We start from the raw sequence: 70,582 nt of genomic DNA, 5'->3' as shown, positions 1-70,582 counted from the left end.
AAGGCAGCATACAGTGTGAAGTACAAATGGGTGGTAATAGTATTAGAGACTAAAAGGACCTGGGAGTTAGTAAAACTGAGGAAGATAAAGTTCTTTTTTTTCTGTGTGTTAATACCAATTTACATGTGACTGCAGTTCTGTCATTGCTCTTCAGGACTTGATGAAAATGCCAAACTTTGGGCATTACTGCTCAAGGAAGATGGAATAGTGCAGCAGCAAAAACAGAAGTGAGATTTGAAAACATTACTCTGTCTGCAAACATGGAAAAATTGGGTTTTAGTTTGTCTCAGCTGAGGCTGTTGGAATTACCATGGAATTAACTTCAAATATGTAAAACAAATTCATAAAGAAAATGGTGATTTACTGCTCTGTCAAGACTAGCAAGGAAGATAAGAGTTATTTACTTGAATTTATATTAAAAATGTTTGTGTCCCATAGTAAAAAAAATTTTTTCTTACTGATAAAGCTCCATGAGCAGTACAGCAATTAGTTGTGGAATGGGGGTGTGCAAGGCTTGGGGGTTTTTATATGCAACTTCAGAAATCTAGTGCTACATTTTGGACTTGCATTGATTGTGGAATTACTATGGGTACAATTTTAAACCCTTGTCAGGTATTAGTAATAATACCACCTGGTGAATGAACTGTAGCAAAACGTTTTCTGTTTACCAACAGAAATTTGTGAACCTGGTAATATTGTTCTGGATATATTTTCAAATCAAGGTCAAGTTAGTATCCACCAAAGTGAATGAGAATTCATTCTGGTTAGTGACATGTGCTTTATTACAGTTTGAAATTTTAACAAGGTTTTCTCATAGTTGTGTGTTTTTCTTCTGATGCTCTTGTAAAAGTTCTTTGTGTTAGATGTGAAGTGGAAATGTGGTATTGAATGTAATTGCTGTATACAAAAATCAATCTTCATGTTAGAAGGAACAAAACTCACTGTAATTGCTCCAGATGTTTACAAAGCAGTTGTATGACCACAAGAGGATGCTAAAGGTCTTAGTAATATTTTTTTTTGTATGATACAAAAATGAGGGAAAATACAGTTAACATGAAAAGTTATTGCTAGAACATAGAAAACATTTTTTTTATTATTGTTATCCTAATTTTCAGCAGTGCTTGGTTTTATTAATGAGAGGTTGTATGTGTGCCCAACACAGTTCAAACTTTGCTGCTTTAACAATTTATTCTGAAGTAGTTGAGCATTAATAATTTCATAGCAAAGGTGTTTCAAAACTCACAGAATAATTTTCATCTGCATCTGTTAAGTGCTAACGTCTTCCCTTTTCCATCTTCTGCTCAGATGTCAGGTTCTTTATGTAGTAGAAGACTGATTTAGATAGCTGCTCTTTTTTTGGCATGTTTTTTTTGCTGCTTTAACAATTTATTCTGAAGTAGTTGAGCATTAATAATTTCATAGCAAAGGTGTTTCAAAACTCACAGAATAATTTTCATCTGCATCTGTTAAGTGCTAACGTCTTCCCTTTTCCATCTTCTGCTCAGATGTCAGGTTCTTTATGTAGTAGAAGACTGATTTAGATAGCTGCTCTTTTTTTGGCATGTTTTTTTGGTTAGAACTGTGGGTGTCAGCAGGCTAGCAGGAAATATGATCTTACAGGTAAAGAGATAGTTTGGAAGCAGACAGACCTGGATTTTGTGTGCAGTTCAGCCACATCCTTGGCTCAGTTATGGCTTTGTGCCTCTGCTTTTCCACCTATATTATGTTGTCAGCTTAGGTGGCCCTAGTGAACAGCTCAAATGCTGAGATCCATGAGGTGGAGCATATAAGGGCTTTAGAGGCCTTCATACTTACTATAAAAAAAATAACCACCTTGCTAGACAATTGCCATGTTTATTTGTATTTTTTAAATTTTGCCTTGTCTTTATTTTGCAATTTTAAAATATACCAGATCAAATATTTTCCCTAAATAGTTTTTATTTAGGTACCTAAATAACAGGTCACACTTCCTGGAAAAACTCCCCCTGTTGCTCTCAGTTTTACAACAGACACTTAGATGCAGTGGTGTCTTAATTTTTAAACTTGGGCCATTGCTGAAGTTTTTGAAAGCAGGAAAACAGTAGGAACTATATTATAAGCCTGTTACCTTGTAATTTTGGAAATCTTAAAGCAGTAAATAAAACATACTTCTCAGAAGCCCACATGAACATCTGTCTGTCCTGTTTGCACAAAGATATTCTTGTAAAGTAGTGTGTTGAATCTTGTAAACTTGAGACTGCCCTATCAGCTTCTTTTCACCTCAAAGCAGAAGAATTTGGGAAGTGCTTTGTGAAATTGTTGGAAAGGGATTACAACTAATGAGCTTTTATATCTGTATATGTGTCTGTATATCTATATAAATAAAAATATCCAATTTTAGGAAAACAAAAAGGAAAAGCAGTTTAAAAAACCCAAACAAAACAATCTCAATTTTGAAATTAAATGATTAGTTTTTGTAGCAGCATCCTCCTGACCCAAATTCCAGGATGGTTTCAGCTGAAGACATATGTCTGATTAGAAATATTTGCAGTGTTTAAATGGAGCAAAAACTGTTTGAAGTTATTGGGAATCTTGTTAATGGATCTGAGTTTTTTTGTGATGCATCAGCAGATATTTGTTTGGATGGCTGGCACAGGCATTTTTGTTGATGCTTAATTTACTGTTTCTCATTCTGCAGAAATACTGGAAAATGTAAGATTAATACATAAACCAGTGTCTTTGCAACCACGAGGGCTGATCAACAAAGGAAACTGGTGCTACATCAATGCTGTATCCTTACCTTGGAAAAAATTAATACACTTAAGTTAAAATTTGTATATTCTATCTGTCAAAGTTTTTCTGGATTATTCTGGTAAGTATTTTATAAAAGTATTTGTCTTCCCATATCCTACTGCTGTGGTTAAAATGTTTTAAGGATATCATTCAGAAATCTAAGGGTATTTTGGATCATTGAACCTTGTGTCCAGGGTTCCCCTGTGGTTACACAATCCTGTTTGCAATTTGTCTCCATTACCTCTGTCAAAATGTTTCAGAACTGTGACTTTTTTCATGACCAAAAACCTTCTTGTAGTTTGTCACTATGTTTACTTATGAGTCCTTGTGTATCAGCTTAAGTAGTTATTTTTCTTTTGTGCTTGAAGTAACTGTTTTACTGTTGGGCTTTGTTTTGGCCATTTGGTGAGTGGATGGTTGGGTTTTCTCTTGAGCAGGCTGTCACTGTCTTATCATCTGCAGTGTTTAAAATAATCCTTTTACAATGGGATGGAAGATTAGCTCACTCTTAATGTATTAGAATTGTATTCCCCTGCAAAAAAAATAACTTTTACCTTGGGTAACAGCAATCTTCAGTGCTATATTATGATAGTTTTATTAATAATACTATTAATATATTGATACCACCTATGTTAGCAATGGCTCACTGCAAATGACAATGAGGATGCTTTAACTGGTAATGAAAAGTATTAAGACCAATTTCAAGACTAATCATTGCAGAACCTAATACCCCATATCCAGACCAGCAATTGTGCTTTAAACTTCAGCTTTTCTCTTACAGAACCAGTTCTGCACTCATCTGATTGTATGTGTTAGCTCCCATTTTTTTTTAATGTTTTTAAAGTGTTTCCTCCCAGCATACACTGTGGTTTTACTGCTTGCTCCAGACTCTTCTTTACACTGCAGAAAGTATCACATCACAGCAGATTGGGTTGGGTATGGGCCTGAATCATCACCTTTAAATTGAAGTCTGTCAACTGGCTTCTTCCATTCTTTTCAGAAAACATGTTACAGGTCATCACTTGCCAATTTTTGAATTGTCACTTTTGTAAGGTCTTCCCTAGGAAAGATCTTTTCCTCCCCTGCTCCTGGGCTAAATGTTTCCTTGCCCTTTAATTAAATTTTTTGATACTATTAAAATGTGAGTGAAATGAGTTTGTTAGAAGATACCAGGGTTAGTTAGTGTGACTTCAGTACATTATTAGTTGATGTTGTGATAAAAGTCCATCCATCTGTTCCAGCCGAGTTCCCAGATTGGTCTACATAATAAAGAGTTAGCTTTGTATTGCATTTCATTTTAAATATAATTGACTATTTTGTTAAATGTTTGTTGAATATTTCCTTAATGCCACTGGATAGACCCTGCAAGCCTTGGTTGCTTGCCCTCCAATGTATCATTTAATGAAGTCCATTCCAATGTATTCAAAATCGCAGCGGCCGTGTACCTCAACACCAATGCTAGACAGTTTGTAAGTAGATGTTAAAAACAAATAATAATCTGTGATTAGACTAAGCTTGTTCAGAAATATCTAACACGATTGTTTACTGCAGTTGTTGAATGTTGATATGTATCCAGAAGTCTTCTTGGCCTGTTTTTTTTGGTGATACATGGCTGTTAGAATGAACTTGGTATTTTACAGTTGCTTCCTGTTGCCTGTGGAATATCAAATAGTGTTTAATAGGCAAAAATGAGCCACTAGAGCTGCAAGAACTAACCTAACACCTTGGTTTCCTTAGCAGTGATCAAGTTAATTTTTACATCTGAACTTTACTCAGACTTCATTATGATAGTCTTCAATACATTTTTTTTTTGGCAGTCAGTAATGACAATGATCTAATTTTTGTATTTGTCATTCAAAGTCTTAACTTGCTGCTCATGTCTAGTTGTTCCTTCCATTCTGTTTCAGTGTTCGTTTAATGAATGAATTCACTAATATGCCTGTACCTCCTAAAGCAAAACAAGGTGAGTGGGAATAGGGGGAGAAAAGTCTTAAAATCATGATATGAAGTCTTTGGGGTAAGGATCTGCGTTATGTGATATACTTAAGACCTTTAAATATTGGTTCTTGATCCTCTTCATGGCTTTTTGGACCTTTAGGGTTTCTTGATATCTTAAGTTTGCTGTTGCTTTTCTCTCAGTGTTACTCTTATTGGTGATCCATGTCAGGAATTCATAGGTTTGCATCTTAGATTTTTTTTTTTTCTTCTTTTTGGTAGCCCAAGTGTACAAGTGCAATAAGAATAGTTTTTCTTGAAGGTTAGCTTAATTGTTAATGTGTTTTCTAAGAACATGCCCTTTCTAACAGAATCATTCCTCTTCCTTACATATTTCCAGCTGTTTGGTTTATTAGCTTGCTCAATTCTGTCATTCTTCCTCAAATACTAAACTCTCACATTCATCCAGGACAAACTGGGCAGTTGCTTGCAGGCATCTTATCATGGCTTTTAATTCCTTCCCATCTTCTGCACTAGTTCAGTGTGAGAACGAGTGATTCTTGCTAATGTGTGGTTAGGATCAATGAGGATTATGAAGTGAGGAGCAGAACATTTTTGATTTAATGCTGATAAATTATCTTGTAGATTTGATTTTTTTTTTTTTTGTAACTCCAAATCTGTTTTATTACAAACTTAAATAAAAAAAAAAAAAGTTTCAGGAATGTGTTTATGTAACATTATAGGAAAATATCACGAGGAGCTGGTTGTTCCAGTGATTTCCAAACAGTTCAGACATTTCTGTGGTTTACTGCTGAAGTTTTGTTTCTGTAAAACAAATCTTCCTGTCTTATGCAACTTATTATACTTCTAGGTCATTTTATTGTATTGGGTAGTTTTCAGACATAGATTCAGGGGCCTTGAGCATTCTGTCAGACTGTTTCTTGGGGTTTTTTTGTGTTTTTTTTTTTTTTTTTTAATCTGCAGTGAGGAAAAGTGATCTATTACAATTGCAAATATAGAAAATATTTCAGGAAGTTCTTTGAACACAAGAGAAGTACAAAAATTTAAATAGAACTCGGGTTGTTCTTTTATGATGGCAGTAGATGTTCTGGTTAGTCTTCAGAGAGTTGACTATGAAAAGAGAGTAGTAACTTTTCCAGACCACCTGTAAGTCTGTGTAGAGTGATGTAAGTTGTGTGTTTTGTTTATTTTTTTTTTTAAATATAAATTCACACATAAAAGAGTTGTATCTTACAAATTTTGAGCCTGAGTTGCTAAAATTGTTATAAAACTACTAGTAAAAAATCATTCTGGATTCCAAGATCTTGTGATGTGTGAAGAGAGTGTTAGGGCATGGTATAGAAAAACTTCTCTGTATGCTTATTTACATGTGCTTCTCTTTCACCTTGCAGCTTTAGGTGATAAAATTGTGAGAGACATCCGACCAGGAGCTGCCTTTGAACCTACCTACATTTACAGACTCCTGACGGTTATAAAGTCAAGTCTGTCAGAAAAGGTGTGACTTAAAAATCTTTGACTTTTGCAGTTGCATTGCCAGGCTGTCATTGCCATCAAAACAATTCAAAGCCACACATCAGGTCCTGTGCCTAAATCAACTAGCTTGATAGCTCATTATGAAGCTAGACTGTCTTAGGACTTAAATTATAGGGAGGTGTTAATCACAAATTCAGCAGTTTAATATGTCAGAATAATGAGAAAATTACCATTGGAATAGAACATCTGGAGGTGTTCAAAAAATATGTAGATGTGGCACCTGGGGACATGGTGTGATGGTCGTGGTAGTGTTGGGTGATGGTTGGACTTGATGATCTTAGAGGTCTTTCCCAGCCTTAAAGATTCTATGATCTCTTTTTATAAAGAAGATACCTCTTGATTTATATTTAAGAAATGAGCAGTTTGTTTCTGCTTGGGATTCAGCTTGGAATAGTTGTAGGTCCACAGAGGCTTAAGATTTCAGGATTAGTTTCAGTTTAAAGGAAAGATAATAGTTCAAACCATCTTTTGATTTGACCTTGGTTTGACAGCAATTTTTAATACAACTTTGAAGAGAAATAGAAAAAAGTTACCAACTCACTTGTTAAATCAAATTTGTATTGAGAAGAGGGCAAAAATGCTTGTATCCAGGTCAAGCTCATGTGTGTACTCACTGCTTATGGCAGGTTACCAATTAATGGCTTGGTTCTTTCTGAAATGGTTAAAAATGAGTTTGTTACAGTAGTATTTAAACTATATTTCACTTTACAACTTAGCTGTTTTACTAACTACTCAGTCTAAACTACTAGGAGAAAGCTAGATGTTCAGTGTCATGAACGTTCTGTTAAAGTGAGAACATGAAAATGTCATATAATAATTGAAAAAAACCCCCAACATTTTATTCAGGGCAGGCAAGAGGATGCTGAAGAATACTTGGGATTTATCCTTAATGGACTTCATGAAGAAATGTTGACCCTAAAGAAACTTCTCTCTCCACATAATGAAAGTTAGTGGATTATTTTATGTTGTTGTTTGTAGCAAACAATTTATTTCAAATATTTTCCTTTTTGGAGGTGATTCTGTAATACGCAGAGTAGTGTTTGGAACAGATGTTGAGATAGGGGTAGAATGCCATGGTTTAGGGCACTTACATTAACAAATGTCTGTTTGGAAGAGCATTATTGTCATTCTGAGTATTGACAGAATGATTGTGGTAACTCATATACTCGATACAACTAAACAACAAATTTGTGTTATTAATTTTTACTGAGCCCAGCTGAGCATTATTTGGGGCTCACTCCTGTTGACTGGTCTTGTCTGAAGCAGAGGTATGTTTGTGTGCCAGTCAGAATACCTGCCACACCACTCTTTACTGGGGTTTGGGCTCTCTCCATGGCAATCTGAAAATATATCAGTGTGTTTTTTCACTAATCACTGTTAGCCTGGTATTACCCAAGTGTAGATTTAAGATCACTAGTTATCCAATTTCTCTTTAGTAAGGTAAATTTTTTTTTTTAATGATAAAAAATGATCATTCCATATTTTGTTCTTCAGCTGTGTGCAGTTTATAGCCTCCTGACTTTGGCACTTGCAAAGAAAATATTTGCTAAGCCTTGGGTTCCCTGTAAAATATCTGTGCAGAAAAAGAGTTGTCTTTAATAATGGCATAATTATGTTTCCAGAATAACACTTGACTTTCTAATTTTCTATCCCATAAATTTACTACTAAAAATATATCAAACTTTGCTAGAAAACTATATGTGTTTACATACAGTCATCAGTGAGCTGCATTCTGTTAATAATACATGGATGTGTCCAGCTAGGAGTGAGCCTGGAAAATATTTGTTCTCATTTACTTTCTCAAATCTATGAAAATATTTTATCCTCTGAAAATTGGTTGTATTGGGGGTTTTGCCTTTCTAATTCTTTATCTGTATACATGTTTTATTTGTGGGGGGAAAAAAAAAAAAATCAATGCATTGTTTTTCTTCTTCACTTGAAGAACTCTCAGTGTCCAATGGCCCTGAGGCTCAGACTGTTCATGAGGAAGAGGAGCAAGATGAGCAAGGGGAAGGCAGCGAAGATGAGTGGGAGCAAGTGGGACCCCGCAACAAATCATCGGTCACTCGACAGGCTGACTTTGTTCAGACTCCCATTACTGATATTTTTGGTGGTCACATAAGGTACAGCACTTCTTCAGGAGAGCTGCTGAGACCGTCGGTGGCTTTGCCTTTACATGAACTTTTTCCTCTGCTTTGCTTTCTCTGGTTTTCACCAGTTTTTGGGTAGTTGGATGGAAGAGATTGTTACACAGTTTGTTTAGGCCAGGAGAGGTGAACACACTGCCTTGAAGCAAGAGAGTTCAGAAGATGGACCAGAATGATCCAAGGATAAATTAAAGATTCTATGACTTATTCTAGAGTCTGAATCTTTTAAAATGTCTTTAAAGAAAAGATTGTTAGAGAGAAACCCCCCAATTACATCGAGAAGCAGAGTTTGAAATATGTAGGCTTTGCAAATTAATGTCTAAGAATTCCAAAGAACTTCAGAGCTACCTAATTTTTGTGACCTCTGAGGAGTCTTGACTCATTTTGTAAATAAGGACACTAAGGGATGGTGAGATTTGCTAAGAGTTAAATCTAGTCAGTAAAAGAGGAGAAGAAAATAAAAAAAATTATAAACCTCTGTTTATTTAGACACGTATGCTTCCTGGAGGCAGGAAAGTTATGTGTAATAGTTAATAAATGTTCAAGGTGAAAGAAGTTTGGACAAGTGTAAACTACTACAAGATGTTACAGGAATGGAAAGAATGTGGGAAATTACATTCAGGTCTGATACCAGACGAAGGCAGAAGGTAGATATTGAAAGAATATTTTTTGGCAAGCTTTGGAGAAATGTATAATTTAAAATGAAAGCAAGGTAAACACTTGCTAAAAACATATTCCAAAACAAAAATGCTAGACTTGAAGAATTATTTTTAAATTGGAGACAGACACTTAATTGCTAGTGTTTGACTCCCTGTGTTGCCAGGCATTCAGTCTAGAGGTGTGAATACTGTGGGCTAGTGCCTTCTGCCTGGGAAATGCACTGAAATTATTCTTCTGGGATTTGAGTCAGACAGCTGGCAAATAAAATTATACTTTCCATAGAAACTGGCAGACAGGTATGTGTAAGTATTGATGAAATTCCCTGTTGATGTATGGTCATGTACCCAAGGTATTGTTAATATCCTTAGTATATTTATCACAGTCAAAATTGTTTTGATCTCTACATGATTCCATTAGTTTTTAAATTAAGAACAGCAAGAGAATGCTGCCTTCTGGGGAAGGCCACAGAAAACGACAGAAATGCTTGAAAAAAGGCAAAAATCTTGCACTGAGCAACAAAACCACAGGGTCTAATCCGACATCTGTTGTCTGCTGTTCCCACACCTGCTTTATTTAGCCTCCAAACCAGGTCACACAATTCACTGTGGAGCAGTATCCCATGCTGAGATCCTGGAGAGCTTCCCCCTCTGAGGCTGAGGGTGGAGACAGGAAGGGTTGGATACTGAAGTGCCAGTAGAATTCCATTCAATGAAAGCATCAGAAACTGGAAAAACCAAGTGGAAGAAGCAGCTAGGAAAACATGGTTTGAACTGGCATCATTTGGCCTGGGAAATTTTAGGCTGTCCTCTCAAGGCTTTAATTGTCGATTAAATGCCTATTTAGGCATAATTGCTTAAAAGAACAAAAAACCCCCAAAAACAGGCAACCCAAAAAGTCTTCCTTCAGCAGTGCAAGACTTAAATGTGTAAGTAAAAAGATCCACAGTTCAATCACAGAATCCCAGCATGGTGGGGTTGGAAGGGACCTCTGGAGATCATCTCATCCAGCCCCCCTGCTCCAGCAGGTCACCCACAGCAGGGTGCCCAGGGTCACAGCCAGGTGGGTTTGGAATCTCTCCAGAGCAGGAGACTCCACAGCCTCTCTGGGCAGCTGCTCCAGGTTCAGGCACCCTCACAAGAAAGAATTTTCTCCTCCATTCAGATGGAACTTCCTGGGTTCCAATTTGTGTTTGTTGTGCCTTGTCCTGGGGCTGGGCACCACTGACAGGAGTCTGGCCCCAGCCTCTTGCCACCTGCCCTTTAGCTCTAGATAAGCATTGGGGAGATGGAAGATGAGGATCTGGTTTGTTCAGGCACAGGAGTCCCTTTTAACTTCCAGCTTGTGTGCATTTCAGATATTTGTTATGCAATCTTAACTCCCAAGGCAGTTAGAACTCTGCAAAATATTGATTTCTGTAGGTAGTACCAACTTCAAACACACTGGTACTGCACCACGAAATACATCACTTACATTGCTGTAGTTTAAGCAGGGTAGCAATGGGCAGTGCCTGTTCTACTCAAAAATATTTACTGTAGAGTTCTGACAGTACCTGAGAGGAGTATTCCAGCTGAAATTTGTAATTCTAATAAGTGATACTGTTAGAGAAAGCCATAGTCCAACTTCTGCATATCTTTTTGAAGAAAATGTTTTGAGGAAATGTTACAATTTCTAATAATAATGAAAAAAAAAACCCTTAACTTTATGTTTTCAGAATATTGCCTATATTATTGACTGAATCTTTAATACATGGACTGGAAAACAGTTGGACTTGTTACCATTTTTCTGTTGATTATTGCACTAAATAATGGTTAGCTTAAAAAGCTCATCCAGAAGCAGCCAGACTTACACAGTGAAGGGCTTGTTTGTCGACCCCACACTTGCCATGTGTTGAAGGTTTTGTCCTTAAATATAGCCAAGGAGGAAGGGTTGAACTGAAATAAAGATGCTCCTGTTTTTCAGACCCTCTAAAGGAGATTTCTTTGCCAATATAAAGATGCTTTGGCTTTCTGTTGGTGCTTCAGGGCTTTGCCTGAGTCCAAGGGGCTCTTCAAGAGGAGTTTGCAGTACAGGCATTAAAGCTGTATGTTAACAGTTCCTACACAGCCTGGAGAAATTTCAGCATGGCTACATCAATTAGAGCTGTGTTAATTATCTTGGCTACTGTCAGGCTTTGTACTGTAACAAGCATAGCAATATGATAAATTATTTGGCTGTAGAAAACCACATTTTTTTGTAGCAGCTGAGACTTTTTAATGTAACCACTGTTTTCAGAATAATAATAAAAAAAATCATTCTTGAGCCTTGTTTGATGATTTTAAGTTTTCAGCAAAGAAAAATGAAAATCTGGAAGAGTCCACTTCTCGTAGACATTGTGGCTGAATGTGCTGTCCCATTGCACAAACCAGTGATTGCCAAGCCAGGCTCCTTAAAGGCTGCATCTGAACACTCTTCACACAAAAATAAACCCCCCAAAAAAGCCAGGAAACATATTCTCATGCCCTAGGTTATTGCTCCTGCCAGTTTTCCAAAAGGCTCCAATTTAAGGACAGAGGGATACAAGGAAAAAGTCTGGATGTGGAAAATGATGGGAAGAAAAGGAAATGTCAGACCTTGATGGAGCATAGTTTTGTTTCCTATGGCAAGATTTAAGCAAACAATTTAAAATCACTGTGAAATTGGTCTTAGGGAGCTGACTAAAAAGTGTGTATATTTTTATTGGTGAGTCTGGGATTAGTTGTAATTTTTACAGTAGAGTAATTTTTACATAATTTCAAAACTCTGAACATGAAAAGAGTCCAGAGGGGAATCTTTTGAAATGCATTATCAAGAATTTCAGTATTTTGCTTTAAACTTTTGATACTTAGCAGATCACTGTTTTAATCCTTACATAAAGAAAACAATTCAAGTATAATCCTGTTCTAGGTTGATGTGAAAATCATCTCATTTGCAGTTGAGAGGATCCAGGTGGTTGAAATTCAGGCTTAACCTTTTTAAATGTGCTTATTTCGCATTGATAAATCGAGTTGCTAAAGCAGACTTCAGTCCATTTTTACTTGAGGGTTCTGTGTTGTTGAAAACGACTCTGCTTTACTATATTTTAACTTTCTTGTTTCCCTAGATCTGTTGTTTACCAACAGAGCTCTAAGGAGTCTGCGACGCTGCAGCCGTTCTTCACCCTGCAGCTGGACATCCAGTCGGACAAGATACGCACCGTTCAGGATGCCTTGGAGAGCCTGGTGGCAAGAGAGTCTGTCCAGGGCTATACCACCAAAACCAAGCAAGAGGTGTGTTCTGTTCATCCCTTTTTACAGTCCAATACTTTTCAAAAAGGGGTTTTATACAGCTTTCGCTTTACAAGTGGTTCCTTGAACGCTGCTTATGTTAACAAAAGAGGGATTAACCTTTTCAAGGTGTCCTGCAGCAGTAAATGTGTATTGCACTTGAACAGAGCCAGTGAAAGGGAAGATTGCTAACTCCTAAACACAGCCATGCCTGAAAATAGCTGTTTTCTGAGTTGGTGTAGTAATTGGTTGGAGATTTAACTGGAGCGTATATTAAATCACCGAGGTGGCCTGTGGCAATAATACGTACTATTATGAGTAAAATAGCTTTTAGCTGATCTTCCCCAGCTGATTCCTGGGGATTGCCAGATGTTCTTAGGAAAGGAGCAGCTCTTCAGTGCCACTGGAAGCATGCTGGAGCTTTAAGAAGAGAACTCTTGTAGCAGAACACTTGCATGGTTGCCTGTGTGGCTGTTCCTGACTGGGTTTGATTACACGTTTCACTTACAAATCAAAGGCAGAATTATTCATTGGTGTTACTCTTCACAGTTGGAGAATCCCTAGAAAAGGGGGAAAAAAACCAAAACACAACAACCCAACAAAACAACCCCAGCAGTATAAAAGTTGTGATGAAACAAGTAAGGGGGAGGAGATTTTCAGCATCAAGGAGAAAAACCATGGAAGCAGACAGATGGAAGCAGGTGTAAAACTTCCTATGGCAAAGGCTGCTCTGAAAAGGAAAAGTCTGATTTTTCCCAGTGATACTCAAACAATAGGAATAAGACCTAGACTAGGTGTTACCTGTGGTGCTTGTGGAGTTCTCCTCTCTGCTTTGAGAGAAGTTTGGAGGAATACCAGTCAGGATTTTCACACATGCCTATAGTTGATCCAGAGGGGATGGAGTGGAGAACTTTTGAGATCTCCAAGCTCTCCCAGGATTCTCTGACACTTTATGTACCAGGACAATTTACTCTATATTCTCTTGCAGCTCTGTAAATGGTTTTTTATCTTAGTTTTCAGTACAATACATAATAGTAATATTTGCAGTAGAACCATACTTCATAGGAGGAAAAACACACTTTTGATATTGCAGAGGCTAATAAATTAAACTAAATTAATGAACTCCACTGAGGTATTGCCTTGTTGCCTTGCTTCTTATGGTGTGCAACAGTAAAGACCATCTCTAGGGTGCATGGATTGCTCAGATGGAGATTTCTGCATTTTATGGTTTTTACTGCAGATTATTTTAACTTCTTTACTGACAGCCTAGTGCTCAGTTATGGGGTTTATAAGAACTGGGGATCAAAGTAAGTGCTGAAGGTTTCACCTGCTTTATATTTCAGAGTCTGAATGGAAATGCAAATATTCACAGTGTCCTTTAGATCTTTTTTTCAAAAGAAACTACAGTTGAAGTAGCTAAAATAGCTGTATTAAAATTGCAGTGAAAACACTGAACAAGAATAGGACTTTGCCAATAGTGATATTCAAAATTAAGAGGTACTTAGTCTATATTTTACAGAAGGGAAACTCAGGACTAATGATAAAGCTTAAAAATTGTATTTTATTATTAAAAAAAATTATTACTGTCTTCTAATTACTTTAATCTGGATTGTAGTCTTTACAAATTGTGGGATTAAAAAAACAGGTATAAAAAGAATCATCTTCTGAATATATCTGAATAATTTCTTTTAGAGTTTGCTTTATTTAATAATTGAGCTGATTATGAATTTTATGTGTGTATAAAAAGGAAATCAGTTAAATTTTCATGCAGTGTTTAAAATAATTGGGCATTTCAAATGAAAATAAGTGTCTGAAATCAGGTGGCATCCTCTTGCTGTTCCTGACCCCATTTCACTTACTCACTAGCATTTGAAGATAGTTGTTTTGGTTCCTTCTGGTCTTGCAGATCACTTTAAATCTTGAATTTTTCAACATTTAATATTTGTTTTAAAGGGCTTAATTTTTATCCCCACTGAAGTGATTTTCTTCTTAGTCTTTTACTCTTATTTGCAGTCCTGCTTATGTTTTCTAACAGAGAAGCAAAGCAGCCTTACCTCATTTACTTTTCCAGGTTGCCTTCCACCTACTCCTTAGGAGTCTTCACACCCCCTGGAGCTCTCAAACAGCTCCTTGAGGATCTTACAAGTATTTTCTTTGGACTCTGACTCACGTTCACTAAACAAACACTTGTGGCACTTTTAGCTGGTAACTTTGCTGCCAGAAATCAGAGTCCCTCCACAGACAAAATGAGGGCAGCAGAACACGTGCCTGTTCCTCAGCTGCTGCTCCTCAGCCTGGCACCATCACACAAAACTGCTTTGACCTGTGGTTTAGGCCAGCACGGAGCTGCACAGCTGAGGTGCAGGGATCTGCTCCTGTGTGCCAGCTGGGTTACTGAGGGTGGGGAATGGCAGCTGCTTAAACCACTGCAGTGACCTTCTTCTGCAGCCTGGATTCCTGGGCTGGGAGCTGTTAAGTTCTTCTCTCACAACACTCTGAATTCACTGACTTCAGATTTGAGACTTGGAAGAGTCAATACAGGAGAATCCTCAGATAGGAGCAACCAAGTGAATCAAGTGCTTATTTATTTCTCTCTCTCTAAAGCCTTTATGGATTTGCTTCCTAAAAGCAGAAGCTGTTCCATGCTTAGATGCATGGAATATAAACTCTCTCATGACTTTGTGGGAGAATAGCATGAACCTCATGTCACCCCACTTCATTAGCTTGCCTTCTAACTTGTCATCCTGAATGTTTTCTCCTGGAAGTCGGGGAGGTGGGCACCAGCAGGCACTTACCTGTTGAGTGGAAAAGAACAGACTCCTGTTTGGCTTCCTTGTTTTAAATAAAAACACAAAAAAGCTCCTCCCAGTGCTCAGTGGGAGCTGCCACTGCTGCCAGGGGTTTGGTGAAAGGCTTATTTTCAACCCTTAATATGCAGGTGAAAATTTAGGTTGTAGAGACTATTTCTGCTTCAAATGTAGAATTGCTTCTTGGAAATTGGATCAGCTCAGATGCATGAGGAAGTGAAGTACCCTACAAAACCTGCTTGCTTCAGCATCCTAAGAGATTTTACTTTTCAATCTTGGAATCAGATGTTTTCCCCATCAGTTTCTATTCCACGCTCAGTAGGTTCTAGCAGAATCAGGCCCTGTATTGAAAAATAATATGCTGACCATTTGCAATAAAGAGATTTTTCTGCTTTAAAAAAAACACAGAGTGGTTATTTTGAGAAATGTTTTTAGGTCATAATTTCTAGGAAGGCAAAACATTTTTTTTTTTTCCTGCAATTCTTAGTTCAGTTCCAGGTTTTCAGACAGTGACTTTGTGGATTGTTTGGTTATAATTATATAAAAATCAATATTTAGTAGAAAAAAGTGAGGTTGCAACTCCTATTTTTTTTCTCTTTGAAGTTTCTTCAGAACCTTTCAAAAACCCAGCATACTTTTTCTAGAAAGAAAAATCTTTAATTACTGATCTCTTTCATAACAGCTGATCATGATGCCTTGCTCACTTTTTGGTAGCCTACATAACAGCTCACTTTGGTTTTTAAGGGACTTCTTGAGGGACAAATATCTTCTGGTTAATGCAAAATAATTTCTGAACTGTTGCATAGTAACTTTTTACTCTTAATTTATCAATATTTGTTATCCCCCCTATGAACAGTACCTTATATTAATGGTACTGTTGTGAGAAGGTGTTTTTTAACAGTGTGTTAGGATTCTTTTGGTGGAAAGGAGGAAGAAAGTACCAGTTAAAACTGGAGAAGTCCAGTGTAGAAACTTGTATTTCAGTGGGGAAGTGTAGGGTGTGCCCAGGACACCCTTTAAAGTGACACAGCCTTCAAACTTTTTAGCAAGGTAGTCAGCATTGAAGTCACCATTTCTGGAGCAATCAAGAAAATTTCATAAGATAAACATAGATTTAGCTGTTTACACTGAATTCCTTATTTTAGTAGTTTTTCTTTTGGTTTAAAGAGATTCTTTTTTGATTATAGGTAATTTACCTGTTGAAAACTCAGTAGTAATTTGGATTAATTTTTATTTTTCCTTTTATTCAGCTTTTTTTATAAAAAGAGGTCAGCTTATAGAAATGAAAACAGCTTTCCAAAACCTTTTGCAGCAGGTACTGGGGTGTGGTGCTCCTGTCATCTGCAGTTCAGAGTTCTTTGAAATCAGCAACATGAGCTGCAAGTTATTGACCTTTGATTAGAGTATAAAAGCCTGCTGAGATTTAATCACTAAATTTCACCAGTTGTTGTTCCTGGGGGTTCTCCAGCAAGGTGGTTTTAGTACTGCAGTGCCTAAATATCTATGTTCTCCTTTAACAGAACACTTTGGTGGAAGATCCCATAAACTGCAGCATTTACCATAAGTTAATGTTGTTATAGCAATAAATCGGTGTTTTTTTCTGCTAATGTATTAAAAATTAAATACTTGCTGCTCATTTAAAGGACTAGTTCTGAGCAGTTAACAAAAAAATCACAGGTTTCCTTCATGTTGGTTCTGTGTATGTGTTAGGTGGAGATCAGTCGAAGAGTGACACTAGAAGAACTCCCCCCTGTTCTTGTTTTACACCTCAAGCGGTTTGTATACGAGAAGACTGGTGGATGTCAGAAGCTTATCAAGAATATTGAGTATCCTGTTGATCTGGAAATTAGTAAAGGTAAAGGGTTTTGAATAGATTTCCCCCCTCTTTAGGGAGAAGATAACGTTGTGTTTCCTCAGGGTATCCGTGTGTCAGTTGTCTTCTTTCTTGTGCCCAAGATTTCTTCTCTGTTGTTATCTGGAAACGTAGCAATTTGGATGAATGTTTTGCACATCTTTTTTCCTCCTTCATAAAAAGAATATATTTGGGTGTCTGGGTTCAGTCTTGCCAAAGCTGCTGTTGCCTGTATGTGATTTTGGGCATGCATTTTGCAAAGAACATTACAGTGAAAGATTTAAAAACCTTTGGCACATTCCAGATATTGATTTGGCCAAATAAGAGCTTCCTGCAGATTTCAGGACTAAGGTTTTAGACTGCTGAGGACAAACAGTGGAAGTGATCCTCTTGAATGAGGGGTATGTCCCTGTGCAAGGCTGCTGCCAAATAATACTGGGGGGTTTTATCTCAGATTTTATTCAGAGAAGTGGCAAAAGGAAACTGAAATTTTTTTTATAGAAAAAACATGAAAAAAAAAAGCCATAGTTTGGAGATGAAACAGCAAAGTTCTTTCATTTAACAAATATCTTAAGAGATACTGATTTTGAAAAGTGTGAGAGCTAGCATATAATCCAGCATCTGAAGCTTGCCAAATCAAGTGTGCTTTGTTTTGATCTGACAAACTGTTAGCCAGTAGCTCAAGTAGGAAGAATAAAGTAAAACAAAATTAATGATTACTCACATCTCAAGTGATATATATATATATATATATGCTTTGTCAGACAGTACCCTGTTGTTCTTAATATTTAATTTTACAAATTTCCTTAAAGAATGCAAATTTTTAGAACTAGTTCAATTTGCCTTCACTGACAAAAGGACTTGTAGTATGATTTGGAATCTGAAATTGATTTTGTCATTGTCTGACAGCAGGAATTTAAAAAAGAACAGTTCTTTTGCTGTCTTCCCCCCACACTTCTGTTTTTTTAGTGGTGTTTTTTAATGTCCTGTAAACATCAGTGTTCAGCAAGCCTCAAAGTTCATTTCCTTGATTGCCAGGTATCAGAACCACAATGGTTCTTTGAAGTGCAGAAGATGCTTTAATTAAACTTCCTCCTTTATTTGCTGTTGGTTTCTCTGAGAAATAATTTGTCCCTTTGAAATGGAATTTTGAAACTCGCTAACTGTTGCCTTTGTGACTTCTTTTCTTCTTCCAGAGCTACTATCTCCTGGTGTGAAAAGTAAAATTTTTAAAGGCCAAAGAACCTACCGGCTCTTTGCAGGTATTTTATCTGTGTGCCTCCTCTTCTGTGACTGATGTTTGACATCTCTTTTGAAATGCCTCTTTGAGTACTGCCTTTGAACCCTCAGGCTGAGTATTGCTGGCAGGATTTGAATAGGTAGAAGAGTTAAATTTGGAGGAGGTGATGATTTTTGTGCAAAGAATTGATGTTTTCAGGAGCATCTGCAGTGTATACAAAACACCTAAATTGGTAGTTAAGGTTGTAAGCTCCTGTAAATTCAGAAGCAGCATTTTAATGTTGGAACAAAACATGTTGTCTCTGGCTAGTAATGAATTTCCTGAAGTGTCAAACTCGGGTTGCTTGTTTGTGTTGGTGTCAGGAGAACACAAACTGCAGAACCAGAGATCTTCACTTCCCCATCACCAGATCTGAGCCTACTGGTGGCCTTGGGTGACTTGGTGGTTTGGATCCAGCTTTGTGACCACTGAGGTTACAGAAGGAAATAACATACCTGTCTCTTGTGGAAACTCAGGACTGTTTCTGGCAGTGTAATTTTTGCCTTATTGATAGTGGTTTTCAGGGGATAAGTTTAGACAGTGTATTTAAGCAGGTTTGAAGGCTCCTGTTGTAATTTCTCTAACTCCTTCCATGGAAAAGTACAATACTTCAGTCCTCTGTCAGCCTAGGACTTCACATAGATGGAAACTGAGCTCATTAGATGAGTTTTAAATTACCACTTATTTTAAATTACCAAAATAAGCTTTTGAAGAATTGAGCTTCAGATATCATCCAGGATTTGGCCAGTTATCTGGCAGTAAACTGCAGAAAACCAGTAATTCAAGTTTAAGCTGCAGTAAAAAGAAAAAATTTCCCAAATTTTTCAAAATGTATGTAGTGTATTCTGCTGGTTTCCTTTGCTTCAGTTATTCTAAAATATTTAGTTTTGTGGAAGAAAATCTGAGTAAGCCTGAAGTGTGACTCTGGTCTGAGAGCATGTCAACAATTCCATAATTATTTATTTCTGCTCTAGTATCAAGTACAGCAGTTCCTTCTAGATGTTATTTCTTTCTGTAAATCCTTCCCAGGATGCCCTCTAGGAAGTTCTAAAAAGAAATTTGAAGCTTTAAATTCTTGCTTTACTTGAAAATCCTTTTAGAGTTAGGAGATTTCATAGAATCAGAGCATGGTTTGCATTGGAAGGGACCTTAAAGATCATCTCGTTCCAACCCCCCTGCTGTTAGCAGGGACACCTCCCACTAGACCACGTTGCTCAAAGCCCCATCCATTGTGGTCTTGAAGACATCCAGTGATGGAGCATCCATGGTTCCCTTGGGCAACCTGTGCCAGAGTTTCACCACCCTCATAGTGAAAATTCTTCCTAATTTGTAGTTTAAACCTCCCCTCTTGCAGTTTGAAGCCATTACCCTCATCCTATCACTACAAGCCCTTGTGAAAGGTACCTCCCCAGCTTTCTTGGAGGCCTCCTTCAGATACTGGAAGGCTGCAGTAAGGTCTCTGTGGAGCCTTCTCTTCTCCAGGCTGAACCACCCCAACTCCCTCAGCCTGTCCTCACAGCAGAGCTGCTCCAGCCCTCTGATCATCTTTGTAGCCCTCCTCTGGACCCCCTCCAACAGCTCCACATCCTTCTTGGGCTGGGGTCTCCAGAGCGGGACACGGGTGGGCTCTCAGGAGAGCGGGGCAGAGTCCCCTCCCTTGGCCTGCTGCCCACGCCGCTTTGGCCACAGCCTGGGATACTTTGTAGGCTGCACCCACAGAGGGTCGAGCTTTTGAGGGGCCTGGGTGGTGAAATGCTTCTCCCAATGCTGGAGGAGCATTAGCGACACACCCCATCCGACCCGCGCGAGCCCTAAACCCTCGAACCCTCTTCCCCGGGGGGGGGGGCCGCCGCCCGTGGGGGGCGTCCTCTCCTCAGCAGCCTCTCGTTGCAGTTGTGTACCACCACGGGAACAGCGCCACGGGCGGGCACTACACCACAGACGTCTTCCAGATCGGGCTGAACGGCTGGCTGCGCATCGACGACCAGGCCGTGAAGGTCACCAGCCAGTACCAGGTGGTGAAGCCCTCGGCCGAGCGCACAGCCTACCTCCTGTACTACCGCCGGGTGGACCTGCTCTGAGCCCACCCCGCTTCCTAGAGCACCAACTCGCTCTCCTTCTCCTGTCCGTGCTCTTTGGAGTGGATTTTGTTTATTTTTCTTTCTCTTTTTCCTTTTCTTTTATTGTTTTCCCCCCCCCCCTTTGCAACTACGGGATAGCGATCAAGCCGACGACCTTGGGTTTGTGCACAACAGAGTTTGTGTTGAGTTGACTTTGCAGAGTGAAGTCACTTGGTGGAAAGACTCAGCCTCATGAATCACGAGAAAACACACACACACACACACACAAATTAATCCGAGTTAATGCTGAATCCTAAGATAACCAAAGGGGATTTGCAGTGAATCCCCACTTTAATTGCATAGTAGAAGATAAACCCTGCACCAGCAACAGAACTTGTAGATTTCTGTGAAAATGTTTTATCTTTACTTAAGTAAAAAAAAAAAAAAATCTAAAAAAAAAAAGAAAACAACATTAAAAAAAAAGTTATAAACAACAAACAACCCACGCTCTCTGCTTCCCTGATAGTTTTTGATAAGTGGTAAAAAAAAAAAACCCTACGAGCCGAGGTGTATGAGATGGAAACGGCCCCGTGTGCTTCAAAAACTGTACAAAAAATGCAGAGTTGCTGGTTCCTGATGGGAAGACACACTTTAATAATTGTGAGATGAGAAACTGCTTAAGTACACGTTGCAGATCAAATATTTGGAGTTAAGATGTTAGTCTCTATAGATGGGTGATTGTAACTTTATTGCTATTAAGAAATTTCAAACCGCATTTATGCTTCTGTGTACATGAAATTTAAAGAAATGGGCAAAATAATTAAGATTGATATTTCTTTAAGTCTGCTTTGTTTAATTATGCTGTCTGCTCTCCTATAATGTTGAGTTCCTAATTGTACACAGTTTAGTGATATCTAGAAGTATAAAGTTGTCGCCCATCAATAAAAGTCACAAAGTTGGTTTAAAGGGGTGTGTGTGTGGGTTTTGTTTTTCCTCCAGTGTAAATTCAACCCCTGGAAACAGAAGAGCTGCAAAGTGACACGTTCACAAGGTGTCAGTAGCATTCCCCAAATGGAGGGCAGATGATTTTGTCTTTTACAGCTTTTTGAAACATCAGAAATTGTTCCAATTCAGCACTGAGCTGGACCTGAACTTTGGGGGGAGAAGGGAGGGAAGAGGGTGGGGAGAGGATCAGTCAGCCCACAACAGCTGCAGGTCTAACAGAGGGCCCAGGGCAGAGGAAAAGGGAATTGAATCCCTTCTGCACCCTGCCAGAGCCCTGTAGAGGTGGTTTGGAGGTGGGTGGTGTTTTCCTTGATGAAAATACTCCCCTCTTTAGCCTGTTTTTTCAGTGAATACTGTGGTAAAATACTTCCTTGCTCAGCTTCCCTGCTGCTGATGAGGATGAAAAAAAAAATCTGTTGTTCATATATATATTGAAGTTCTTCAGCTGTCACCAGTAAAATGGGGCTCATTTGAACAGGGATTGTCAATAAAATGTTAACCTGGACATACTCTGACCAGCTATGGTTCACTTCCTTCCTGCAGAGCTGTAGAAATAAAATCAGCTGCATTAATTTTACAGGTATTGTGCTCCTATAAATCCCTCCAGCATGTCTCTGAGCTGCTCATTTCCTTTTACTTTGACTGGCCCACGTGCAGCTCTTGGGTGAAAAGCAGTGTTGGCTTTTTCAAGAGAAGGAAGCAGCCTGATCAATGCTTCCTTTAGCACTTGGGCTTCCCTGGGGTGTGCTCTGCTCCAGTCAAACAGCAATTAGTCACTTGGCAGCAAACGAGAAGGTCGTTGGTGGCTGCTTCCTGGGGGGCTGCTGGTGGAGGTGGCCAGTGGCAGCTGCGGTTTGCCCGGTTTCATTCTCAGGCAGTCATGGTGGGTGTGTGACTCCAGTAGCAGAAACAAAACTGAGCTGTGGGCTGAGCAGCAAGACCTGCTGAAGAAAGCTCTCCTGGTTTGCTCTCTGCACACAGTGGCAGTCTGGGACTTTCCTGCTGGAGAATCCCTCCCGGTGACGCTGTTTGTGTCAGGAGTGAGTGTGCTGCCCGTGGCTGGGGCGAGGCTCTTTGGGGTGCTCCTGTTCTTCCTGCCCAAAGCTGGGTGAGCTTCAGGTGGATGGTCTGCTGCTTCTTTGTCTTATTAGGCCGTGTTAACTTCACATCACTACCCAAATCCTGATGCTGAGGAAATTTGATGGCATGTCCTCCCCTGTTTTGGTTATCCAAACGTAGTATTATTTTTTTTCGTGAATCAGCAAATTTCATTAATACTTCCCAATACTTCTGAAAACGGTGGATGGTCTGCTGCTTCTTTGTCTTATTAGGCCGTGTTAACTTCACATCACTACCCAAATCCTGATGCTGAGGAAATTTGATGGCATGTCCTCCCCTGTTTTGGTTATCCAAACGTACCATTATTTTTTTTTCGTGAATCAGCAAATTTCATTAATATTTCCCAATCTGAAAACTGGGACTGAGATACACTATTCTAGATTTTAGTAACGTTCCACCAACTCTGAAACCATTTTCTGTCCAAACTTGTTTTGATTTTGGCCAGTGGCAGGGAAAACCTCAGCTGCTGGCTGGGCACGGTGCCCCGGAGCTGGGGCTAGGGGGGCAGCGTGCCAGGGCGCTGCCCAAGGGCTGGTGCTTCCAGGGCCACCCACGAGGGGAATTGCCCCAGGGCCAGGGCTGGGGAGATGGGGACTCTGCTTTGAATTTGAAATCTGGGGGGAGGTGGTGGGGTGGTGGTGTTCCAAAAAGGAAAGAAAGGTTTTGAAATTTTTGTTGTGGTTATTATTCACGTCCTGTTTCCGCATCCTGGCCAAAGTGGTTTTCTGTATTGCAGAAATCCTTTTTTTTCTTTCTCTTGTAGCTGTGTTTTTACCTGTATCTTTCCTGACAGAGTGGTGAGGCCTTGGCCCAGGCTGCCCAGGGAGGTGCTGGAGTCCCCAGCCCTGGAGGGGTTCAAAAAAAGTCTAGATGTGGCACTTGGAGGACATGGTTTAACGGTCGTGGGAGTGTTGGGTGATGGCTGGACTTGATGATCTCAGAGGTCTTTCCCAGCCTTAATGATTCTATAATTCCAGTGAACTGTGAAGAGGTGAGTTTCTGACAGTGTTGGCTTACCAGAATACTGTAAATAAAATTGCCAGTGACCAATAATGCATTACTTGACATCATATCCTTGCAATTAGCTTTGCTTTCGACTGTAGAAGATGCTTGGCTTGTAAGTTTTGGTCCCCATTACTCAAAAATTGGGGGTTTGAATTTGTGGGTAGGATATTTGGTATATTTAGTAGGAATCAACTGGATCCCATGTTGCTCTGCTCTTGCACCAACAGGACTCAGTGGTGAAGGTTTCCCTAGCAAATAGCTTTTGCTGTTTACAAGTCTCTGAATGGGCTGTGGATGGGTTTGTCATACAGGTGGAATAAAATATTTCCCCTTTTTATTTGGGGGATGGATGAAATGAAGTTCAGCTTCTTGCCATCTGAAGTCTTGTTTTCGCTGTGCTTTGGGAGGGAAACGTGGTGTCAGTCTGAGTCTAGATCCAAACAGTGTAATGAGGCTTCTTGGTTCTAGGTGACTCTTCAACTCGTTTCTCAGGTGTTTGCCCTGGAGCAGACCCCTCTTTGTGATGAGCAGCTTTGGGTGGAGCCCAGCCCAGCAGAAACAGCTTAAAAAGGGTAAAGTGAAGAAGAGAGGAAGAAAGGAAGAGTAGGATGAGAAAGAAAGAAGTGGTGAACAATTAATGGCACTTTAGGATTATTTCATGTAGCTGTACTTGTGTTTCTGCTGAGGTTTGCTTATAGCTGCTGCTTATGTTCTAAATGAATGTTACAGATTTTAAATTGCAGCTTAATCACCTAATATGGTTTTACCTAGTACAGGCTCAGTCCTAAGAACGTCCTATTTGGTAACCATTTTCTGCTCTGGGGAGGTTTTTAGTGTTGGATGATGCTGCTGTGTTCCTTTAACAGAGTCATAGATCTGTTCTGCTTGGAAAAGACCTTTAAGGTCATCAAGTCCAACAGTTCCCCCAGCACTGCCAGGTCCCCACTGCCCCGTGTCCCTCACACCACATCTCCACAGCTTGGAAACCCCTCCAGGGGTGGGGACTCCACCACTGCCCTGGGCAGCCTGGGCCAAGCCTTGACAACACTTTTGGAAAAGGAATTTTTCCCAGTGCCCAACCTGAACCTCCCCTGGTGCAGGTTGAGGCCCTTTCCTCTTGTCCTGTCCCTTGTTCCGTGGGAGCAGAGCCCGACCCCCACCTGGCTCCAGGCTCCTGTCAGGAGCTGTGCAGAGCCAGAAGGTCTCCCCTGAGCCTCCTTTGCTCCAGGCTCAGCACCCCCAGCTCCCTCAGCTGCTCCTCCCCACACTTGGGCTCTAGACCCTTCCCCAGCAGCTTCGTTGCCCTTCTCTGGCCACGCTCCAGCTCCTCAAGCTCCTTGGAGCAAGGGGCCCAAAACTGACCCCAGGATTTGAGGTGAATTTGGGAGCTCCATGGGATTTTCCTACATCTTGTGCGTTATCCCCTGGAGTAAAAGAATAGAAAACAAATTTATATCATAACTCAATCTCTGATGCACAACTTAGACCTTTCCTGTTCATGAAGACCTGTACAGACATCACAGAAGTTGTCAGGGCTGGAGAAGGAGAGAGGAGCTCCTGAAAAACGCAGCTCCTCACTCAGTCTGCACATTCAGTTCCAGGTTTCACTGGCTGTGAGCAGGTTACGGATGTTGTTAATTATTTTAAAGAAGTGGCAATGAGTAATTGCCAGTTTAAAAAACAAGTGTTGAAATCCTCTCTTAGCACGAAATGGAAGTTGCTCAGACGGTATTAATTCTTTTCATTCTTCACTGAGGATATTACAAATGCACTTGTTGCTGCTTTCTGTCTTCTGCAGGATTACTCAAAGGTTAAAAAAAAAAAAATGTGTAAAAAGTATGTGGCAACAATCTGATGTGAACACAAACCCCACAGTTTTTATTTTCTGGATTAACCTCCTCCCATTGTTGCAAAATGAGGTTTTTGCAGCCTTTTGGTTATTTGTTTTGTCTGTGAGTGATTATGTAAAGGAAAAAAAACACCCAGCACCCAAGACAACCCCCCCTCTGATGCACCTAGATCTGCTGGTTGTTTACTGGTGTTTCAACCAAGTTTGAAGAAATATTGGTTTAAAACTGCACAATAAGACCTGAATTTTTCCAAGCCAGACACTTCGGATGCGCGAGTCCAAAAAGTGATTTGAAAAATCTTACGCTGCAAACCATGGAGGAGGGTTTGGTGGGGTGGGGGAGAGAGATTATCAGAAGCTCAAGTATTGGGGAGTGGGGAGAGGCTGTGTGGTTTTTGGTGAGGAATCCATGCTGCTGTCCAGACACCCCCCTCCCCCGAGATGGTGAGATGGTCTCATTCCAGGGCAGGCTGCGGCAGAGGGCAGTGGTGCCACATGGGAGCTTCCTGGTGCTGCAGCTCTGGAGCCGCTGCCTGGACTTCAGGGAGCTCCCGGGCTGTCGGGGAGGGGTTTATCTCCCTCAATCTGCTGGAAATCTCTCTGGGTTTGAGTAGGAGTGAAGAGTAGAACGCCGTTGGCATCTGGATGTTCCCAAGATGTTGGGGGATTGGTGCGACCCTGGCGTCTATCCCAGGCCATTTCTAACAACCCAGGGGATTTGGGAGAGAATCTGTGTTAGATCACCAGATGGAATAGCTGCGGAGCTTCTGATTGCAGGTCACCTTCCCTGGGAGTGAAGTCTCCAAAAATGAGTGTTGGGTTAACGTTTCTGGACTCTTTTGATCTGCAGATCTGTGCTGATTACTTTAGGATTAAAGAAGTGTTTTTAACACCTCTCACTGCAGGTGTAACCAGGAGTCGTGGTGAGGTCTGAGGGGTTCAGTTCACGTTTCATTTGTGTGTACAGTGTGTCAGCAGTACCCCCAAAATTCAGCAATTAATTTCTGGAGTTGCTGCTTGTGTGTTTTTTTCCTTGTCTTACTGACCTAATTTTTTTTTACCCAGCCATTGACGAAGCAGGAGAGGTTTGGGGAGGTTTTTCTGGGGAGTGGTTTTCCTGCCTACTAGGAGATTAAACATTTGGGGAAAATCTTTATTCTGAGGAGAAGGAAAAGAAGCTGCAGATGAAGCTGGGTGATGACAATCCAGGCTGTCCTGAAACAGGGAAGCAGCAAGAAAGAACAAACAGGGCTTCCAAGTCCCAAATATTAGTTGGGAAGTCAATAGGGTCGAGAGACTGGGACATCATCTCACCCCTGCAGGAGGGCAGGGTGGGCACAGAGGGGGGTTTGTGGCCACCTCTACCCCACTGCACCATCCTCCAGTAGGGACAAAGCTCAGACAGGAGGGGAAATGTGAGCAGAGAGTGAAACTGAGGATGTGGCTCCCCCAAAATCGAGCGTGGCCATACTGCAGCCTGGCAGGAGTAGCTCCTGGGCTGCTGCTCTTCTCCATTGTGCTCCCATAGGTGATTCCAGCTGAATTTCTGCATGTTTCCTATTGCCACTGACTTTGCTTCAGCCCCCACTATCCCCCCTGTGCTCCCTCTGTTCTGGAGGAGACAAACCCAGATAGTGACAGGAGTTTGAGTCCCTCGCCCAGTTCTTTGCTCTGCCCCTGCTCCAGTTGGGTGCTGTTATTACTGAGCTACTGTTTGTGTAGGAAATAAAGGGGAATTTAGCTGAAAATCAAGACATGCTGTCTGCATGTTCAATTAGGAGGGCAGAGTGAAATCTCTGTTTCTCCCTGCTCATTGGCTATTACATTAAAAGCCTTCTCTCCTAATATATACTTACATATGCAGCCTGCTTTATGTGGCTTATACCACATATGAAATGGAGACATTATAATCAAGGCAGTAATAACGCTGAATGATTAAAAGCAACTTCTGATTGTTTTGGCTTGGTCAAATGTATGACCTGGAACTGCTGACTCGAGACAAAATGAGGGGGATCAAAAGTCTCGTTCCAGGCTATGCTCATCCCTAAGCACAGCTTCACTGTCTATGACTTGTACAGTCCAACCATAGTGGTGTATATTGAAAAAATAAGTTAAAAAATCAGATTTCTGTAAAGCAGCAGGGTCGATGGAGAAGTCAGACAGCCCAAACCATCCTCCAGGGTTTAATTTCCCATAGGAACGTTTGTGGACGTGACAAAATACCGAATTTCTCTAGAATCTGGGGATCATTTGTATGCTGGAATGTAAGATTTAAAATGAATTAATTCAACCTTCTGGTAATTGGAACGAAGAGCACCTTCTGAGGGCCGTGACTCAGGGCTGTGGAGCTGTGTGGGTTTGGGGTGGCAGCCTGGGAAGGGACCACGATGGTTCACCACTCTTGGCCCATCTCTCAGCTGATGAAATCAGGCTCCTGCACACGCAGCAAACTCATTGATCCGGTGAATCAGAGGAGACTGAGAGGGGAAGCAAAAGGAGGATTCAGTAGATTTAAAGTGAGCAATGCAGAACCTGTCAACCCTGTTCTGTGTGGTTTTTTTGGATTGCCCGTGTTTGGTGGCAGCATCTGAGCCTTTTGAGAGCAAAATGCCCAAATTCTGTTGAATTACTCTTAGGGTAGAAGTCCCAGGTCCAAATGATGGACCATATGTGGTCAGTTCCCATACTTAGTGTTTTGAATTTGGTAAATACAGCTGGGAGAATGTGGCCAGTGGAGAAGAGCCACCAGAAAGGGTGTCCAGGCTGCTGAACTGGGACTGACTGTTGAGGACTGGCTCTCCCATCTCTCAGCTACGACTCAGTTTAACAGACAGAGCCCAGAATCAGTGCTGGAGATACACCCCAAGCGACCAGGACCTGCTCCTTCTTGAACAACCCTCAGGAAAATGGTGTGATCAGCAGGCACGTCTTGGAGCTGGCTTCAGGGGGGTTGGATTTGGTGCTCGTTGGAGTTGCCCTCTCTGCTGCCAATATTTGCTGCTCTGCTCACGGGCTGTTGGATTTGGTAGATGTCATTCTGCTTTCTGAGCACTGCTGGGGTTGACACAAGCTGCTCAGCAGCAGAATATCTCCTAAGCTCCCTTCGTGTAAACAGTAAATGAAAATGATCTGTGTTTTGCTCAGAGAGCTAAATATTGACTCTTTAGAAGAGCAGCAGGACTTTTTTTCCCTCAAGAACTTTAGAGAAAGGACTAGAGAGTGTATTTGGAGAAATCATAGCTGCTTTGCTTGGATATGGACCCCCTGCCTCTGTGCTGGAGCATCTCTGGGGCTGGGTCACCCTGGGGCATGTGCCAGCCGAGGTGCCAGCCCCCCACTGCTGCTGGAGGAGGACCCCAAGGGACCTCCTATGTGTGGTGATGCTTGGACCTGCTCGTTCCACGAGCTTGACTCTGCAGCATCCCTCTCTGGGCTGGTGGCTGCTGGAATGTACTCGTGTTGTTACTTATGAGAGTGACTTAATTTTCTATTTGTTTACTCAAAAAAAAAAAAAAAAGAAAAAAGAAGAAGGAACTTCCAGCTTGTCTTTTGCTCAATCGTTTCCTTTCCCAGTGAGTAAAGCTGTGTTTCAACAGCAGACGCAGGCATGGAGTTTGGTGAGAAAACAGGGGTGGGAGAGGTGGGTGAGCCTCGCCGGGGCATCGCACCCCTTCTCCTTGGAAATCCGGCTGTGGGAGCAGCGGGACCGACCCGGGGGTGCTCAGGCGGAATGCCAGCGCTGGAACAGCTCGGGAACGAGCTGGAGGGGCTGATAAATGTCCCGTTCCCCAGCTCTGGAGGAAAGGGAGCTGCCCGGGGCTCTGCCGGGGGCTGGCGCTGGGGGTTCTCCCGTGGGAAGCGGGAGATGCCTGACCCGGAGACTGCTGGCTCTAGTCCTGGCCGCGGAGCCGGGAGGATGCTGCGGGGACCCCGCCGGGCTCCGTACTCTCCCCGGCCGCCGGGGCGGGGGAGGACCGAGGCAAACCCCTTTATAGGGCCACCCGGCTGCACTCCTCCTCCTCCTCTCCCCCCCTTCCCCGGGAGTTGCGTTACAGCCTTTGGGAGGATGGTCCTGCTCCGCCGAGCCCCAATGACTCTGGCCGCGGAGCCGGGAGGATGCTGCGGGGACCCCGCCGGGCTCCGTACTCTCCCCGGCCGCCGGGGCGGGGGAGGACCGAGGCAAACCCCTTTATAGGGCCACCCGGCTGCACTCCTCCTCCTCCTCTCCCCCCCTTCCCCGGGAGTTGCGTTACAGCCTTTGGGAGGATGGTCCTGCTCCGCCGAGCCCCAATGACTGCCTGCGGACTGCCGCCATCCCCAGCGACACCCCTCTGCTCCCTGCTCCTGCCTCCTCCTCGTGGTTCCCCCCTTCCCCCGCCCTCTTCTTCTCCTTATTCCTACAAGCCCGTTGCCATACGGGATGATCCAGGGTTGTCCTCTTTGCCTGGAGAGCATAAATACCACTGGGGAGCTCTGTGAGACTGCAGTTGGTACAAGCTGCTGAGCTGAGACCTCGCATTCCTCGCACCTCCAAAGGCTTATTTCATCCTTTTTTTCCCCTCCTCCTAGTTTAAATACTTCAGATCTATAATTTATTTTCCACCAGCAGGCTTGGAGGAGCTACAATTTCCTGGGGACTTGGAAGTACTCAGCGAGGTAAGTGTAAGTGTTGGTCCCTGCTTCTGAAATGGGGGTTTTGGGGTGTGTGTGTGTGTGAGAAATCTCTCTATTAAGCAGGCACAGTTTTAATAACTTCTCCAAAAAGTTGCCTGCATGGTATAAAATAACACAATGCTGTCTGAGCTCCCTTTGTGTATGCTTTGCAGAGGTTAATGCAAGATTAACCAACATTAATCTTGAATGAATGGAAGGAGTTTGCAAGTACAGGAGTAGATTTCAATACAAATAGGAAAGATCCAAGGGATCCTGTAGCAGTCTCTAACAGCTGACTACCCGTGGACACCCATGGACTACCCCTAGACTACCCCTGGAAGCCTGTGTTTATGCAGACCTGCCCTAAAGTCCTGCCTGAAAGGAATTTCACAGAGTTGCCCCATGTCCTGTCTGTTACCAGTGAGTTTTCCGTGTGGTTTTCCGTGTGGTTTTGCATAGAAACTTCCCCACTTCAGTGCTCTGGGAGTGGATTGTAATGGAAGATCCAGTTGGTTTGGCCTGTGGCCTCGAAGATGCTGAATGCATAGTGTGTTCTGTGCAGGCAACGTTATGTCCTGGGTCAAGGAACTTGTCATTCCTCTTTTCTTCTGAAGCCAACACAGGCTTCAGGGCTTGAGACATGTGCACCTTGGGCAGAGAGATGACCTGGAGCTTAGTGCATAGTGTGTTGTGGCTTTATCACTGCATTTCTTTGCACAGGTTAGAACCTGATCCTGGGCTAACCCGGGGTAAAAGCTGAGCCCAGGCTAAGTCCCCTCTGCTGTGCTGGTTTTGTTGCTTTGCTGGTATCTCCAGCTAACTTTTGCATTTTCCTGCCTCGTCAGCTCGTTCCACGTGTAACTCTGCAGACCCCGGGATGCTCTGGCTGCAGATGTGATCCATAACCAAGGAGTAGACATCCACTCATAAACTTCACCAGGGAGGCAGTTAGAGATCAATAGCCATGAGGAATAAGGTGAAGCAAGGACATAATGAAGTACAGAAGCCAGCCTGCCTGTGGCTTTAGCAGGCAGCTCTGCACTCCAGGCTTCCAACGCTACCAGCTCGTGTGCTCTCTGCGAAATGCAGACACCATCCATTAGCTGGGGAAATAGCTTTCTAAAAATAATCTTTTCCAAAGTCCAGCGCAGCTTTCTAACTTCCTCAGACCCCAGAAGAAGGCCTCCCCTTTGTCCCCAGTTTGGACAGGCTTCACAGCGTCCCGAGGAGTCGGCTTCTGCTGACTCACTGGTTTCTGATCGCTCCCAGATGTCTACCTGGCACCAGGACCCAGGGCCTGATGTGTTTAAGGGGAGGCTATGCTAACGCTCCCCTTGAACCCTTGAAAACAACAGCAGAGTTTTCCTCAGCTGACTGTCAGGTGATAATTTTTCTTCTGAATCATGTCAATCCCAATCCAAAGGCAGCAGGATTTTGGTCTCCCCAAGGGGGAGTTCCTGAGGCAGCCTCCACAGGGTGCTTGGGCTGGCTTGGCTTTCACACCTGTCCCAGTGTTTTGTTGCACCTGGGCACGAGGAGATGGAAGGGTGGACATCTGAAATCGATGGGAGCTTGCTGAAATGTGAGCAGCTTTCTGCTGCTTTCAATTAATCCAGCCAGGGGAGCTCGTTGCTCCCGGTCCGATCCCTTCATCCTTCCTTGGGACGCCCGGCGCTCCCCACCTCGAAACAAAGCAGAGGAAGGGACTTGCACACCCCAAGTGAGGAAAAAAAAAAGATAGTGACCTAATTTTGGAGAGCAGCTCGTATCCCTTTGCTTGCACACGGACTAGAGGGAGGAACATCCTGAGGAATAATACACCATCTGTTGCAAGTTCTTGGCCGGATGGCAAAACCAGACACCTTGGCTTCGTTGCGTAGCCGTGAGTGGGGCAGCTCCTCTGGGCTTTCAGATGTTACAGCTGATTTTTTTTTTTTCCAGCTGCCCTCTCTGTAAGTTCAGTGTTTGCCTTAAATGGGTGGTGGATACGGGCTCCTATTTAGCAAAGGGCACGGGGCCAAAGGAAGGGGTACAACTGCAGCGTATGGGAGCTGGCTGTTCCTGCCTGCTCTACCTACAGGGCAGGCTGCAGTGAAAAGGGCTCGTGCTAAATGCCTGCGTTGTGAACTCCCGTGGCAGAGCATCTATTTTTAAACTCTTAGGGAAGTGCCTCAAAGTAGGAATTGTTCCCTGAATTTGGGTCAGACAGTCTACAAAAGCAACAGCTCGTTTTGCTTCCCCTACCCCTCTGTAGCTGGGTTAGAAAGCTGGGCTCCAGCTCGGGGGGAAGCAAATGCCAACAAACAAGGCTGAGAAGAGGATGAGGTTAAAGCAATATTTGTCCCGATGCCACCAAACGTCCTGTCTTTCAGGTGTGCCTGGAGCTGGGGACAAGGCGTGTGTGTTCGACTTGCTCTGCAGAGCAGGAAATAATGAGGAGCAGTTACCTAATCTGAGCAAATTACATTCCTGCATTGTTCTACCCAGGCAAAGGCTTAATGCTCTGCCTGGAGAGGGACTGAGGGCAGCTGGTTTTCATCTGCCTTAATACACTACAAGTCAGAAGCCTCAAACAGGGGCTTTGCCTCTTTTGTGTAGAGAGCCAACGAGTTTTCTGGGGTTCTCAATGGCCTCGGGGTTTTTTGGGGGTCCCCATCTGTGCAGAGCACCTTGTGCTTGCCGCAGTCCTCCCCAGATGCTGTTGTGCTGGGTCTGGGGAACAGGGGCTTGAGACTTTGTGCTCATGTGGCTTTTCCAGCTGGGAGCTGGAAGAGCTTCCTAGGCCTGGATGATTTCCAGCTTGTCTGATCTCAGTGTGTCCAAGTCCCGTGTCACTGGGCTGAAACTCCTCCAGTGGTTCCTGCTGAGATGGGGCTTGTTCCCTGGTGCTGTGCAGGAATTCTCTCAGCGTGTCTTTTAATGGTGATGTCAAAACCAGGTCCTCACCTAGTGTTGAAGGCAGGGAGGGGGAAGGTTTCTTCCAAGGTTTCTTCCATCATTTAGCCCTGAGGAGAGAGATGCTGAGCTTGCACCATCTGTAAGGATGCTCACTGCACCCATGGACTGATCCTGCTCCATGCAACAAGGGAGGGGATGGGGACTAAGTGAAATAGCTCTTGCTGATGTCTGAGTTCTGTGAGCTGGCTTGCTGGGAGTTTTACTTTCCCTTTTATTCATATCCATTCTCTGCTTTAACAGCTGCTTTTTGGGCACATAGCTTCAAATGTCTCCCCTCCCTGACTGATTGATTATTCAGGGCTGCTGGGTGACACCTGCACCCCTGGCATCTTGGGTGGAGAAGGTATCTGCTGATGTGCCTGGGTGATGCTTGGTCCCAACGCAATGCCCGTGGAGTTCCCTGGTGTAAGAAACTGAGTTCCCACCACTCGTGGTGTTGTCCAGGTCTTCCTGTCATTGAGGTGAACAATAATTGCTTAGACTATAGGCACCACTCTTTTCCAAGCAAAAAATGTGGGGAGCTCCATCACTGGAGGGACATAGGCACCAAGAGCTTCTCTGGCACTGCTCTGACTGCTTATTTCTCCCCTAAATCCAGACCTGTGCTAAGCCACTGGAGTCCCTGCAAGAAAACCTGTTGCCACCTTCATCTCTGCTTCTGCTGAGGAGGAGCCATGAATCCCACCATGCCTTGGATCCTTCCTCTTGGATGTGTACTGCTCCTGACAAAGGCAGCCGAATGCTTCATCTTGCCCAACTCGAGTCACCTGGAGAGCATTTTGAGTAAATATCAGGATGGGGAAACTCACTCCAGATCCAAGAGAGCCATTTTATTCTCAGACAGACAGGAGATATTGATGCTCCACAATAAATTGAGAGGTCAAGTCTACCCGGCGGCCTCTAATATGGAATACATGGTGAGTCTGTGTCCTGATACCTAACTTGATCATGACTTAATTTTTAAACTTTATTTTCATTTTCCTTATGGTGCAAGAGATGTAGCAAGTTTCCTCTAAAGTAAGTTTTTCTCAAGAGGTTTCCTGGAGCAGTTTAATTCCAGAGTGAGTGATGCTTTAGATCATGGGCCTGTTTTGGTTGGAAGGGACCACTAACGGGTCATCGAATCCATCCGCTGCATAGTTTCAGGACTGGTTCCATTATTCATAGTCTGGCCCAGCCCTGGATGCATCTCCAGTGATGGCAATCCCACAGCCTGCCTCAGCAGGTTCTTCCATTACCTTAATGTCATAAAAGCATCACATTTTCCCTGGTGTTTAACCCTCGTTTTCCCTGGGAAAGCTTTCAGGCTGTTGTGACTGGTCTTTCAGGACACCAGTTTCTACTCAGAGAAACTTCTGGTGGTCTTTGAGTTGCCACCAGCTACCACCCAGCTCTGGAGGTAGCATCTGCCCTTTTGTCAGACTCTGATAATCACCAGAGATTATCAATGTGAGCCAAGCATCTGTGATGCTGCTGGGAATCTGCTCGGGACCTCAGAGAAACAGGTCCTTAGGGAAATGAGGGCTTGAGGAACGTGGCTCCATCTGCAAAGAATTTCAACCCCTGGCAATGGCTGGGAAGATTTCAGGAGTTCATGGGTGGGTGGGTCAGTGCCGTTGGCTGTTTTTTTTGTTTTGTAGTTCAAGAAACCAAAATAAGAGTTTGTATTGTCCCACTACAGAGGGAGGACTTAAATGTATGACTATGAAATATACCTTTACTGTCAACAATTCAGATGAATATTTTTTTTTCACCTGATGCCAGAGATCCTACTTTGAGCTATTTTGGATATGCCATCAAAATATTGTGGGGCCAGAAAATGATGTAGGCAAATAATTTTCTCTGTGTGTGTGTGTGTGCCTTTTCCCAATGTGCAAATATAGTTATGACCCAAACCAGACTCACTCTAACTGTGCACTCCTGCTGACAGATGAAATGATGAATGATTTGTTAAGACCGTGTTTAAAAGGGTAAAAGAAAAGTACACTGCAAATTGTTTGCCAGCTGTGCTGAAATGAGTGCTGCAAATGGAAAATCCTGCCTTTTGTGGCTGAAAGGAGAAGAGAAGAGAGGGCAGAGGACAGTGAGGAAGGACAGCTCTCCATCAGCTGCCCTTTCATCCCACTCCTGTCAGAAGTCATGTGCCTTTCTAAGAACCCAAGCTTTGTGTCTCTCTTCTCAGCGGGCTCTCACGTTCTCCTGCAGGCAAGGTACTGCCAGAAAAGAGGTGGCTTGATTAATTTCCAGCAAGTAAACACAAAGCATGAGAAAGCCAAATGTGTTTTGGTTGGCTTGGAGGATCTGAGAGGGTTGCCGTTGTGGACTGTCCACTGGCCAGCTGCTGTTTATGCTTCAGCGTGGTTACACTTCTCTGTTTGCCTTTGCTCAGGGAGCTTTTCTAGTGGGTTTTATGGGTGATTGAGGGTAAATGAAAGGGCCCTATATGCTGTGAAGAAGGGAGCTGAGTATGAGAGGGTGCTGCTTGGAAAGGCTATAATCAGTCTTTCATGTGTTCATGTTTACCCAGTGCTAGCTGGAAACGCTGTGTGTATTCTGAACGTGAACTTCACTTTAATCCTTTGTTCCACATGGGACATTTCTCATTTGGACTCGTTTAAGAGGGTGGTCTGTCTCTGGTGCCGTGGAGAAGCTCTCCTCTATGGTGCTGGTGTGGAGGGTCACAGGCAATGTGCAGTGGATCACTAGGTAGAACTTGCCCATCAACCTCCAAACACTGCCTTGTGCAAGTCCTTTCTCCAGGCTCCACTTCTGATGCATTTAAATCATCTGAAGTGGCAAGGGGAGCTTGTGTACCTCAGGAAAGGGGCAGTTTTATCTGCCACAGGATCAGCTTGAGTTGGTGGAGGCTGTTCATAAGAAAGCAATAACAGAGGGAGTCCCATGACTTATCTGGAGATCAAAAGAATTATATACATATGAGATAAGTGGAGTGAAATAATGAAGAAGGAAACAGTTTTGCTGCTGGGTTTGTGTAATTAGTTGAAAGCTAGGAGAGGTATCCAGTGTTAATGGAAAATGAGTGAGCAGTGTACATCTTCCCGATGAAGCAGCTCAAATACAGAACTACCTTAACCCCTCTAAGAGCTTTATGATCAACTCCTCCACTGGTTTTTTTGGACTTCAGCAGTCGTGGCGGTGGATGGGTGCCAAGGACAAAGCAAACTCCTTATTAATGAACCCAGAGTAAAAAGGACATAATAGTTCCTAAGACATCTTGACCTTTAAGATGGCTTAGTCAGATGGTTTTCAGCAGTGATGAAAGGCAGATATTTCCCTCCTGCAGCAGCCTCAAAGGCAGCTGGATAAAACACAATTGTTCTCAGTACAGATGGCTGGAAGGAAGACAGTTGTGTTTTTTTTTTTTCATGTATAAGGTATGCACCCTTCCTCCAAACTCTAGGGTGGTGACTCTCCTCGTCAGGATGGGGTGCTATTTCTGTGTGGGTTAGCAAAGCACATCCAAACTTCTGCTGGTGGATGTCAGTCCTGGACTCTCATGCCACTTTTTAAAGTAAATTGCCAGTATTGCAAGAACTGGGCAGAAAAATGAGCAAGTAACCTGATCGCTGCAATTCAGGTGTCTGGGGTTAGGTTTACAAACTAAGTAGGCTCCTTGTGGGATATATTCTTATTAAATCTGAACCTACAAATTATAGTATCATGTGTATGCCATGTGTGTATTTTACATACACAGTATATACTCTGAAAGCCATTACAAATTTTCAGGGGGAAAAAAAAGAGAGTCCATGTGCTAAAGCACTTGGAATCACACATACCCTAAGGCTTCTCAATCTCTGCATGAGAGATTTTTTTTTTAGAAATATGTTTTTTTTTTTTAAAAAATAAGTTATTTAAAAAAAATATGTTTTTAAAAAATATGTTTATTGCTCTGAAATAATTCCAGCCTCCTGACCGCATTCACGTCTGAGAAGCACAAGGCAAACAACCACCCTAATTTAAATAGGATGGCTTTGTAATCTGAGGCCTGCTGAAATGAGCTTCTCTACTCATCCAGCACAAAGCTGTGCAAAGCTGTAGCCCCTTCCCAACTGCCTGTTGAGTATCTTCTGTCCAAGTCCCTTTATTTTATCCCGAGGCATCAAAGGAAGACGTAACCCGTATGTTCACATCCATTTCCATTTAATGGCCTATTCCTCATAATGTCTCTGCATTAAATTAGGAGATTTGGAACATCTCTGCCTTTGAGGCTGCAGGGAATAATGCTCTGCTAGGAAGTCTGAAGCACTAGCAGCACGTAACATCTTGGGAGAGTTCCTGTGGCTTGTGTCTTGGATGGGAAGGCGGCTCGTGGCTGGTCACTGCCTGGGAGACCACAAAAAGCTGTGTGTCTAGGCACAACTGCAACAGTCTGCTTGAAGGAAGGTCTGGAAAAGCATCTGTGGTGGGGCAGATCCCATACACCTTCAAGGAGCTGGAGGGCTGAGATGGAAAATGGCTTTGTTCTCCCTGTCAGAGCCGTGTCCACACGGGGGTTTGCAGACTGACACGAATCCGCTTGGCCCCGGGTTAGCTCAAAGCCCAGCTGATGAGCTCAGAGCAGCTCTGGGAGGTGCTTGGAATTTGGGTTGCTGAGCACGCTTCACGATAAGCTGTTCTCGGAGGTCTGGGCTGTTAGCTCAGTTAGATGAGCTCATGTTTGCCTTCTGAAGGCAGCGTAGACACAGCAGGTTCCAGGAGACGCTGCGTTCTCCTGCTGCCTTAGCCAGGGCCGTGTGGTCCCTCCCCATCCCGGCTGGAACTGCCCCAGACCGTCTTCGGATGCTCGCTCAGAACGAGCACTTGAGGTTTTCCAAATGTGTTTGGGAGCCTAAATACCCCACAGTCCTCCAAACAGGCTCTGACAGGCCCTTTGGTATGTTTGACATCAGGACTCGCTTTTCTTGTGGAGAAGACGGGCCTTGGAAAGATCAGCTGGTTGTGGTGGTAAATGTCCAAAGAGGACAGAATCTCGTGCTGGCATGTGAATGGGCTGCAGACCATGTTACAAGACCTCTCCTTGGTTTTATTTGTAGGAATGTGTGGTAATATTTTAATCCCAATGAACTATTCTCCAAGGACCGTGCTGAATAGACCCGCTGTCAGTAATTACACAATGAATTCAGGGCACTCTCTGCTGGGTCCAGCAAGTCTGGCCTTTAAAACAAATACACTCCTGGGCACTGGAGCCAGTGAAGCCTGCTTGTCTGTTTGCCTTTGTCTCATGTTTGAGCTCTCGTGTGGCTTAAAGCTGGGTGATAGTCAGTGAGGGCTGATCTCACACCAACGTCCTTCCCTCAGTGGGAACGTGAATGGGATTTGTCACTTCTAACCTGATGCCTCTTTCAGTGAGAGTGATATTAGCTCAACAGCTCTGGGACTTTGCCACCTCTGTCAAATTTGACTGGATCCATTCATGGACTTAGCAGTTATTCTGGAAGGAGAAGGTGAGATAGGACCAGAAGACTGAGAACCACACCCCTTGGTGAAGAGTTTGGGCCAAAAATCTCCGTTTGTGTGGGTCATGGAGAGGAGCACATCCACTGTTGGAGTTCCCATCGATGGGAAAGCCTGGAAATGTCCTGGCAGTAAGGACAATGGATGGAAAATTGAGCTGGACTATGTCAGAGCACTGACTGCATGTTAGCATTCTTGCAGATCTCAGAAGCGGGTGTCATGAGGAAGTGCTGTGGTCTCCATCCTTGGTGATGATTTGGTTTTTTGGGGGGATTTTGTTGTTCTTTCTTACAGATGACAAAAACACCTGCTTGTGTTTAAAGCGGAGAGTCTAGATGAGTTTCTGAGGTCTTCCCAGGTGTGTTTTCTGCTGACCTGTGTGAAGCATCTCCTAAGCATGGTGTCAAGTGGGAAAAATAATAGACCCTTTGGTGCCCTGCGTTTCCATGGCAGGGAGATATCTTCTGAAACTTGCTTTTAGGTTAGGGCACATCACTGGTACTTACTGGCTTCACCAGGACAGGCCAGACACTGGTGGGGAGCTGTAATTCAGCCTTTCTTCTCTAACTGCTGTTGATTGAGTCTCTTGACCTAATAAGTTTGAGATGATGAACTGACCTGTTCTTTCCTCCCTCCTTGCCCTGAAGACCTGGGATGATGAGCTGGAAAGATCAGCCCAGGCATGGGCTCAGCAGTGCATCTGGGACCATGGGCCTAGTGCCCTCATCAGATCAATTGGACAGAACTTGGCAGTTCACTGGGGCAGGTAAGAGTTGGGGTGCTACAAGCTCAGAGCAGTTTATGGGTTCTCCTTCAGAGCCAGTTGGAAAAGGTTGTTTTGCTGATGTTTAGTAGAGCACTGGGGAGATGGGAGAAAAGATGAGGTACATTAATTGCTGACTTCAGTGAAATGATTATGATGATAATATCTGAAGCCACCTCCACCTGGCTGTCCCCAGCAAACCAACACTGAGGTGGGTTACCCCACTTCTCTGCAGCTCTGGGCACCACAGCTGTAATGTGCTTAAGATCACTCCTACTTCTTAAGAGCAGCTACAGAATTCATAACCCTTGCTCCTAGAGCTGCTGTTTCAGAGGGGGTTTCTGGCATCATGCTGAGAACCATCTGAAAGCTGAAGTTTCTCAGGAGCAATGTCTGGGCTCAGATGCCAGCTCAGAATATAATTATCTCTTGCTGCATTTCCCATAAATATTTATCCAGCTTCTAATTTCTCTTTACTGAAAACACTTTTCAGACTTTCTTTTCACCTTCCTGGGGAAGGTTTTTAACCTAGAATTGTTAACCCAGCTAGGAAAGCTGAAATTAAGGTTTCCACATGGATTTACCTTATAAATTTGTTGAGTGTTAAGCCCCTGTTGTTAAGCCTCTTATAGGTTAAACCTGCTTCGTACAGGAAACTCTCTGTGCATGCTCAGGAGCCCTAATTGGGTGGAAATGCAGTTATGTTTGCTGCAAATCAGGTAGGACTTGGTTGAAAGCAATGGAAATTTGCTGGTGTGAAATCAGCCTGATATAAAAATTGGGCCCATTTTTGTTGGCAGAACTAAATAATGATTGGAAAGTAGAGTGGTTAATCCATTGGAAACAAAGTCCAAAGATCGTGCTGTTCTTGGCTCTCTCACAAGAGTTCAGGATGGCCATGGGTTCCTGATGGAGGTAGATCCAATCTTGCTGCCTTTTGCAGGCACTGAGAGGAAAAAGAAATCAGATTTATCTCAGATTTTTTCAGGAACGGGCCATAACTTGACTGCCTCAATTTCCTCTCCTGTAAAATAGGACTCGGAAAGTATGCACTTAATGGCATCATCAGATGAATGTTTTTAAAATACTTCTAATGAATGATTTTTAATGAAGAGTTGGCTGAAAGAACAAACTCCAGCTAGTAATGACATCATGTGTACTCCTGGCTGCTTGCTTCATGTGAGCTGGTGAACGCAGTGAAGAGAAGTGGGCTTCAAGTGCTGCTCTGCTTTGATCCAGAGCTGGACAATCACTGTTTGCTCACGATGTCCATGGTGTGCAAAATGCCTGTGAGCTTCTTTCAGCAGTTTTAACACCGTTTGTGTTCCCCCAGGCAGCACAAGAACCATCAGTGCTGCCACAGATGCAATATCTGGTGTGTAGTTTTGCACCGAGTCCATGCAGCATATGATGGACTTGGTGCAGAGGGAAATTGTTGCACTAAAAGGTGGGGTATGTGTGTTGTGAACCAACTATTCTGCACCAGCTCTTGGTGTAAGGTGAGTGGGGAAAAAGCCTGCTGGCTTTCAAAGGTCTTAAGAGTAGTTGCTGCTCGTGTCCTAGATTTAGCAAATTGCCTGGTGGTAAAATAGGTACACGATGGCTTTTGGTTTAAGATGTTTGGCAAACCTTAATTTCTATTTACTTTCAAAATACGACTTTCTGCCAAACTAGAAGGCTTCTTGTAGTTATGTGGAAAAGTCAGGAGGCCATTTCAGGTCAGCAGCACTTGAAGGGCATGTCAAACCTATAAATAATACAGAAAGTCAGACCGGGCTGTGACTTTAGGGAAAAATAATAATCTTAGGGAAAAAAATAATCTGTAACGTTTTCAGTGAGATTTCTGTTCATTAGACCACGTTGCTGGGTTCTTTGAGCAACACCTTCTCCACGAATGGAACTTGCCTTAAGAAAATTTTCTATGAAAACGAGAAAAATTGGATTGAAACATCCAAGCTTACAATATGGCAGGAGGATATAGGTGTTGCTTGAAATTTTCGAGTGGGGCTTTGTGATTTAAACTCTCTTTGCTCCTTCAGGTATCGGTCTCCAGCTTTCCACGTCCAGTCTTGGTATGATGAAGTGAAAGATTACACATATCCCTACCCTCATGAGTGCAACCCGTGGTGCCCAGAGAAGTGCACAGGCTCGATGTGCACGCACTACACCCAGGTAAAGGAGACCAAAGGCTCTTGTACCAAACCCTGCATCCCTCATGCCCCACTTGCCCCCTCAACGTGTGCCCTCAGTAGAGCAGTTTGCTGATGTTCCATGACCATCGTGTCCTTGCAGATAGTGTGGGCCACGACGAACAAGATTGGCTGTGCAGTGAACGTCTGCAAGCAGATGAACGTCTGGGGAGAGATCTGGGAGAATGCTGTCTACCTGGTCTGCAACTACTCACCCAAGTAAGGCTGATGAGCTGGGCTCAATCCAGCTCTGCTAAAACTGGCAGGTTGCTTAATTAGCCCCAGGATCTGGGGAAGAGATTTCAGGCAGTCTAGACTGGTGGTTGTGGCTTTAAATTTTCTCTTTAGACGGCAGCACGGAGCTGGTTCAGGACTTCTGAGCTTTGCCTGGAAAACTGAATGAGGGGCCGAGGCCAGGCTGGAGCTTTGATGTTTCTGCCACGGGAAGGAGGAGCAGGAGATGGCCAGGATGGAGCTGGCTTGTGCTCTCCCTGCTGCTGGAGGGTGGAGGGCTCGGGCTGGTGATTAACACCACGCAGCGTGGTACCCAGCCAGGTAGGCTGCCAGGTCATCACACCCTCCCCCTGCACAATCTGCTGGTTTAACCACGCCACAGAGCCAGCTCTGCAGTGTTTGCTGGTGGAATGAAGCGAGCTGGGGCCCACCACAAGGAGCTGCAAAGAGAAAAATCCCACATTTGAGGAGCTCCCCACGGCTTAAAAAATCCCCACGGCATCCGTCGAGGTGTTGGTTTCAATTTCAAAACGAAAATCCCGTTTCTTGAGCACTACGTCCAGGAGAAGTTTCCTACCTGGTGATGGCAATTAATGTTTTCTCTTTTAATGGATAATAAGAGAAATATTTCCACTCCAAGTCCTTGGCAATTTAAAACTTCAGCCCAAAATGAAGCAGGGAAATCACCACGCACAAATGGAGTGCCTTGGAGACCATCTGACTTCTGGAGATCGTAGGGCAGAATAATGCAGAGAAAAAAGATGTGTAGGCACAGCTATGAGCTGCCAGCTCATAGCATGATCCAGGCAGAGACCTTTGCCTGAGCCCTTCTCCCCATGTTAGCTACTGAGCACGTTATGCTTGCGGTTTGGTGGGATTTAATAACCTGCTCCTCAGAAGGGATCTCACCCATGGAACTCCCACAGCACGCTGGGCTATTTGTACGTCATCCATTCAGGGCTGCTGGATGGAAAAATACTCTGCTTCTGCAGTTGCTGCTTGATCTTTTCTCTCTGGCATCAGTGCACATTGTCCTCATCTAGCCTTATAGGTGGAGACAGCTGAAAGAGCAATAACCCAAGGGTTCATAGCCACGGGCTGAAATCCGGCTTCTTCAACCTTCTCAGCCCCAAAATTTGCAGTAGGGAATGTCATAAAGGGCTTCTGTTTCTGGAGAGTTTCTTGAGGAAAATGCAGTAATCCATTGATTTTCTTCTGTTTATGTAAGATCACAGTATTTATATTAGAGTTTAATATAAAAGCAGCATTGCACGCACTTTATTTAAGTAAAACCCTAAAAATGTGATCCTGGAGGTGAAAAGAGGAGGCAGATTTTTCTTATGAGGCTTTTCTAAGCTGATTGTTTAGTCTTTGCTTAGCTGCTCTGGGTCAGGATGATTTTTTCACGGCCTCAGAGGCAAAACTGGGGAGTTGAGGATGGCCAGGTTGGGTGAGGAGAGAGTGCAAAGTGCTGCTCTGGTTCCCAGATGACCTGATGTGAAGGTTCATGTATTTCTAGTGGTTTTTTTTTTTTCTGGGTGGAAATGGTTCCAGATGGAAAATGAAGCAGGTTTTAAATGGCTCCACCCTGTCCCATGCAGCTGCCTGGGGGTTTTGCAGAAAATGGTGGGCGATTTGTGGCTCTGATGAAGAAGAGGGGTGAAGGCAAGTGTCAGGAGAACGGAGACAGCAGGTAGGCAGCTGCTGAGCTACTGCTGGAGAACAACAGGCAGCATGGGGATGGAGAGAATGAGGCCAGGCTGTCTTGCCCCCATCCAAGGATAAGCACAGCAGAAACATCCATTTTTTCCCATCCCTTAGTGCCAGATGGTCTTGGCAGCTTGGGTGGGTACTTGAGTGTCTGATGGGTGCCCGTTGCTCTTGTGCTTGCAGGGGCAACTGGATTGGAGAAGCCCCCTACAAGACTGGCCGCCCCTGCTCCGAGTGCCCGCCGAGCTACGGAGGAGGCTGCCAGAACAACCTCTGCTACAAAGGTACTTGGTGGGGGCCTGGGGGTTGGAGGAAAGGCTGGAGAAAACTTATGCTTGAAAACTTCATGAGAAGAAGCTACAGCTTTATACATCTTTTAATTAGCCACCCTTAATATTTCAACATCACAACACGGCCAGAACAACCTCTGCTACAAAGGTACCTGGTGGGGGCCTTGGGGTTGGGGGAAAGGCTGGAGAAAACTTATGCTTGGAAACTTCACGAGAAGAAGCTACAGCTTTATGCACCTTTTATTTAGCCACCCTTAATATTTCGACATCACAACACATGGGAAATCGGTGGTGGCTGCTGAAGAAGAAAAGCCCCAAAGTGCTTAAAATCTGGGGCTGGGATTTGGTGTGTTTTCCCTGGAGAAAACATTTTCTCCCATGTGTTTTGCCTCACAGAGAATTGGATTTTTAGAAACAGGCAGGTTCCTTGGAGCGTTGCCCAAAGCAGAGGCTTATTTTGCTGGAATGTTGCATTTCTCATTTTTAGCCTGTGGGAGGAGGACCCCAGGGTGCAGGTGGGCTGCAGTGGGGAATGGAGAGGGGATGGCCCTGCAGGACAGCAAGAGAGACAAAGGCCTTTTGGAACCACCATCCATCATCCTTTCACTTCCATCATTCACCTCCTCAATGCCGAGCAGCCTTGGCCAAAAACGAGGGGTTTTGGGTAAGACTGGGCAAGCAGAAGGAATTTTGCTGGCACTGTTTCCCAAATCCCTTCGCCTGGCTGCAACAGCAGGCAGCTCGTTGTCCAGTGGAGGAAAAGTGAGGGATAAACCCACCGTGGGCACTAAAGCCCAGGTCATGCCTTGCTGGAAGGGTCCCCTGCCTGAAGCTGCCTCCTGGGGTGGTTTGCAGAAGCAAAAAGAAGGAGGAAGGAGAAAACGTTTCATCCCCTTTCCAATTCCTAGGACCTTCTTTTTGCATTGTGCCCTTCAGCAAAACTGTTCTCCTCCTGGGAGAAAGGGCTGTAGGGGAAACATCATTGTGACCATGCCATGATTGTTTTTAATCCTCTCCTTTACTAAGATTACCGTTATGAGGATCCCGTGGGCACGGAGACGGATGAGACCAACGAAGTGGAGATCTCACAGGTCATGGAGCAAAACCCAGTGCGGCTCTACCCTCCAGAAAACAAGCCCAGCAAACCCATCAAGCCCAAGAAGATCATCCCAGAGTCCTACATGAGTAAGACATCCTCTTTCTTCTTCAGCTCCTACAAGTTTTAGATTCCCTGTATGGGAAAAGGTGTTGAAAGCAGTGAGATTTTGGGGGAAAAAAAAAAGAACTGGGAGGATGTTTGAGTGGAAGGGGAGTAACCTGTGTGAAAATTCACTGTTAATTACAGCAGAAGCTTGCCAGAAGCAGGGAGCAAAGCTTTCAAAAGTCACTCATGCCTTCTACGTGGCAATCTGCAATAGTTATTTGTTCTTTTAAACCATCTCGAGGAAGTGTCAATGAACTAAAGGTCCCCGGTCAGTAATCAAGTTAGGAAATGTTGGCTTTATTTCCCATTTAAACTACTCCACACTCAGCAGTTAACCCCCTTTGCAGCTTTTCTGGGTTTTTTTAAAGTTGTTTCTTTTCTGTTTCTTGCTCGGGAAGATTTCTGAAGTTATTTGTGGAGCTGGTGGTACTTCCTGAGATGTTTTCTAATCGCTGTTAATTAAAAGAGGCTTATTGTGAAAACAAGGTGAGGCAAGCCAACGCATCCTTTTCAAGTTTATCTCCCAGCATCTCCAGAGTCTGTAATTAAAGGGAGAATGAGAGCTCTGGCTGCAGACCTCAGGCTGTAAATCAAAGCCTTCAGCTGTCAGGTGTTTCTTCCTCCCTCATATTTCCAAAGACACCTGTCTAAGGTGAAGGGCTAAAGAGGCACCAACTGCTCCAGGCTGGGTTGGTCTGTGAGAAGATTTTATCTGCCTGCACCAAAGACCTCCAGAAAAGATGCACGGTGGTTGCTCATCTCCATAGCTTGAGAGTCTTTCAGTCTTTCCTTTTTAAAATTGTTATTTATTCTGTTTTTTTTTTCTCCCCAGCACAAGTCATTACCTGTGAAACCAAGATGAGAGACAAATGCAGAGGCTCAACATGCAACAGGTAATAGTTTATTGACACCTCTTGGACTGCTGCAGGAAAAAGTGACCTAAAAATTGTCCAGTTCTTGCAAATACAGGATAGGCTACACTGTGTATTTTTTTTTTTTGTGACTCTCTAGGTAGATCTCTTTAAAATAAAAAAGCCTTAACTTCTCTTAACACAAAGCCTCAGCCAAGCTTAGCAATAAGGTGACTCAGTTTATTTTATTCAGCCATGATGACCCACAGTTTCAGGTGTCCAAAATAATTTAATAAATGTTGGCAGAGTAGCTTTTGAGCCCTTTTCATGCATTCCACAGCTGTCCAAGCCAGACCAATAATTCATAGCTGGTCCCCTCCCAGCCAGTCAAGAACTTCTGGTTAAGGTTTCTGCAGAGAACGGGACAGTTTATCACTTGGAGCAAAACCAAATCCACAGAATCTAAATATTGGTCGGGTTTTTAAGGAGGGTGGGGAAACTGTTTTAAAAAAGTAGCTATTTTGCAATCTTGTTTTTAAATGGAAGAGTTACATGAAATGAATGGAATGACTATTAAATGAAATAGAGTCAGTCTGTTTTTCTTGAATTGTTTTTTCGCCACCCTCAAAGATATATATCTTTACTAGGTATTTGTGCCCAGCTGGCTGCTTGTACAGTAAGGGAAAGATCTTTGGAACATTTTATTATGAGAGTGTAAGTACCTTTTAATAGCTCATAGATGTAATTTGTGGGGAGTTCGTGGTGACAACAGAAATCCTGGTGTCATCTGGCTTTTCGTATCCTCCAGTTGTGGTGCTGAGAAATGGTGCTAATGAAGATTATCTGAATTTTCCTCATCTCAGTGATGAAAAAAAGCAGCAGTCTGGAAAGGCAAAGTGATTCCAGACATGATTTTATCATGAATGCCCTCAATGTGTGCAACGAAACCCACGGAAAATGAAGGATGGGGATCAATAGGCAGCTCCTACAAAGATCTCCCCTTTAGAGTGGGCAGATGTCATGCTGAAATATATTGGGCTGATTTGCTGGATCTTGAATTAGTAAGTTAATTTATAAATAAAGCATGGCACTGTTTTCCCATCAAAACTACTTTTGGGGTGAAGAAAGGTTGAGGATGGAAGGGGTTTTGTGTGACAGCGTGTTTGCTTTCCCCGTTCTCACTGCTGATGGATGACTCTGTTGCCCGTGATAAATCTTGCCCTGCAACTTCTATGGCTGCAGACAGCCTCCTCCTCCAAGTGGTTTCAGCAGAAATATTTTGGGTTTGAATATTTTGTTGAGAACTGGAAATACTTTATCCTGGTCATTAATTTCCAATGCTGCTTTTCTTTCTCAATTGTATCGAAATGTACGGGTTTGTTATTTAAGAAAAGCTTCCCATTCAACCAGCCTGTGCTTAAAATAATAATAATAATAATAGAATAAGGCTGTGCTGGGAGAATAAGATTTAACAACCAGATTCCAAAGGAGTGTACTCAGCTTATTTTCCATTTGATGGAGGTTTCATTTCTTCTTCCTTTTTTTTTTGGTCAGCGTTGTTCTGTGACTGAGATTTATCCCCCATACTCTTTGTGTTTGCACTCTTGACAGTCATCAAGCATATGTCGTGCTGCAATTCATTATGGCATCCTGGACAATAAAGGAGGGCTGGTTGATATCACGAGGAAAGGGAGGACACCAGGTTTTGTGAAGTCCACCAGGAACGGTGTGGAGTCTTTTAGGTACCATCTTAATGAGAACGTTCTTGTTTTGGCTTTAAGTATAAGCAGATGTTCAGTCATCTTTGTCATGCAGACATAGTGATTCAAGTAATTCCAGCCTGCTTATTTTTTTAATAAATGTTTTCTTTTGCTTGTTTTTCAGGAAAAGTAAGCCCTCAAATGCATTCATGGTTTCCAAAGTCACAAGTAAGTTTTAAAAGTTGAGAAGAAACCACCGTTGCTAGGGTTTTGTGGGATCCCTGGAAACATCATTCCTTACCATGCTCTTTTTCATTATAAATGGTCATGTCAGCTGGCTCAGTACCACAACTGAAGCCTAGAGTGGTGATCCATCACCCCCTAAGGGCAACTCCACCACCAGCCACCTCATTTTAAAGCAGGGATCTACAGAAAAAAAGTGATAATGGGTCATTTCCACCAGCATCTCCTGGTGATGGTCAGGTCCAAACATTGGTTGTAGTATCATAAGCTGCTGATAGTAAAGTGCTAGAAGATGAGCAATCCACATATGAAAGCCTTGGTCTAGTGTGAGCATTATATATATATATATAAAAGTACCTAAAATAATAATGTGATAGTATAATGAAACCCATAACACATATGGCATTATAAGAGTGAGTAATTGTATTTATGATGAGCATAATACTGTGGAATTCTACTTTTTAAACAATTCCCACTTTCTGAATAACTTTGAATAGTTTATCCTCCTCCATATAATAATCATTTTTATTAGACCCACTCTATCCACCTTCAGGGAAATCTGTGTCAGGTTATTTGGACTCCATGTGTGGAGCTGTAGCAAAAATGCACCGTCTTGTGGATCAGCTGCTTGCTCTTGTGAGAGCTGTGACCTTTCCAAGGCCCTGGTGGAGTATGGTAGCAGGATTTTGGCTGGAGAGCTGGCCAGCCCTCTCCTGGGTCCATGCCTCTGATGGAGGAGTGAGCAGCTTTCCTTCTGGGGCCCTCAGCTGGACATGGGTCCTCACCAGATGCGTTGTGTGACTGTGACTTGTGTTTTCAGCAGCTGTTGGAGCTATTAGGTCTGCTAATGGGCCTTTCCATCTTTATTCCTGCAGCACAGACACTGGATTGCTACACCACAGTAGCTGAGCTGTGCCAGTTCAAGAAGCCAGCGACCCATTGCCCAAGGTAACACAAAGCCACTTATGCTGAGCTTAAAGGTGCTCTGCTCTGAGGAAGAACAGCTTAATGGAGGATGCTGAGGTCCCCAGATCTGAGGGCTAGTGGGAATGGAGCTGGTTTTACCAGACAAACTGGAGGAGGAGGTTGGGAACAGTGTGTTTCCTCCTGCCACCCTGCTTTTCTTGGCATTGTGATAGAAAATTCATATGAAGTTTTCAGAGCTCTTCAAGAGCATCTAAGTCAGACTACATGACCCTGTTTCAGTACACCCCTATGTGTGAGTGTGCAGCTCTTGGCACTCTGTCTTTATTCTCCTGCCCTTGCTGGGTTTGGGATGTAGTTTTCCTTTCCACCTTAAAAACCATGTTTGTTCTAGCAAGCTGCTTTGTGCAGCTGGCATGGCAGAGGGGCACAAACATCCCAACAATGATGTGCACAGCATTGTGCAAAACCACAGGTGCTCCCCTTGGAAAATGTCCTAAAAGACCAATCCCTCTTTTACTGGTCTAAATCCATCTCCTTGCAGCTCTGCAGTAGCTACAAATGTCATCTGAGGGGAAGAAATGATTAAATTCACTGTTGCCACCTGCAGACCAGATGCAGGCACTTGAAATCTCCCAAGAATGCAGCTTGCTTTCCTGTTGAGCCTGGATAGAGAGAATAAATCTGAATACATTGTTTTCTAGGATTTATTGCCCAGCCCACTGTAAGGAGGAGCCGTCGTACTGGGCCCCAGTGTTTGGCACAAATGTTTATGCAGATGTGAGTATGATCCTCCCCCCGATGGCCCCGTGTGTCACAGGTTCACTTGGGTTGGAAGAGAGCTTTCAAATCATCAAGCCCAACCGTTCCCCAACACTGCCAGGTCCCCACTGACCCACGTCCCTCAGCACCACATCTCCATGGCTTTGAAAGCCCTCCAGGGATTTGGACTCCACCACAGCCTGGCACAGCTCTGGGCAACTCTTTTGGCAAGAAATTTTTTCTCATATCCAACCTGTACCTCCCTTGGTGCAACTTGAGGCTGTTTCCTCATTTCCTATCACTATTCTTTGGGAGAAGTGATTGACCCCCAACTGGATCTGACCTCCTGTCAGGAGTTGTTGAGAATGAGAAGGTCTCCCCTGATCCTCCTTTCCTCCAGGCTCAACAACTCCATTTCCCTCAGTCACTCCTCACCAGACTCATCTTCTAGATCCTTCCCCAGCTTTGTTTCCCTTCTCTGGACACACTCCAGTACCTGGATGTCTGTATTGCAGAGCTGGGGTCATACTCTGCAGTTTAGGGAATGCAGTCAAACTTTCCATCATCATTGCAATGTGGGGATGGGGTAAATGCAGGTGGAGAAAGGAATAGCACCAACAGCTACTTCACCAGCTTGGGACCAATGGGCTTGAGGAGCCCTCCCAGTCTCCAGCACTGACGTGTTCTCCTGGACTTGGGCAGGTCATGAACCACCCTGTGCCTCAGGAGCTATGGCTGTGAAACGTTGGTAACTCTTCTCTGCCTTTGCAGAGAGTTTGGGGGTCTACAGATGAGCATCAAAGGGCTTTTTTAATATACTCTCACACTATATAGTTGGCAGAAATAAACCTTCTTTGACCTTCCCTATCCTCTTGCTGGGAGCTGAACAGTGGGTTTGAGCAGGGGGAACACTGCTTGTGTGGATGAGCACAGACTTGATGCTAAAACTAGGCTGAGAGTAACTTTTTTTTTGGAAATCTCAATATTAGGCCTCTTAAAAACTGGGTTTCAACTTTTTTCCATTTGCGGGTGCCTCTTTTTTTCCTTATTAGTTTTCTTTGTTCCCATTAGAGGTTGTGTTTAGAAATGCCAGCTCCCTGGCTGCTCTGTAGCCTATAGCAACGTGCCTTTTGAAGACCTGGGGGAAGCACTTGGCAGACTGTGGACCTCTATCTTGGGGTCACCATGGAGCTTTGCAGACTCCTGAGACAAAAAAATCCACGCCGTGGAAATCAGGCAGCAAATTGGGGGAAGCAATTTTGAAATGCATTTAAAAAAAAAAATCTAATTTTTATTTTACTTGAGACTGATTTTTTTTTTGAAGGTAGAGCTGCACAAACAGGTTAACCTAGACTGGCTCACATGCAAACTCACCAGGCAGCTGCCACCCCACCTCTGTGCATGCTCTGACCTGCAGGAAATGGGAAATAGTTTTTTTTTTTTTTACTGAGGACAAAACTCCCTCAGATTCCCCCCAAAGAGGCCAGTGATTACAAGGGTATTAGGTGGGGACCAGCCTCTCAGGCTGGCGTGGTTTCCTGATTTGCAGTGACGCAGGAGGATTAGTGTCCTGTAATGAATTGCAAGCTCCATTTCCTACTGTACCCCCTGGGGGTTGTTTCATAAATGGGAGCATGGATTGTGATTTGGGAGAAAAAATAATATTGAAAAAGGAAAAGTATCTGGCCACTTCCTAGAGGGTTTGGTTAAGCTTTTTCTGGACTATTCTACTAACATTTGTAACGAGGAAAATATTGAGGTGTTTATGAGAAAGTGAGATTGGTAGAAAAGCAGGTGAAAACAGCTGGGGAAAAAGGAGTTTGAGGTGGCTGTGAAACATAGAATCATAGAATGGTTTAGGTTGGAAGGGTCTTTCAAGGTCACCCAGTTCAACCCCCCTGCAGGGAGCAGGGACATCTGCAGCTAGAGCAGGTTGCTCAGAGCATCATCCAACCTCTCCTGGAATGTCCCCAGGGATGGGGCAGCGACCACCTCTCTGGGTAACATGCTGCCAAGGGAGAGGGATTGATGCTGAGAAATGCCCAGGCTGGAAAGCTGACAAGAGAAACAAGGATGCTGTGCAGAAAGAATTTGGGCAAAGGCTTTTCCCAGGGAGCACGGGCTGTGCAGGATGCTCTCCAGGAGGGGATGCTGTGAATTAACCCAAGCCTGCTGCTGAGGAGTAATTAAAGCAGGCAATAAGCTGGATGAGATAAGTGCTGGTGTTCTGGGAGGGCTCTTTGGCTTGCTGTCTAAAGTGGCACCTTCATGGCCCTGGGGGGACTCGTGCTCCAACTGTGTCTTCTTAAATAAGTTATCTAGAATAAAATGAAGCGTTTTGCCCCATTTCCAATCTGCACTCCCTGCGAGGTGCCCTCTGGCCTTTTAGCACTTTCTCCAAAACATTGATTTGTTAAATGGTCTGGCAGGTAAGGAGCTGATAGTCCAAGCTGTGATGGCAAAAATGTTTGGCTAGTTTGTGTAATGACCCGACTGGCTGTGCTTTGGGCCCCAGGCAGGATTCACATTTACACGACCCAGGAAGACATGTGAGAGTTTGTTTTGCCACAAAGAGCAAAGCTGTGACGTGAAGAATTGGCAGTTTTTGTGGGATAATTCTGATCTTTATTCAGAAGGCATAGGAGCCACTGTCTTTGTTTGTGTTAAGGGATTTTTCCCCACTTTAAATACATTCTGATTTTTTTTTTCCCCATTTTTTTTTACACATCATTACAAAGTTATCTTGGATTATGTGTTTATAATGTTATCTCCCAGGTACTGCTGGTGGTTTAAAGTGCAAAGAGGTACTGGCAGTCTTTGTTTCAAAAAGCAATGCAGGAAATTGTTCATGATGGAATTAGTAAGACTGTGGAACAGGGACATAGAGGAGCCTTAAAACTTGGGGAAAATGAACAAAATGCAAGAAAACATGCCATGGGAAAAGTTGATGCCCCAATCCCAGGTCTTTTCACTAAATGGTGTTACTTTTTGGTGAGAACAGACTTGCTGCCTGTGTTCAGGGTGTACAGATCAAGGTGGCACGTGGGGACAGAGGGGGAATATATCCAACATCCTCCCAGTGCTGAAATTAGTAGTGAGAAGGAGCTGGCTGGGGAACAGAAAATTTATTGCCTCTTTTCCCTGGTGGCACGATGCAGCAAAGTTCTTTATACTGCCACGTAAATAGGAGGAAGAATTTAAAAAGAAATCATATTGTACCCAGGAAATAAAACTCATCTGTTGCTAATGTGTGGATAGGACCAGTTCTAGGGTGATGCTGGAGCACTGTGAACACCCAGAGATCTTTATCAAGGCTGTAAAAGAGCTTCTAAGTTTCACAAGGCACTGCCATTTATCACTCTGGCAAGGGAAACCCATCCCCATCCTTGCTCAGCACCCTCATCCAGCTAGGAGAGAAAATGACTCTTGAGATAAGGTCCTTTACCCACAGTTGTGTGGCAATGAGTTGGAGGAGGTTAGATCACCTGTATAACAAGGCAGGTGTTTATCACCATGGCAAACCAAGCTGGGTGGCTTGGCTCTCAGGAGACACAAACTTAATGATTAATCCAGTCACGCTAATGAGGAAATTATGGGTGATTAAACTCACAGTCACAAACTATTGCTAATGGCCCACTGTAAAAAGTTTTGTTGGTTTATGGTGTGTGCTTCAGAGTCCACGTTGTCAGGAAATGCTCTCGGAGCATCCCAAGGGGCTACACCATGGAAAGCTGTTGAGTTCACCATACAACTGTCATAATTCTGAATTTGAGGGGAAGGCTTTATTCCTGCAAAGTCTCCTCTTCCAAAAGCTCTGCAGTCAATTCCTCAAAACGAAGCCCAGCCTGGGGTAGAAGAGGGCTCTGATCCAACAGGATGATAAGAGGAGGTCTGGGCTAAGGCAATAAAACACCCGTTGTTCAAAGCTTTCAGTAAGCTGCAGAACAGCATGGAATGCCTTGAAAAGAACATTGTTTAGGATGTCTCCCAGTGGAGAGTGTTGCAAATGGATTCAGGACAGTTAAATTTTATGAGCCAGTTTTAGATTTACAGATTTCCCACCGCATACTGGGGCGAATTCACGGCATATCCTCCAAACACAATGTTCCCTTGCTCCCTTGACCATATATAGAAGCAAAATACCAAATTGGCACTCCAAACTCAGCGAGCTGCCAAGAGATAGGCTATCCAAAGTGATAAATATATAGGGCACAAGGCAAACCTGCCATATATGGCTGCGAGGGCGAAACAGCACGGTCTGTATCGTATGTGCGTGATGGAACGTTGGCCCTTGGCACTGCTTTTGTGGTGCTTTGATTTTTAGCCATCAGGGACTTTATGGGGTTGGGATTTTCACCTGCTGCCGTTCCCTGTGCAAAGCTGGTTTGTGCTTTTTTGTTATTCCAGCTTGCTGTATGTAAATCTCCCAATGAGCTGATGGCCAAGTTTATACTATGCCTAAGCCTCCCCTGCTTTTGCTCTCTTCCCTGGATACTTGGGGAGCTTAGTCATCAGTTGTTAGTGTTTTGTGTTCCTCCAGCTCTTCTGACTCTGCACATCTTGGAGAGCTGGGTAACAGTGCAATGTGCACTAGAGAAGCTTTAGTCTTTTCAGAAGTGTTAATCTCCCTCTGTACTTACTGTTGTCTTACGGGGTGATGCCTGTCCAAAACTCACAAAAAAACCCCTTCCGTTTTTCCTAGAAGGAAGGATAATTGGTGGTCATTTACCTTGATTCAGGAAAAAATGCCTGATTTTCAAGCAACTGGGTGAATAAACTTTGCTGAGGTGGCTGGTCACTAGCAAAGGGTTTCACCGCAGCAGTTTCTTTGGTGCAGACCCAAGAGGCACTGGCTGGAAAGTTGTCCCTGGTTCAGCTTGAGCCCTGGATGATCTCCCAGGCGCAGCTCCACCGCAGATGGGAGTGGTGGAAAGGCTGCTTGATCCACCACTACCACAGCAGAGGACTTCTTACAGCCAGGGCTTATAATATACCTGCAAGATCTGGTCCATGTCACCTTTTATCCCTAGTCTATCCAAAACAAAATTGTTTCATAGCTTTTGCACTCTTCCTGATATGTTTTATTATTCCTTGGTTTTCCTCAATGCTTACGGAGATGGTAAATCTCCAGCTATAAGATACAGACAATTTATAAGTCAAAATACTTCAATAATGAAATATTTTTTTCAGAGCTCCAGTATCTGCAAAACCGCCGTCCACGCAGGAGTCATTTCAGATGAAAGAGGTGGTTTTGTGGACGTGATGCCTGTAGAGAAGAAGAAAAGTTACGTTGGCTCCTTAAAGAACGGAGTCCAGTCTGAGAGGTGGGATTTTTTTCCCTTTGTACTTTCCCCTTTTTCTCCACCGTGCGTTCAGTTGTGTGTCAAAGTCAGCAGACACCAACTAGAAAGGCTGGGGGGTTGGAAATACTTGATTTTAACAGTGTCACTGTGAATTTTGAGAGCCAAACAAATAGAGCGTGTTGTCCTGCTCTTCCCTTCCACCAGCCAGGAGCTGCTTTCAGGTTGGTGTGAAAGGTAGAAAATACTGCTAAGCAGTTTTATTTTATTATAGTGGGAGTCCACCTGAAGACATTTTGTTGTGTGCGTTTGACACATGAAAAAATAAACACACAGATTTCTCCAACTTTCAGCCTGGATCATACTTTGAGGCTTCTAACTGAGATTTCCATTCAGTTCTGGGCTGTGGGATGCATTTGTTAACAAATTTCCTCTGCTCTCTTTGAACGAAGCATGAGTAAAGTAACCTCTTGAAGGAGGATCAAGTAATTTTTGAAGAATTTGCCACCCTTGTAATTATTTGTTACTCCTTTGGGGCCAACCTGGGCGGTTTCAGTGAACAATTGCAAATCGGTGCTTCCCAAATCCTGCACCTCCAGATGATTGCAATATCAAATCACACCTCATTCACTCATTTCTAATTTGAAGCTTCTGTTTCAGGCTGTGATGTGGTTTTTTTTTCAGAGGTTGATGTGATAGTACTGATTTCTCAGAGCTATCTTTACAGACACAGAAGTTCCCACTGCTACAAGGGTTTTTGATCACTACTAACATGACTCCATCTGCTCTGTGTAGTTCCTCTTTTACAATTACCATAAGAAATCCAAACAAGTTTGCTGGTTTTATTCTAATAATGGATGACCTAGAATGCTGTCGAGCATCTCAGAAGATAAAAATAGACAGAGACAGGAAAGCCACAGGCATGAAATATGGGCTTCTTTAGTGAAGATCTCTCGGGGTCAGCATTTTGCAGTTCTGTGATTTGCAGTTGGGATTTAGGTGACAAAACAACCTCCTGTTTGTATGAGTTTTCTTCTGTCTTGCTTTCCCTTATCTTTTATACTGACAGCTTTTTACTTGGGTGGCCAATTCTGCCTTAGCTAAGAATAAAGTCTCCTGCTAGCAGGGACATGAAATAGGAGCACCCAGTGCTGATCTAGGAGGTGAGGGAAACCAAAGACGTTCTTGCAGCAGGGATGAGCATGAAGATTTGGAAAGTGTTATTTACACTCAGCAATGAGAAGCACCTTCATGCTGTGAGACCCAACAGACAGTGAAATAGCTTTTCAAAGCTCAAGGTGAAAAACTTTTCCTTTAGGACGCTGGAAATAAGATACATACCCAAGCAGGTATGGGAAAGGGGTGCCTTTAAGATTTACTGAGTCTTTACCCGTGTTGGAATGTTTGTTTTGTGGGAATATGAAGTTTTGCCTTTTTCCTGGGGTTTTGCAGCCCAGGAGGGCTGAGGAAATTTGGGCTGGGAAGAGAAACAAACCCATGCACACAGCCACCCCCAGCAGCTTAGGGCTGTTGAGGACACCTCTGCAGATTGAAAATGAATATCCATATTTATTGTCATTTAACGTGAGCTGATCGGGCTGTTCCCCTTGCCAGCACCAGGAGACAGGCCAGACAGGCCCTGGGAACCTGCCAGCCTATTTGACAACTGTTTTTTTAGGAAAACATGTTCCTCTTTATGCCTGAATCTCTGCATAAAGGAGCACAGTGTTCCTTGGAAAAAGCTAGCACTGTAAGAGAGACTGTTGCTTCCTACCTCCTTTTGTTGGCATTAGCAATGTAAATTTGGATTGAAAGCATAAAACAAAGGCAAACTTGTGGATTTTTGCCTCTCCTTTTTCATCCTTTACCTTTTTCCTGCTCCTGGTAGGGCCACACCAGCACAGAGCCAGTGTGCTGAAGCAGCATACCCCGAAGAAATTTTGGGGTGCCTGTAGGTTTGTCACACTTGGGTCCTACAGTGCCTGCATTTGGTTTGTTACATTTAAAATTTTGTTTTTTTTCTTTTTCTCCAGCTTGAAGAACCCTCCAGATGGAAACGCTTTCCGGATTTTTGCTGTCAAGCAGTAAACTCCCAGGGAAGGTGCAGGTTCCTTTGGGAGAACGCTCTGTTGATCTCCAGAGACAGAAAGGCTCCTCTGATGGCATCAGCTCTGACCGTACCCTCCTTGCCAATCTCTTTCAGGGATTTTAAAAAGAAAAGAATAAAAAAAAAACCAACCAACCAAACCAAACCCCAAACCAAACCCACACCACACCAGGTTCTGACTCAGCTGTTCGCATCTCATGGCACCCGTTCAGCGTTGTATCTTCTCGTCTTTGTGTTTCTCTAGGGGCATTCAGCGATGATAAACTGTTCTAACTTTCCATTTCCAAGAGGTGTGCTACACAGAACAGTGGTGGCTCAATGTAGGGATCTCTGCCTGGCCCTGGATGGAATTTTTAGGGTGTGAAGCATCGACTGTGACAGGCGTGAGGACGTGCACTGCCAAGCAGACTCAGAAGGGAGCGACCGGCCAGGTGTTGGACCCTTTGAACTGAGAAACTGGTTTAGAAGTTGCATCTTTTGGGAGAGGCTGGGCTTTGATAGGGTGTTTTTGTGTACGTTTGATGCTTTCTGTGAGGAAGGAGAGAAAATATGTTCTTTTTCCATTGGTGTGCACCAGCACTGCTGAATAAGGCTGCTGGGGCACCACTTTAGGCTGTGTTGTACGATAGAGGAGAGGACACTCTTGTCCTCCAGACATCAAGGGCTTTTGGGGATTGGAGTAGGGTGTGAAATGGTGGCAGAGATCCTCCCTGCAGAAAATGAGGCCACCAGATAATCCAAACAGCAGGTTTAGTGTTTGCTGGTCAAACATTCACAGGCATTTTGCGTCTGGCAACCTATGAGAGGTCAGTGAATCGGGGCTCCTGTGCTGGCACATCTTATCCTATATTACACACCATTTCAAATAAGATTTCAGTTAAATGCAGTGTATTGTTTTATACAGCAGTGCTGGTTATCTGTAGTAGTTTAGTGATGAAGTTAATCTTATTTCTGCTAGGAAAGGTTGCATCCATAGGAAGCACGTTCACCTCACCTTCGTGAAGCTCTTTGCGGTGTGTGCAGTTCTGGGGCTTTAAAGATGTGGCATAAATTGGGGTAGATGAATTATTCCTGTTCAATTTATGATGCCAGCAGCTCCCCACTTTCAGTGTAAATGCTGTACCCGTGAGCATTTGATAGCCAGGATGGTATGTTTTGCAAAACCCATAGGTGTTGGAGTGATGTTTTATCAGAATTTGTTATTTATGTCTCAACATGCACCCAAATGCATTTCAAAGGCTGGAGAAGAGCCAAGCCTGACCTGCTCTTTGAAGGCAGGAGGCTATTCTCTGCTTTAGATTGGAAATTAATTTTTAGAATGGGCCTAAAAGACAAATCTGGTTGTGTTTCAATGCACATACTCACCCAGTAACTTCATTAGTCATAAGAAGGCAACGTAAACTTTACTTCTTCAGTTCTTGTAAATGCATAGTCCTTGTGCTCAATAAATTGGTTGTATAATTGTAATATAACACATGGGAAAGTATTGCCCTCTGTTTGGCAGGTGTCTCATGGCTGCTCTTATGCTCGGGCTATGTTTGGTTTAATCTAGACAGATATCAAAGCTGTCTCTTCAATCTGTTTCAAAACCCAGGCCAAAAATATTTATACAATTAAGCTTTAATTCTGCAAACACCTTGAAATCAGTGAGGAGATGACATTTATCACTCTGTCTCACTGCTGGAGTTTCTTTCTCTGTGAACGCTGAATTTGGAAAGAGACTTTTTGTAAAATATGAAATGGGAGCTGCTTTGCATCATCTCCAGAAGTGCTGCACGGCCAACCTACCTTTGGGGTGGATAGAAAGGACTCTGTGTGTTGTCTTTGTTTATATAGTATCGTCTTCCAAGGTGTACAGTATTTGCTTTAGATATGAGAGCTGAACTATTTCTTTCTTACTAGGTAAATTGATGTTAAAACCAGCTGGAACATATCTTAGAAAAGCTGCTGGTTGGAAGCGTTTGAGATCTTGGCAGTGAGATAAGGCTTCCCTGTTTCTGCCTGCTGTGAAGAATTATGCTCTACATGGTCTGGTTCAAGCCCATGAAACACTGCAGCATGAATCTAGGACCATCATGGGCCAAGTGGTAGCCACTGGGCTATTTCTTGAGTTGGGAAGAATGAGAGATGTAGTCAAGTATTCTTCATGGGGATTGCAAGAGCACATAAACTGCCCCAACCCTAATGTAGGATCCCACCTCTGATAGGCTGTCTGTGAGAATTAAGGTTGCTATAATATGATGGAAAAGAAACATGAGGGCTCTTGGAGGGAAGTCCAGGGAAGCACATAAAAATCCAAACAGCTTGGGATGTATCTACCTGATGGAAAGGGGGCAAGGGAAGAATTATTATTCCAACAGAAATATCCTAAAATGCTTCATTCATGTCACAATTGCGTGTTTTTATCTTCAGCCAGCTGGTTTGGATTTTTAGAAACTGATGTTAATTTAAGTCTGTATCTGTTTATTTTTGTATTTGATGTACAAAAAAGCAAAAAAAATGAAATTGTGACTTTCGTACACAAATATTATTCGAGGTCCTGGGTGCTATTCATTTAAACATACCTCCACCAGAATTAGGGGCGATCAGGTCCTCCAAGGCAGTCATGATATATCAACTCCTTGCAGTCATGTGTGCTAGCTAGTCATATATAGGTAGGACAGTACCAGTTTTTAGCCAAATATTTACCGATTCCATTTCTGATACCAAAACATTTCTCAGCCTAATATATGTTGATGCAGCTTAAAGATGCAGCACGTCTTTATATCACCAGATTTGTTCCTCCTTAGGCTCCAGCTCAGCAGATTAGTAAGCACGTGCCAACTTGAAGCACCCGGGTGTAGCCTGGTTAAACCCCTGGCAAAGCTGATGCTGCCTGGTTGTTCTTTTCTGAAAGATTTATTTTTGGATCCAAGGCTGCCAGTGCAGACGCTGCCATTGCAGGGCACCTGGCTCAACAGAGCCAAAGCTTCAAAAAACCCAACCAGGGCAAAAGAATGGTGCTTCCCCAGCTGCCAATGTGCTGTTGGGTCTGTTAGCTCCTTGATTTCTTCATTTTAAGCCATTCAGCCAACAGTTGATGGAGGAGTGTCCAGTTGGTCAGTTGTGCAGTCTAAATATTTAGGGCCAGTTCATAGAGTTGCTTTTTTTTTTTTTTTCTATGAAAAATGATGTATTTTACTTCCTATGTATAAAAGTTTCTTGTAAATTTTTTTTTGTGCCTTTGCATGTTTTTCAAGGGGCTGTGTGTTTGTTTATAATCTATATATTTTTTTTTCTAAATACAGAATTGTAAAATATCTTCCCCCCCCCATTTTCTTTTGATTTCTGAATTATTTGTGAAATAAAACTTTCCCAGAATGAATGCTTCCCTTGTCTTTAATGCTCAGGCAGAGCTGGGGTTGTATTTAGAAAAGCTATTTGGGATTACCCCTGGGGAGGGGAGTATCCCCTGGAGAGCCCAAGCCAGATCAGGATGTGCAGAATCTGTTCCACAAACAAATAAAGAAAACTGCCCAGTATCCAGGCATTGAAATTCAACCCTTAGCCCATCAAGAATAAGATGTATCCTTTACTGAAACATCCTGAGGGTAAGGGAGAATAGTGTCTGTCTTTGACTACTCACAATATAAGGGCTGTAGTAGTTTATTGGGTTAGAAAAAGGGTTTAATGGAGTAGTCCTGCAAAATACAACTAATGAACTCCTCCCCACCCAACCAGGCTGTTGTTAAATGGACACTTATTTTTTTCTGAAGGGAAAAGTATGCAGATATTTTGTTTCTTGATTCCCCTGGAAATTTTCTCCAAGCTCATACTTGCTGACAGCAGCACAAATCACACCAAGTTGTTTCATGGTAATTCAAATCCACCTTGGTGAAAGGAACAAGGTCACAAGGGGGGGGTTTACACCTCAGCCTCCAGGCAATGAGCCTTGTATGGCTTTTAACCAAAAATGCAGACTGAGCCATGGGAGGGAGTCCTGACTGACAAGAAGGCCATGAAATTTTATCTTTTTCCATCACATATCCAACAAGATCAACATAAAATACAGAGGTTTTTGCACTACTCCAAGGCTGGCTTGATACAGTTATGGTTGATAGGTGTTTATCTGTAAAACCCAACCCAAGGGTTGACATGGCAACACAGCCATTGAGCTGACAGTGATTTCTGCAGAAGGAAAATTTTGTGGCTATTGTGTGTCCTCCAGTTCCAAACTGCCCATTTCAACTTGCTCATGCCCAGTTTGTGCTTGTCCTCCCCCATTCTCCCTGCTGTGAAAACATCTCCCTTGCTGAAAAGACTGGAGAAGATTTTCGTGAGCTGCAGAGAAGACACAAAGAGGTAGGAGCAAAATTTAATGGAATTTAATTTTTTTTCCCATCTAGGGGTGGGATTCAAGGTTATGCTCTACTGAAGAGGACACAAAGCTGGAAGGCTGACTGTAAGTAGTTAGGTTGAGGAGAAACATCGTGTTGCCTGTTGCCCTGCCCTCTGCTGCCTGCTCCTCACCCTGTGCTGAGCTCATCAGAGGCTATGTATAGCATGGGCATACCTTGGGGTGGGTGTTCTTCCAAAAACCCACATTCATTTATAGGATGCACCCGGGTGATGTTTTCAAAGCCATTTTGCAAACGATGGGGACTGGTTCTCATTTATACTAAGGACCTACTTTAAGGCACTTAGAAGACATTTATGCCACTTTAGGGTGTGGACAGAGCAGTGTAAAGAAGCCTCAGTGTAAATAGAAACCACCCTTATATCTTGTTGACAGTGGTTAAAATAGGGTTATGGAATTAAATCAACAGACAAGGTCTCCCTTATGCAGGACTCTTCTCGGCAGTGTTTGCTCCTCACCCTTCACACCATGTGAGGAGGCAGGGGCTGTGTGCAGTTTCCCTCATCCTCCACTGCATGGCCGAGCACATCGCAGGGCTGCTGAGTGTCAAATTGAACACAAGGCTATTTATAGTGGGCTAAAAGTCAGGAGGCTCAGGTGGAATATTAGAGCTGAAAGCTGAAAGAGATGGGAGCACAGGTTTGTAAAATAAATTCGGTGCTTAAGGATGACTTAGCAGTGGAGTGTTGCTTCTTACAGGTTTGGGGCTCCTCTGGTTTAGGGAATGTGGGTGACCATGACCTGTAAACACACCCACTGTCCTGAGAACTGCTTGACACTGTTCCTTGGGATTGTATTTCAGTAGCTGCTTTGAGGCTTATTTCTGCACATCCATCTTTTGCACTGGTGGAAGCGAAGAAAATGCCATCTACAAACTATGCCAAGGGGCCAAAGGACAAGGCTGTCAGAAACAAATCTTAAAAGCAGCCTAATTTCCTTCTCTACCAGCTTAACAGGCCTTGTGAGTAGGAAAAAAAAGAATAAATGCTGTAATTTTCAGTGGTTCAGAGCTGAGAGCAGTTTTGCTCCATCTGGTTAAATCTATGGAGAATTGTCCTCTGCAGGGAAAATTTCAGCCTGATTTTGATGAGTAATTTCATTAATAATCTATGTGGTGAAACAGAGAATTTGCTTATTCAATCTGTACAGGGATGGATGACACCGAGCTGAGGACTAAGAGTATGCTGAGAGGAAAGCAAGGAAAAAAAAAAACCCTTTTTAAAAACTGGAGAAACAGACTGCTAAAACAAGTCATCACTCAGGAAGGAGGAACAGGAGGAATAATGAAAGATGGAGACCTACCAGTAAGGCAGTAACTCAGCCCAATGGTGACCAAAAAAAGGGTAAAATCACCACAGTCTTTTCAGACTGTGCATGGTCTTTTCAGGCCATCATTCAAGATTTTAAAGAAAATGTGGTGTGGTAGCTCCTAAAAATAAGATTTTGCTTTGATTGGAGGATAGACTAGAAAATGTCTTGATAGCCTCACAGCTGTAATTTCTATAGTTTTCAAGAATACAGGAAACATGAAATCACAGGGGAAAGGTTGTCCTCTGTTTGGGTGTGAATGGTGCACAGTCATGTACTGGCATTGTCCCATGGGTCATACAGATGGAGACCTTCTAGTGGAAGTGGTCTAAGTAAAGGTGTGCAGCATCATGCTAGTATGGATTGAGATGACAAAAACTAGTAATTGCTCTCCTAACTCTTTGTCGTTCCAATTTTTTTTTCCCTGTAGGTCTTTTGGCCGACAGTTGAGTCCTGTGGGACCCTGAGATGGGTTTGCAGATGGATCCACTGACCTCCTGCCATGTCTGAGGTAAAGTACTGGGGACAACACTAGAAAAATGCTCATCTGAAATTTGGCAAGGGGTGATTTAGGGCATCCCTGTAGGGATGTCATTGAGCAGAGTGACACAAACGGAGTGTTGGTTGTTGGAGAGCAGCACATGCTACTGAAATGCAGAGAAAGCATCTCATACCCACGCCAGGCATGTAGCACCATCCGAGGACATGGGTTTTGACGGGAAGATGGAGACCATGGAAATTTTCTCATCTGCAGAGTCATGAAACAATCTCAGGCGTCTGGAGGCAGTCAGCCAGCTCAGCAGGCTGTGTCAGCCTTCCAAATACACGAGCAAAGTCAAACTGTCTGAAACAATTACAGCAAAACAGACGCGTGGTGTGAAGCAGCCTACTGCTGGTCAACGCTATTCCCAGGAACAGCTTCTTTATCTGAAAATGATGATGGCTGGAAAGCCAAGGCACCGAGTTGGATTTCGTTTGGACACCAACCATTTTAACAAGAGCAATACAATTATGAAAACACACCAGTTTTGGTGAGCTCGAAACCTTCGAGGCTAGACGAAGAAAAGGACTTAAAGAGCCAACTTCAGTTGGTGTTGTGGACGGCTCAGGATGCAGTTCCAGAAAATGCTTGTGATCCTCTTTTGAGGAGAGTTCCTGGAAAAAGTGGTCAAGCCCTGGCCCCTCGGCCACGTGCACAAATGGTAGCAAGGGCTTGGTGTGGAGGGGCTCCATGGCCCCGCCGGGGGTCCCGCGCTGACGCAGGAGGAACTCCTGTGAGGTCTCTGCTCTTCTCTTATATAATCCATGACTTCAGATAAAATTCATGCCAAGTCCCCAAAAAAGGGATTGTGTGTGCGTTCTCCCACAGCCTCTTCCCGTAATCTGAACACAGCGCTCGACTGTGACAGTTTTGCCAGTAAAAGAGAGGTTTTTCCTCCGCCTGGAGATCCAGATTTAAATTTAGCTGTGCCTCAGCAGAGCCATCAGAGTGATCCCTGCCAGCCTCAGTGCTCAGCCTTGGAGGTTCAGACCCATAAACGAGCCCAGCAGCCCAGTTTAAACAGTGACCAGAAAAGTTTGTTCAGGGAGGGCTCCCTGGCTGTTAACAAGAGGAGCCTCCATTAGCTCCTACGTTGAGAAAACCAGTCAAACTTTATAAAAATACCTCTTAAAGTAAATATTAGTGAGTCACAGATACTAAATATTAATAATTCCTACATTCAGGACAGAAATTATTAGTAGGATCTGTAAGGTAGGTCTTTTTTACGTGCAGTGATACAGAATTGGGTATGTGTTCCTCTCTTTTTTTTGGTCTTGTGTGTGCCAACCTTTCACATCTGAGAGCTTGGAGCTGCTCTGAGGTCTTGGGTCAGTGAAGCTGGTTGGTGTCTAAGTCCCAAGAGAGGAGCAGCTTGCCTGGAAGGGACCCAAGCAGGGAAGGTGCTGAGCAGTGCTTCTTCTCTGTGGGTCAGTAGTGGGGCAGTCCTGGGGAATTGGAACGTTTGACTCCAAACTTGCCCATTCCAGATAAATGAGAGGGTTTTTTTTTTCACTGCCAGATTGACCTGTGGAAAAAAAAAAATCAACACCAAACCAACCACATTTATACAAACTTTATGCAACCACCCAATCCCCCAAAGCACTTTTGTCACATTAAGGAACAAAATGGAGCTCTTTTTTTTTTTTTTTTTCCTAGCAAGGCAGTTTTAAGTGAAAAGTGGTTTTGTTGATCAAAAGGAAAAGAAATAATAATTTCTGAGTTTTAAAAAGTGAAATTGTGGTTATTTCAGTCATTTCCTTTCATGCTTGATAGCATGTCTTCTTTACAGTTTGTTGCTGTTGAAAAGCATTAATGGAAAATTTTAAGTAGATTTTTTTTTTTTTTTCAGTTTCTCACGGTGTATAACTGGCATTTGTTGGCTCACAGTGGAGACTGAGATGTTGTCTGGGTGAGGAGGGGAACAATATTTTTGTTGAAATTGAAATGGAGTGTCAGCTGAAAGAAAAATAGAAGAGATTCTAGACAGAACTATGAAGAACGTTTTTTCTTAGAGGAATGGAGAAAAAGGAGTGAAGAGCAAAGGACTGTGACAAAAATTCAAACAACTGGAGTCAAACACCTTATTTTTGTCAAATCTGAGGGCACTTTTGCCTCGGTCATTGAACGAAAGCCAGTCCCCAAAAACCAGAGGGGTGAGTAGAAGTCTGGATGTGAGGTGAACCCCATGCTTTGAACCACCACATCTTCCTCTTCCTCCCCTCACGAAAAGCATTTTGTTCTGCCTGTTATGAAAGACTCAGTTTCATCATCAGTGCCTAATTTCACGATGCTGTGCCCTGGCCCATCCTGCCAAGACTGGTCTAGCATGGCAGTGGGGAGCCTGCTGCCACTTAGGTGGTCCCAAATTACTTCTTGCTTCTTGTTCCTCAGCTCCTTCAAGCCAAACCCCAGCTTTGAAAGGACTCAGTGAGAGCTTTTCGCTCTGAGGAGCTGATTCATTAATTAGCACACACATTACCTTGAAGGTTTGCATCTCTTGGTGGTAGCTTTCCAGTCCCAGGTGGCAATGCAGGTGGAGGTCCCTTGCTGGGAAGAGGAACGGCTGTTCCTCGTCACATTTTGCTTTTTGACCCTGGATTTGATCCAACACAAAGAGAAAAGGCACATTGTGGCTCTAGGGAAAATACTTCTTGCTGAGCTGAGAGCTGGACTGGCACGGAGATGCCAGCCAAGCACACATGGAGCCAGTTCTCTCCTGCCTCTTAGGGTCTCAGGGGTGTAGGAGGTAAGTCTGTGTCTTGTAAACCTGCTCCATTTTCTACTGGAAGATCTCACATGATGCTGAAATTTCCTGAAATGCTGAGGACTCGATTCACCCTTCCCCTGAAAGCCTGTGGAAGAGTATCACTATTGACTCTATCTTCTTTCAGGAAAACCATCTTCTCTGAGATACCAGAACATGATGCTCCTCCAGCTAAACGCAAGAGGAAGGAAATTTCCCACTGGGAAAGGACAGACAGAAGCAGCTCGGGTTTTCTGGAGCTAACATTTGGGCTTTCTGGAAATTAATGGGCAGCTTTCCAGCTCGGCAGGTAGGCAGACAACATGGTAGTTGTTCCTACCTCTTCATATCAATGGCTTCCCAGTGGGCCTGCCTCAGAGAAAATGAAGTGGAACAGCTCACTCAGCTGGTCAAATAGCACACACAGCCTGGAAAACTGCCGAGGATTACAAGCCTGGATGAAAGCCCAACCTCTGCTGTTATACCATGGACAGGTATCATCAGTTTTGTGCTTGATCACACATGGATGGTCCCCTGTAACTGCTCCCTTCGTAGGCCCTGTTTAAACCCCTTGCTGGGCTGCAGTGAGGCTTTGTGCCTTGATAAGCTGCACCAGGGACCACAATTTGTAGACAAAGACTGTGCTCAGAGTACATTGTCACATGAATAATGGGGGAATTTTCTCCTAGGAGAACAGGGTGGCAAGGAAATTATTAGAAGAGGAAGCAAAAATGAACCACTGATTCATTTTTAATGAGTGTGCCAAAAGAAAACGACTGTTGGTTTCAGTATCTGTTTTGACAGACAGGAACCCAGCATGACAAAGGGTACAAAGACACAGATCCCCTTTCTCAAAAGAAAGCTCACGAGATGCTGTCAAGATCTCATTATGGAACCATTAAGCCTGGGTCTGAGCTAGTGATACATTTCTGCCCCAAGTTTGCCTGTTCAGGATTTGCACATGAACCCAGTTCTGTGCAATTTAGAGCCTCTAAACCAGCCAGGCAGGAAAATGCAGATTTTATGGAGTGGTGACATGATTATGGTGAAGGTGTCTTTACAGGACAAATGATTTCTGCCATGAAAGAAACAGAACAAGATGTGGCATCAAGCAATGCATCTGGTTGTTGATGTGTGTGCTGTTACAGTGGACGCAAGTAACTAGTGATAGAACAAGAGGGAATGGCCTCAAGATGCTCCAAGGGAGCTTTAGACTGGACACGAGGAAGAACTTTTTCACTGAAATGGTTGTCAGGCATTGGAACGAGCTGCCCAGAGAGGTGGTTGAGTCACCATCCCTAGATGTGTTTAAAAGCCCTGTGGATGTGGGGCCTGGGGATATGGCTTAGAGGTGGAGTTGGTAGAGTCGGTTAATGGTTGGACTTGATGACCTTAGAAGTCTTCTCCAACCAAAGTAATTCTATGATTCTATGACATTAAGGAAAAAGTATGGACAATGTCTTCCATGGATATCCACAGGGCGGTGGGAGGGGGGCTGTGACACAAGCTCACCAATGAATTTCCTAATTCAAGGGTCACGAGTGGTCCTCACAATTTGTTGGAGTATATTGCATGGGAAAAGAAAGAGGCAGTGGAGTGCCCCAGGAAGTCCACAGAGCTGAACCACAGCTGCGTGAGCCCCCGTCTGCAGAGTCCACTGCTCTGATTCACAGCTACCTGGGGCAGTTTGCAACAGGCCTTCACTAAATTGCAGCTATCTTGATGCTCATTTCCTCAATTATTTTATTGAGTTCTGCTTTAGGCCCATTGTTAGAATGACTGCAGCGTGTTGGTGGGCTGATCTGGAGTAACATCGGGGTGTTGCATCATGTGGTGTTTGAGTGGAGCATCTTGCACAGATGGTCAGTCCCCTCTGGGCACAGAAGTACCTCCTCCTGAACATAACCACCCCTCGTTGAGCCCCGTTGGTCTGCTGGCAGTGCAGTGGTTTGGATGTCAACCATCACCCAAGTGAGTCAGCAGATGATGAGATGGCGTCATGCCCTAGGCTGCAAGCCCATCCCTCGCTCATTGCAACATGAGCTTTTGGAGTTTTAACCTGTTTTATGGCAGAAACCAGGAGTTATGGGGCAGGAAGGTGTTTACTAGTCCACATCCAGAATCAAGGCATTGGGAGAGATTACTTGTGATGGGCAGCAAAAGGGAGAAGGACCTTTCCAAGCATGCCTCGACTTCAGGCAGCAGGATATGACTGTGGTGGGTCTGACAGTTGTTTACATCCTCTTAGATGTTCCGTCACTCTTCCACCTCACACCAGCTGGAACAGTTGTCCACAAACTTGTCATTGTAGCAGGGCTTCGAGTTAGTGCTAGGGACACTGGTATTGTTTTCTTTCTGTTGGGTAGCTGATAGCCAGACAGGAGGGAATAAGATGAATTTCTAAGAAGAGAGATTATATTTTCATGAAATATATATGACAAAAGGAAGAAAGTCTCAAGAAAAGCGTGATGGAACTATTGCAGTTCTTGACTGTACCAAGCTGATACAGTCATGGAGGTCTTCATGATGTGCCATGGGAAACTGGCTAGGAGGTGAAGCCAGCCTCCAACCCTGTCAAGTGGAGTTCAATTTGCTCTGAGTCAGTAAGAGAGAGATTCTGGACAGGAGGGTTGGGAAGAGGAAAGGTTGCTTGTCTCCTTATTAATGAGGCCAATTATTCCCTGCCAGAAGTAGGGAAGGCAGATGTGAAACATCTTTCCAATAACGTCAAAGATGTTATGACATTATTTGTAGCCCTCTTTGGCTGATTCAAGATTTCCAGTGTTTGTGCCTCATGACAATAAAAGCAAAAGCTGCTCACAACCTTGTTCATCCAGAGGAACCAATCTTAACCGTGAGTTTTTGTGAGCCAAAGAGACTAGGGCCATGTCCTGAGACATACAGAAGGCTGCATCATTTTGAAGCTTACTAGATTTTCCTTCATTATGCTTTTACTCATGTTGGATCCCTGTACACAGTGTGACTCATGGCTTCAGGAAAGAGAGAAGTTAAATATTGCCTGCTCAGAAAGCCAGCTGCTAGCAATGCACCCAAACCACCACGCTGGACTCAGGTTCCTTCTGGGGATGATTTCCAACCAGAACTTCCCATCTGTAGTCAACAAAGGATGGGAACAACCATTCTTGTACTCTCCTTTACCCCTGTCTTGCCATCTTTGACACAATCCCCACTAGTATCAAGTTGATATTTATTTCTGAAGTGGAGATAAGATTGCCTGCTGTGTCTCCAAAAATCTGTGTAGAACCAGGTCATTGCTTTGATCATAGAGCAGGTTATGATAACTCCATGCTCCCCTTTATGAATTCTTTCCCCCAACAAAGCAATGGGTTTTCAGTCAAGCAGAGCATGCAGTAGCTCTTTGTAAAGCATGGAACAGAGATGCTCCAGTCATTTGGGGAGCTTTGGTGCCTGCTTTAGCAATGTTGGTTTGAGGCGTGGCCATTTCTGATCAAAACTTTTTTTTGGTGGGAAAGTTGAACTTCTGACGTCTGACTTTTGTGGCTTTTTAAGTAAGGACTTGACTTTTTCTCTGGAAAATTTTAGTTCTCTCATGGGAAGATGAGAGCATGTCCAATCTAAATACTAAAGAAAGTAACATATTGCTTGAAATACTTCTTCCATGCTCTGGGAAGCTGGTGAGCAGTTACCATGTGCTGCTCTTTTGCTTTACAGAAAACTCCTCTAACCTGTCCTGTCTTTAGTTGTGTCACCCTGACTTCTGGATTTGGAGAGTAGGAGAAAGACGTCCTGCATTATAATCTGAATATTACTATCTTGGGGTATTTCTGATTTTGATAGGAGCGTGTCCTTATTAGACATATTTTCTCTGCCATGTGTAAATCTATCAACCTATTTGGATGTCTTGGGGAATCTGTATAACTGGTCTCTGCTGGCTGGGGAAAACTTCAGCTTCTTAGCCAAATGAATGAGAATCTTAAAGGAAAGCTTAATATCCAAAATTTCTTTTTCCTTAGTGAAAGAAAACTGGTGTTCTGCTTTGGATTTGTACCACCTGAATATGTGGCTCAGACTATGTTCACATAGCCACAAGATTGAAACTGTAAAGGATTTGTTTGGGATTTGAATGGGATCCTGAGTGTTTCAGGGCACCATAAACCCTCACTGGCAGTATCTGAGGTGGTGTAAACTGGCACAACCTCCCTGCAGCTGAAAGACCTACTTCACATTTTGGGTGCAGGTGTTTACAGCCTAAAAAACCCACACGCTGTTGCTGCTAACAGAGTCAGATGTGTAAAGTCAAACGTGCTAATCCCAGCCCCATATTCAGGGACAGTTAGACTACAAGTGATCTCATCACTGTCCAAGGTTCAGAACATGACCTGGTGGGGCTTGCAAGTCTTAGCCATGAATTATGCCATTGCTGATGGTGGTTTCCTGTTCCAGTTGGAAAGGCTGCATGGATTCAGGCAGAGCTGCCCTCTCCCAGGGGATCACGTTGGCCTGGAAACTGAAATAAACTTCACATGGTATTTCTTCTAACTCAGTGCTCTCTCCTCTGAGATGTACGGGGTGTCATGAGACCAGCATCAGCAAAAGCATCACTCTTCACTTGCTATAATATTATTTCTAGAAGTTTTCTTGGTTTACAAAGAACAGAAACCTGATAAAATGGTTGGATGAAGCACGGGGTGAATTCAGCTGTTCTACAGATGTGAAATGATAGAAAGCCCTTTGGTTCTGTCTCTTTTGAAAACAAACCAGCTCCTTCACTTCTTCAGCGTGCAGGCTCTTGAGGAGTGTCACAGCCTCCCAGCAGAAAGAACAAATACCCTCCCCACGCTTCCACTGGGGGAAACCCATCTGCAAGGGATGTTTCAGGCTTTGTACATCAATACGTTTTCTCACAGTCTCAGGGCTCTTTGTG

General features: G+C 43.6%; 2 protein-coding genes across 2 annotated transcripts in view; both read left to right on the top strand.

The window, feature by feature from the left end:
• The window catches only part of USP10 (ubiquitin specific peptidase 10), a gene marked incomplete at its 5' end in the record, with an annotated part of 32,221 nt that extends 11,853 nt beyond the window's left edge, over window positions 1-20,368 (top strand). The window contains 10 exons of the mRNA XM_008941650.1: window positions 2,678-2,769; window positions 4,132-4,241; window positions 4,680-4,735; window positions 6,120-6,223; window positions 7,108-7,207; window positions 8,204-8,384; window positions 12,187-12,352; window positions 16,867-17,011; window positions 18,205-18,270; window positions 20,181-20,368. Coding sequence (XP_008939898.1) covers window positions 2,678-2,769; window positions 4,132-4,241; window positions 4,680-4,735; window positions 6,120-6,223; window positions 7,108-7,207; window positions 8,204-8,384; window positions 12,187-12,352; window positions 16,867-17,011; window positions 18,205-18,270; window positions 20,181-20,368 — 1,208 coding nt within the window. The remainder of the gene's footprint in view (window positions 1-2,677; window positions 2,770-4,131; window positions 4,242-4,679; window positions 4,736-6,119; window positions 6,224-7,107; window positions 7,208-8,203; window positions 8,385-12,186; window positions 12,353-16,866; window positions 17,012-18,204; window positions 18,271-20,180) is intronic.
• Window positions 20,369-33,610: 13,242 nt separating this feature from the next.
• CRISPLD2 (cysteine-rich secretory protein LCCL domain containing 2) lies at window positions 33,611-56,669 on the top strand. Its single transcript, XM_008941648.1, has 14 exons — window positions 33,611-33,853; window positions 39,059-39,177; window positions 41,214-41,346; window positions 41,467-41,582; window positions 43,491-43,591; window positions 44,624-44,782; window positions 45,634-45,694; window positions 46,300-46,366; window positions 47,264-47,394; window positions 47,537-47,580; window positions 48,471-48,543; window positions 49,224-49,299; window positions 54,472-54,605; window positions 56,615-56,669. The coding sequence occupies exons 1-14, from the start codon at window positions 33,611-33,613 to the stop codon at window positions 56,667-56,669; spliced, it is 1,512 nt and encodes a 503-aa protein (XP_008939896.1).
• Window positions 56,670-70,582: the final 13,913 nt, after the last annotated feature.

Source organism: Merops nubicus, unplaced genomic scaffold, assembly GCF_000691845.1.
Source record: "Merops nubicus isolate BGI_N331 unplaced genomic scaffold, ASM69184v1 scaffold4606, whole genome shotgun sequence".
In the NCBI taxonomy this organism is placed as follows: Eukaryota; Metazoa; Chordata; class Aves; order Coraciiformes; family Meropidae; genus Merops; species Merops nubicus.
This window is presented reverse-complemented; position numbering and strand designations above follow the sequence as displayed.

What these genes read in the sequence shown, in the direction of transcription:
- CRISPLD2 (XM_008941648.1), top strand. Translation starts at nt 33,611, where the DNA reads ATGAATCCCACCATGCCTTGGATCCTTCCTCTTGGATGTGTACTGCTC. An exon ending in CCTCTAATATGGAATACATG is followed by an intron (nt 33,854 to 39,058) that starts GTGAGTCTGTGT and finishes CTTGCCCTGAAG; the next exon opens with ACCTGGGATGATGAGCTGGA. An exon ending in CATGGTTTCCAAAGTCACAA is followed by an intron (nt 47,581 to 48,470) that starts GTAAGTTTTAAA and finishes TTATTCCTGCAG; the next exon opens with CACAGACACTGGATTGCTAC.